The following is a 72,089-nucleotide window of genomic DNA, read 5'->3' on the forward strand; positions in this document are numbered from 1 at the left end:
ATTCTTTCAGCTTTCACGACCAATGTGACATGACCCGTAAGATTAAAGCGAATTTCTGTAAAAAATCATCTTTTTTCTAAAAGACAAAATAAAAGTGTAGGTGAAGACACAAGGATAATTACCAGAACTCAGGAAAACAAGGCTTGATCTGATGGCATGCTACATAAAGCTCAGGAGGAGAGCATAGCCCAGTATAGACATTGGAATGAAAATGAAGTTTCAGCCTCACTTAGGAAAGCACAGGTCATTCTGCTCCAGAATACTCCTGTTAATGTGCTCCAGCAGAAAATAGATATCTGCATTTTCAGTATAACTATAGAATTGGAAGAATTTGCTGCATCCATCTACACTGTTACTTTTCTGTCTATTTTAACCTTAGACTGTAATGAAGACTCCAGTGCACCCTTCTACGATCATGGAGTAGATACAACAGACTAGACCTTTATTCATGTGAAGTGTGAAAGAGGGTAATGTGTAACATGGAGAAAGACTAATTTGGAAATTTCTATGGTTTAGAGCAAACCATCAACTCTGCATGAGAATATAAAGTGATATACTGCAAAACACCAAATACCATGTTGATCATGTACAGTATAATGAGAGGAATTCGGTCAGGAGAAGGGGGGCAGGTAATTAATCTTTTGTCTTGGTGTAGAATTGGTGAGACTTCATTTGAGTGCTTATACACTGTTTTCGGCTCCACACTACAAAAAAGATTTTGCTGACTTGGAAAGAATCCAAGAAAGAGGATAACAAAATTGATAAAAATGTTTATTAGAAAAGTGAATTTGCAAAGCCTGGGGAAAGTAGGACTAAGGCACAACATGAAAGCTAATTCTAAATACCTGCAGGGGATTAACAAAAAAAGTGGCTGGGGGTGGAGTAGGGAGAGAAAATGTGTTTCAGCTATCAGTTCAGGTACAAGAAAAATAATTACCTCAAATTAACTTTTTGAGAAGGAAAAAAAAAGATATCTGTGTGCAGCTTACAGTCAGTCTCACACAAGTCAGTTCATTGACTTTCCGATTAGGCAAAACTGAGGTGTATATAGTATAAAAGGAAGTGTTCAAAAACCAGTTATTTGTGAAAGGTAGGGAGGTTTTTGTCAGTGGGAGTAACAGCATGTTGTTATTCTGTTTCTGGAATTCTGAATATGTGCTGAAAAATCTGTTTGTTTGTTCGTGTGTTTCTTCCTTCCTTCCTTCCTTCCTTCCTTCCTTCCTTCCTTCCTTCCTTCCTTCCTTCCTTCCTTCCTTCCTTCCTTCCTTCCTTCCTTCCTTCCTTCTTCCTTCCTTCCTTCCTTCCTTCCATCCTCCCTTCCTTCCTTCCTTCCATCCTCCCTTCCTTCCTTCCTTCCATCCTCCCTTCCTTCCTTCCTTCCTTCCTTCCTTCCTTCCTTCCTTCCTTCCTTCCTTCCTTCCTTCCTTCCTTCCTTCCTTCCTTCCTTCCTTCCTTCCTTCCTTCCTTCCTTCCTTCCTTCCTTCCTTCCTTCCTTCCATCCTCCCTTCCTTCCTTCCTTCCATCCTCCCTCCCTTCCTTCCTTCCATCCTCCCTCCCTTCCTTCCTTCCATCCTCCCTCCCTTCCTTCCTTCCATCCTCCCTTCCTTCCTTCCTTCCTTCCTTCCTTCCTTCCTTCCTTCCTTCCTTCCTTCCTTCCTTCCTTCCTTCCTTCCTTCCTTCCTTCCTTCCTTCCTTCCTTCCTTCCTTCCTTCCTTCCTTCCTTCCTTCCTTCCTTTCTTCCTTTCTTCCTTTCTTTCTTTCTTTCTTTCTTTCTTTCTTTCTTTCTTTCTTTCTTTCTTTCTTTCTTTCTTTCTTTCTTTCTTTCTTTCTTTCTTTCTTTCTTTCTTTCTTTCTTTCTTTCTTTCTTTCTTTCTTTCTTTCTTTCTTTCTTTCTTTCTTTCTTTCTTCCTTCCTTCCTTCCTTCCTTCCTTCCTTCCTTCCTTCCTTCCTTCCTTCCTTCCTTCCTTCCTTCCTCTCTTCCTCTCTTCCTTTCTTCCTTTTTTCCTTTCTTCCTTTCTTCCTCTCTTCCTTTCTTCCTTTCTTTCTGCCTTTCTGCCTTTCTAAACACCTAACTGTTAATACTGAAATGTTGATAAAATCTTTACTTAAAACCAAGATTTTCAAATATATGCTCAATATCTGATCAGACAAATAAAGTACGAATAAAAGTGTGTGGAACTATATAAATAATTTGTTCACACATATTTGACCAGGAAGGCAAAATGTGGATTATAACTGTAATTCATCCCAAGTGTTCTTAAAGGTTCTGAATAGTATTTCAGTATTAAGCCAGCTAATATCTTCTTTTCCACTATTGAAAAAAACAAAAGCTAAATTCAGGTAGAAACTTAACCAAGTCTGTACACCTAGGCTTATGTATACTTTCTGAGTTATCATATGCCATGTGTATTATATAGATATGGGCAAAGACCTATTAGCAAAAAGAAACTAGAAAACAGTGATAGGAGTCACTTTTTAGCTACATCTTGAATACATACTGCATGTGCCCAAATGCAAAATAGTGAGAAGAAGAAATTTTTTTTCTCCATACACTTAAACTGTAATTACTTTCTCTCTAGTGGAAATGTATGGACTATTCAACAAATGTCAAAGCAAGCTGAAACTTCATGAAGCCCTAAGAGTCCCTGAAATTCCCTACCCTTTGTGTTAACAGAAGTCTTCAACTAGAAAATTATCTTAACTGCAGTCGCTTGCATATACATTAGCAAAATACCCCAACAGAAAATGTTTTCCTATACTAATAAAAGGCCAATTTTTCAGAAATCAGAACTATGGGATCTTTGGTTAGGGATTTTTGTCAGTCTGCCTATTTTTCTCTTTGTATTTATTTTAATATGGAATTAAATTTTTTTGGTGTTTATCAGTAAAGAGCTGTGACGAATCATCTCTTCAAGATTGAACACTTAAAATCACAATGAACAACTTTTAATTTCTTGGAAAAACATACAAATTAAAACAGAAAAATACATAATGAAAAGATATTGATCCATATGTAATCATAAAGTTCAAATTACTCTCCCATGAGTAAGAAAGTTTCAGAAGCTGGCTCCTGATCTCTTAAGCAGTGAAAGAATTTTAGCTGTGTGATTTCTCTGGACTATAATGGGAACTGTGTGGCTTAATTCCCAGACTCTACTTCAAAATTCTGAGGGCTAATTACCAATTTCAGTCTTCTGCTTTACATGTTTAATTATATACAGCAGCTATATGAGTACATTGCGGATCTGACAAATGGTGAGAGCAAGACACTTTTAGTTGCTGAAAATATGCTGTTGGTACTAAGCAGATAACATTTATAACAATAAAATGAAATATACATTCCAGTTTTAAATTTAGCCATGTTTATTAAGGATGAAAGAATTTCTGTGAAATTCTGTGAAAAGGATGAAAGAACTCCCTGCTCTGGAGTGTACATTTAAATTTCACATCACGTCACCTCCAGCTAATTGTTAAACTGGGTCAGAGAATTCTGATCCATTATGTTAACTCTTCATTGAGAATCTAGTACCTTCCTGAGCAATATCTAACCTTAGTTCAGGAATGAATGTACTAATTGATTTGACTAGTTCCAATTAAGTGTCAATCATCTTGCAGTAAGATTATTTGCACTTGATATGGGCTTTTCCTGGACCCTACTGTATTTTCTGCTCTTTCCTTAATGAAAAGGATAAAATGAAATCTTGTATCTTTATATAATTATTTATGAGAGAGAACAATCAAATGTAATTTCTTAGGTTTCCTAGCACTTAAAGAAAATAGTCTGTGTGAAATGAGTCTAATGACTTTAAGCCAACACACATCTGGATAAATCTTTTTTGTGGTAGCATCAGACTGCCACAGCACAGATATAAATCTCTGTTCACGTAGAAAAGCCCACAGAATTGCATAGTCTGTGCTGCAGTTGTTCTGTTACTTTCATTTATCATTTCAAGCTGTGTTATTTTGATGGCTTTTCAGTTGCAGGACTACCAGTGCTGATGCAGAGATAATGAAATACTGAAAGCATCAAACAACAGGGATGTCTGTAACTGGCAATGGGCATCCTTCCTCAGTTTATTAACTCCAACTGTGCTGTTTGACAGTTTTTGTGAAGAAGTACAGCACAATGTAAGAATACAGAACAGAGAATGAAGAAGCTGCAGTAAACTGCATTACACACAATCCCTACGAGTAGGCTTGCAGAATGTGGAAATCATGACAATCTTTTCAAAACTACAATCCCCATCTTCTGCAGAACATAAAGTGACCAATACAGAGACCTTCAGTGTAAGTCTCGGAATACAGAACTTCTATCACCGTGCAAATATTTTCTGATATGAAATGTGTCGCCAACTCCTTGTATATATTTAATAAAGAAGATACATGGAAGTATACAGTCTTTGCGAATAACAGCATTAGGTGGGACTTATGATTAGATACGTAGATGATGGTACCACTTCTGAGGAACTCAACAAATACTTGGGATTCATTGTTATTATTAAAACTTTGTCCAGAATAACATGTGGAGGTTATTATATAGAGCACTGAGCACTGAGATAGACTGTTGAGGAGAAAATAGATGAAACCCCGTATTGTAGACCTTGTTTCTTATTAGTGCTTATCCTTGTTTTTTAGAGTTTTTAACTGTCTGAAGGCAAATATGCCAGGAAGCTTTGGAAACCCCGTGAAAGCCCCGTGAAAGCTTTTGAACAATGTACACTAAGTTGGAGTATTGGACAACGTGTTCTCAAAAGTGTATGCTGACTTAGACATGCCCCGAAGGCCTGTTCTGTGTGAGCTGTTGTGAGCAGGCCCCACAAGAACTTACGGGTGTGGATGAAGAAGGACTTATCAGAAAACAGCAGGACAAAGAGGGCAAAAGTATTTGCTGAGAGGCACTGCTTGAGTGTCTAATCAGAACTGATAAGCTCTGGAGCCTAGTGGCTCTTCAGAATCTGCAAGAACTGTTAAACTCAGGACACTAAGTGTCTGTCCAAGGCCACCAGCACACACTAGCACCAACAGCAGGTTGTATAACTCAGGCCACTTCCAGTCCTACAGGATTGTATATACATCTGAAAAAAAGAGCCTTTGAAGGACTTCATCACCACCAACCAAGGTGTCATGGGCAAGTCAGTATGACCCTCCCCTTCTTAGTAAAGAGCTGAGTTTGGCCTTCCAGCTGTTACTGCAGCTGCGTACCTATGAGTTTGTGTGGGGAAATAATTGAATGAACTATGTGAACACTTATCTGCTATTAAAAATAAAAACTTAATTATTAAACAAGTCTTCTAATAAATTGCTTGTGATCTGTGTCTCTGCTATGTCAGTCTCCTACTGGAAAGATTTACAGCTTTCAAGCCCTGTGGTAAGCAGCCAGTGCAGGTAACTGAAGTGTCCCATCAGTTCCGGTGGGTGTAGCTAAGGCACACAACACCCTTCAAGAAGTGTTCTCCTCTCCCAATGCTGGTATTTATATCTAGTGCAAAGGCTCCAATCAACTCATAAAAATATCATGTTGTTAACAAAAGATGCCATGTACCTGTTGTCTTCATGGGAAATTGGTGTTGGTTGTGGGGAGGGCAACGGGAAGGAAGAAAGCAAAAATACTTTGAATAGATGAAGAAATGAAAGTATCTGTTTTACTTCTAAATTAATCATTTATATAAACAGTTACAACAACATCAAATGGGGTAAGATTACAGTGTTTCTGCTGTTACCTACCTCTCTTACCTGAAGGCGCTTTGATATTAAGGTCAACGTAAGTGATAGGATGGAATCTGCAGTTGTCACAGCACAAGGCTGCTTTCATTCATACCCTGGTGTTTTCTGTCACCAGCTCACCTTACTAGCAACTTTGTGGTCTGACATTTCAAGTCAGAAGCTTGAATTTTTTTGCTTTTACTGCAGCTTGTCAAAAGACAGGGAAGTGCCCAGTAGCCTGGTTGTGAACCTAAGGAATGGGTACAGGTGAAGGTTTTAAGAGAGGAAATCATGTTCAGAAAAGCGTTCAAAAGACATTACCAAACCTGCTTGTAAGATGCAAAATAGCACAGATTAGTAAAACATGTAGTCTGGCTATGCCACAGCTGAAATGGAGGTTCAAAATAGGGTCAGTTGACTGTTTTTAGATGGCTTTTAATTACGGGTGAATAAATGCCTCCATAAAATTATGTGTATGTGTATATAAAATACCAGCATGTCTATATAACTAAATGACAAGAAGCGGGGGGGAGAGAGGCAGTATAGATAGAGAGGACGGCAGAAACGTTAGTGTATGCTTTTATCTACTTGGAAAGTAGTGAGTGTGTCAGCATGCCAACTGCAAGACCCCAGGACACAGCAGCCCTGACTACTCTTGGATGGTGACTGCTGCTGAATTGTATGCACCAGCTGCCAGGATCATTCTAGCTCAACCTACAAGTTATGTTTTCTTGGAAATGTCATACAGGGCCAGTATGTTAGCAAGTCACGTCTTTTATTGCTCTGGAAAGCCCATATTCTGCTGTTCAAGAAAACAAAAAAAGAGAAATAATTTTTTCCTGCATCAAACAAGATCACGAATTAGAACTGATTAGCCTTTTACATCTTTAATGGGTTGGAAGGCTTGAGGGAGCCACAAGTTGAAGTGCTGGTGAGCTGGACGTATGCCTACTACCTAATGGCAGTTCTACTTTGCTAAAAGGATGCTACTGGCTAATCTCAGTACTCCTTTCCAATACTGGGACTGATGTTTGGGAAAGGTATTATTGAAAAACAAACTACTTGCCTGTGGCATTGGTAACATCTGGGAGTAAAATGTCTGTAAGTGCCCCAGCAAATACTATGACTATGTGACAAGGAGAATCATAAGTGTGAATCATCTTTCTCTTGTATTCCTTCCTGATGGATTGCCTTTATGACATATCCTAAATTTCAGTGAAAGTAAGACTAGCAGAAGACTGGGCTTCAGTCTAAGTCTCAACTGGACCCTAATACTGAAAGTGGGTGCAAAACAAATGGTTGGAAAATCATACAACACCAAAATATAATTTTGGATATAATTTAATTCAAGACTGGTGTGTGTATAAACACACCAGTTACAGCAGAACAGGCTTGTATCTCTGAAGTCCAGTATCTAAAAGCAGCAAATTTTTCCATTTGTCCTCATGGCTTGAGAAGCTTCAATTTTCTGGCTATTTTGCTTTGGTCTTTTAGTGTCAGAAAATATGTGTTCATTTTTGCTGTGGTCACTGACACCTTGACAAGTTTGGAGCTACAAGGCGAAAACAGCAGTACAGTCCCTGCTGCACCGCTACAGAGACACGCTTCTGAGCTAGCCTGGAAGGATACTGTATGCCATGTATCCGTCTCATGCACCAGGTAGCCCTGGGCATTTCTCCTGAGACTGACAGCACAGAGGTGAATTCAGACTAGTTTTTGAAAGACAGCTCCAGCTTATACCTGGACCTCAATCAAATGGTCAGTTAGTCATGTTGGTGGTTAAAAATCTGCTCAGTAGATTGAATCTTTCTAGATTCCACAGGAAAAAAGAAAAGTAAAAAAAAAATAGTCAGTGGTGGGATTTTCAGAATCACTTAGTTGGCTGAACACTGCTCTGATATGAAAGGTTTTAATCTTACCCTCAACCCAATGTCTGCTGTCTTGTGCTATGTTATCCCCTGTCTCAGTCATTTCTATGGGCTCTTTCATCACATGTATATGCACAAGACATTTTTGCCAGAAAGTTTTAGTTTTCTCCTGTGTTTTACCTGATATCAATTTAATTTTTTTGATCCACATTATTACAATACTCTGCAAAAGAAATAACAATACACTAACTGTTTTGAAGCTGCCCACTTTGAACATAGAAAAACTAAATGCCTGAGTCTGAAAGAGAAGAGGAAAAAGTTCTACAGAAATGAAATGAAAAACTTTTCTTAACTACACACACAATGGCTTACTCAAGCCAGTGATATCATGTTTCTTTCTTTCATCACCTATAAATGCCTGCACAAAGGAGAAAAAAGGAAAGCTAAAAAATATATTACATACTCCTGCTCCGCTTGCAAAATACAAGTCTTGATTCAAAGCCTGGCAAACTTGTTAAGGAATCTTTTGTTGTTTAAGACACTCATACATCATGCAACATATCACGTTATTCTTCAGTAATCTCTTTCTCCACTCAAAGATAATATTTTGACTATGAAAAATATATATGTTTTTCTTTGTCTTGGATTCTCACTTTTAAATGCTGCTTGATAAAGAGCGACAAATAGTATTTTACCACTGTAAATCCACCAAACCAAAATATATTGCACTTGTCCTTGAGAAGTCAGTATATACAACTGGGTTCACTATAGTGATAATGACCCAAGCCAATTTTCAATATTCTGCTTTGCATTATATAAATCTTAGCAAAAGCTTACAATCAACTAGTTTGACTTTCAGTACTCTGGAGACTTTAGGTGTGTCAGGAACACAGCAAAACACCTTGCCACAAACCAGAACTAATCCTTAATAAGAAAACAAGCATTTTTTTTCTTCTAAGGAGGCGATACTTTGAAAGGAATCTAAGACTTTTATTTTCAGCATCTCTTTTTCTGATTGTCAACTAAGTGTGCCCTGGTCTGTCAGGATGCAAATGAAGAAATAATTCACAAGGAAGACTGTTTGACTTAATGGTCCTGGAATTCAGGGAGCTAATCCAGTTTACACCAACTATGTCCTCATCCTATACATAAGAGGATATAAATGCAAAATCCTTTAAGTGATGTAGGATTTTGGCATATATTTTTCTGAAAAAAACATGCTATGCTGCAAAGTATAATATTTTTCATAATTTCTTCTATTTACTTTGACCCATTTCTGGGTATTTAAAGTGTTTGGTCTAAGCTCTTCAATTCCAGCTTTGCAAAAAGGATCTTACCAGACAGCAAAGAAATTCAAGACTTTTCTCCTGTATTAACAGCTTAAAGTTACTTTTTTTATACTAGTTCCGATTAGTTTTTTTTCTTATGATCATTTGTTCTCTTTATGAATGTTCACATAAAAAGAGAATTTGATAAGCAATAGTCATGAAAATACAGCCAAAAGAAGCTAAAATGTATGCTGTTTTGTCTGCCGGGAAACAGGCATTTCTCTGAATAGGAGACATGAATCCTGTGTTACCAGCAAATACTTTTAGTACAGTAGACAGTGGCCAGCCCTGTCTTACATACTTTTGTAATCAAAGGAATTTGGAATTGCAGTAATTGACTGTATCTGTTGCCTAAAAATTAGATCAATAATTTTGATTTAATTTAAACAAACCCTACTGACTGCACTGCCATTAGCAGTTATATGTGTGTGTGGAAGTATTATGAGTAGTTTATATTTGGTGGCACTGTAGCTAGGTTCTTGCTGGATCTATTTATTTATTTGTTTATTTATTTACTGATTTGACAATTAGTAGTTGAGTTTGAAGTAAGCTTTCTGTTTCAAAGTTATAGCCATTTTACAAATAGTAAGTATTCTCTGACAGTATTTTTCATGAAACTGACTACTCTTTATGAATCATTGAAAGCCACACTGCTTCTGACTGACAAGATAGTGACTTGCCTAGTATTTCGTTATAACTTTAATAGGGAAAACCACTCATAGACTGCACTTTTGGAAAGACCTGTGAAATTCTCATTACGAAGTAATAGCATTTAAAAACTATGAAAAAACTATCTAGCTGTAGTAACAACAACAGTAAAAATGTTCTGTATTACACTAACTGAAAAGTAGACAGCTGAAACCAGAAAAATCTAGCCAGGTAGAGAAAACTATGAGAGGCATTCGCTGCCTCCACCTACCTGATTCTAATGGGCATATCCTAATTAGCACTAATAATATTGAAAATATTTATCTATCTTCTAATTATCTAGGTCTCTAGGCAGTATGTGTATGCAAAGGTTGGATGAAGAATTCTAACTACCTAGTTTCTTTCTGCAAATGCTACTCATAACCATGAAGCTGAGCCCAATATTAAGTTTTTGAAGGAATGATGTTAATGAGGAAGAAAAGATGAGACAGGCAAAATATAAAGGACAAAGGAAAAAAGACAAATTAAGAACCCCCAAAAACAACCCCCAAAATGATTAACAGCCAAAACCCCCACAATTCAACCCATAAATTATGAAAAAGACACCAAAAAGAAATAGCAAAACCGAAAAAAGTGAAATGAGAAAAATGAAAGAAAAATGCACAAAGGCAGATGTGTTCCCAGTGCTGAAAGAATTCAGTGAAGAAATGTAAGTGCCAAATAAGCAGTGTTTCTTGCAATTTTCCTTGAAAGAACTGTATAAGGAAGAAAACCCACTTTGATTAAAGCCGTTTCCTGAAATCAGGCTTTTAGAAACTTAAGTGGACTCTGAATTATGTAATTGGGTCTCCATCAGGTATATCCTACAGTTTTGTGGAGCACCTTATTTCACACACTGTCTTCCTGTACCTGACAACAAGAGACCCTCTGTGCATACTGGGTGTAGTATAAAGTCAGTTTGCCCTCCTCTGCTGGTGTTTCTAGAATTGTTGAAGGAAGTATTACTATTTTAACTACCTCTTTTCACTTACATTTCCTTATTTTACTGCTGCCAGAACAACATTTATCACAACAATTTTTCTGTTTCCTGGAAGCTAATGTTTGTGTGTACTGATAATCCACAGGATAAGGTAGCGCACATTTTATAATATCTGTAGTTGCCAGCATCCAAAATCCACATGAAGGTATGTGTGGTACAGCAGAGCATAACAAGTAATATCCCTATGGTTTTGTGCAAATCACCAGAACTGAGGAGGTGTATGTGTTTAATCAAAGATGAATGTAGAATATTTTCTTATTATATGAGTGAGAGGAACTGGGCTTGCAATGTATAACAAGTTATTATTTTTCTGTAAGGACAGTGGGGCTAGACTTAAAAAGCTGGCAAAATGGGTCTGAGTCTTTCTAATAAAAATACCTTAATGTTAATATCATCTCTCAGAGGAACATGCAAGAAGGCAAAGCAGCAGTAGTCTGTGATACAATGATAATCTGCGATCACCTCATGTGTTTGATTTATAGCCTTTGTCCATGCTGTGCACAAATCCAGTTGAAGCAGCTACACATACAAACAGCACTTCCTAGTCTTCCACACCAATATAATCTTTAGATTTTTGCTAGTAGTTTAAAGCTCTTCTCTCAAGATATAGCATAGTGTCATAAATACCTAATATTTGCTTTTCAGTGGCTGCACTATTTGCATGTTTCTGTAAAACTTCCTTAAAATTTATGTTTTAAATCAACAGTTAGAAAGGTTTTGAGGATTTAACTGAGGATAGTAGAAATAAGTGAACAAGATAACTCAGAAAAAAGGGCAATGGTTCATCCCTAAAAACATTTTTTGAGAAATTAGATACATAGTTTTTGACAGATTCACAGAATTGTTGACGTGGGACAGGACATCTGGAGAGCATCTTTACCAGCTTGCCCCTGCTGAAGAAGGGCCACCTGTAGCCAGTTGCCCAGGACCAAATGGCTTTTGAATATCTCCAGGGGTCAAGATTCCATGACATTTGGGCAGAGAGGAACCTGATGAGGTTCAACAAAGGCAAATGCAGGGTCCTGCATCTGGGGAGGAACAACCCCATGCATCAGTACAGGCTTGGGGTGGACCTGCCAGAGAGCAGCTCTGCGGAGAGGGACCTGGGTGTCCTAGTGGATGACAGGTTAACCATGAGCCAGCAGTGTGCCCTGGCTGCCAAGAAAGCTAATGGGATCCAGGGATGCATTAGGAGGAGTGTGTCCAGCAGGTTGAGGGAGGTTCTCCTTCCCCTCTACAATGCCCTAGTGAGGCCCCATCTGGAGTACTGTGTCCAGTTCTGGGCTCCCCAGTTCAAGAAAGATGAAGAGCTACTGGAGAGAGTCCAGCGGAGGGCTACGAGGATGATGAGGGGACTGGAGCATCTCTCCTACGAGGAGAGGCTGAGGGAGCTGGGCTTGTTTAGCCTGAAGAAGAGAAGGCTGCAAGGGGACCTAATATATACTTACAAATATCTGAAGGGTGGGTGTCAGGAGGATGGGGCCAAACTATTTTCAGGGGTGCCCAGCGACAGGACAAGGGGCAATGAGCACAAACTGAGGCACAGGAAGTTCTGTCTGAACATGAGGAAGAACTTCTTCCCTCCGAGGGTGATGGAGCACTGGAACAGGCTGCCCAGGGAGGTTGTGGAGTCTCCTTCTCTGGAGATATTCAAGACCCACCTGGACAAGGTCCTGTGCAGCCTGCTCTGGGTGACCTTGCTTTGGCAGGAGGGTTGGACTAGATGACCCCCAGAGGTCCCTTTCAACCCCTAGCATTCTGTGATTCTGTGATTCTGTGATTCTGTGATTCTGTGATTCTGTGATCTCACGGCAACCTGCTTCAGTTCTTAGTCACCCTCACAGCGAAATATGTGTTTCCTGACATTCAGGGGGAACCTCCTGTGTTTCCATTTCTGTCTGAAGCCTCTTGTTCTGTCACTGGGCACCACTGCAAAGAGCCTGGCTCCATCTTCTTTGCACCCTTCCTTCAGGTATTTGCATACACTAATAAGATCCCCCGGAGCCTTCTCTTCTCCAGGCTGAACAGTTCCAGCTCTCTCAAGCTTTCCTCATAGAAGAGACACTTCAGTCACTTCATCATCTCGGTAGCCCTTCACAGGACTCTCCCCAGTACGTCCATGTCTCCCTTGTACTAAGGAGTCCAGAAATGGACGCAGTACTCCAGGTGTGGTCTCACAAGTGCTGAATAAATGGGAAGGATTACCTCCCTTAAATGGCTGGAAAGACTTTGCCTAATGCAGCTCAGGATGCCATTAGCTTTCTTTGCAGCATGGGCTCCTTAGGGGGAGGACTCACACTCTTCTTCTGCTCCACCGTGGGGTCCCTCCCACGGAAGACAGTTCTCCATAAAATTCTCCAATGTGAGTCCTTTCCACAGGCTCCAGTTCTTCACAAACTACTCCAGCACAAGGCCCTTCCACAGGGTGCAGTACTGCGGGAATAGACTGCTCCATCGTGGGTCCCCCATGGGGTCATAAGTCCTGCCAACAAGCCTGCTCCAGCATGGGCTCCTCTCTCTCCATGTGTTGTCCCAAAAGTGGAATCATTTAGCTGGTGTGCAATATGCCATTATACACACAGAGCAGAGATATTGTTTTTATTGCATATTTGTGCAGATAGAGGTGCTAGGTGATAATTCCACAAAGCTATCACACCGCTTAGCAGAGTCACAAGTACTGTGTACTCTTACGAAACCAAATAAATCACTCTTTACATTCTGACTGGTTCATCATGTTATACACTCGTCTTAAGGGTATATTCCTTCTTTATTTAACTATGCGTGCTTGCAGGCTAGGGGGGTTGCAGTCTTTCTGATTCTGAATTGAGTCGGTGGTTGCGATCTCCCCCTGCTGTGTTTATGTTTTTCCTAGTTACCCTAGAAGTTTGTTAACTTCATACTTCTTTGGCCTTTGTCTAGCTTTTGGTGCCTTCTGGGCAGTCTGTTAGCTCTGCTTCAAGGGCATAGTTGTTAGTAAGGCATAAATTGTCTGTACAAAGTAGTCAGGCCTAAATTAAACATTGTCACTATGAGCTAAACCTCTCTGCCTGATGTCATATGGGTCCACAGGTTCTGCCAGGAGCCTGCTCCAGTACGGGCTCCCCACTGGGTCAGAGCCTCCTTTGAGCATCCACCTGCTCTGGCATGGGGTCCTCCACAGGCTGCAGGTGGACATCTGCTCCACTATGGACCATCATGGGCTGCAGGGGCACAGCCTGCCTCACCATGGTCTTCTCCATGGGCTGCAGGGGAATGTCTGCTCCACTGCCTGGAGCACCTCCTCCCCCTTCTCCTTCACTGACCTTGGTGCCTGCAGAGTCGTTTGTCTCACACATTCTGACTCCTCTCTTCTGACTGCTGCTGGTGTTGTACAGGTATTTGCCCCTCTTCTTCTATATGTTCTCACAGAGGCACTGCCACCATCGCTGATGGGCTTGGCCTTGGCCCACAGTGGGTGCATCTTGAGATGGCTGGTGTTAGCTCTCTTGACATAGGGAAAGTTTCTCACAGCTTCTCACAGAACCCAGCCCTGTAGATCCCTGCTACCAAAATCTTGCCACACAAACCAAATATAGTTCCACATTTTCATTAGTATAATTTTCCTTGATTTTTTTTTTCTTTTTAATAATCTCAGAAGTGCAGCTGATGTTTCATAGAGAGACTGCTGGTCATAATTTCTGTCATCATGCTCCATTCATTGGAGCATCTAATTTGCGATAAGTGTTGGGATTCTGTTAGGAGGTAGTCTTCTATACTATGTTTTACTTAACAAAACTATAATACATCTGGCCTGATATGTGCAAATCCAAGATTTCTACTTCCAGGATCAAAAGGTAGCTTGATTAGTTTCCTTTGACTATCTCTGAAATTGCACTTACGAAAATCAGATAGAATGATTCTTCTATACAGAAAAAACAGGGTTTTTTGTTTCCCTTGGGTCTTGATTCAGGAAATTAATTACAAAAGATAAATTGATTGCAACTGAGGAGAGGACTTTTTCTGTCCTTCAGAAGATTATTTGGCCCATATCAAAAGATCCATATTTGTTAATATGAATCATACTGTTCACTGAACTGTGCCCCAGAAATTCATGTCTGTATCCTGAAACAGCTATATCTCTGCTAAAAGCATTAATGGTTTTGGTTTTAGTCTTTATTATCTTTTATTTCGTATGCTTTCATTTTATACAGAAGTTAGGAGAAATGAATAACCCTGTGAAGTAAATTAATCCATGTTGTAATATAAGACCTGGAAATTCCACAGTTGCTCACTCATCCTTATTTATTCTTCTTCCTGCATTGTCTTCAGCACTGAAAATATCCGACATTCTGGGGAAAAAAGAAAGCCCCAAACTTGCATGTGATCCTGTATCATAAAGAGTATGAACAAAGGTGACAAATAGAAGGTGCAAAGAAATGTGGTGCTTTGAGACTTTTTGAGCTGAGAGAGTTTATTGCTCAGTTTTGTAGTCTAAGTAATGTAAGATTTATGTTGCAAATTTTATGAAATTGTCAAGAATGTTATGGCAAACTCTTTTGCCATCCATCAGTGGCAGGGCTTGAACTCTGACTTTCAGAAGTGAGAAGCATTACCAGAGTTTGTTATGCTGACAAAAGACAAGACTGAATAAAAAAACACATTACAGAGCCACGATTCTCTTGGATCAGATAGAAGGTATTAAAGGATCCTAAGAAGTTAGCAACTAGGAATGAAGTGAAGATCCACTACCAGAAATATGCTCTTTCACCATTTGAAACACTGAATATATCTGTCTTTATTTCAGTTTTCTAAGGCTTGATGTCTCTAAGACATGTACATAATACCTTTGTGGGAAAGAATTATGAAAAAGTGTATTTCCTTCTTGTAATTTTTGAAGCTGTTGGCCAATTTCAACCAAATTTGTCAGAGGAAAGGCTTCAATAACGTCATAGTTTACTAGGCACCTGAGAATCCTAGCAGAAGGTAATATCTGCACAAAGCACACCAACTAGGCAGTGGGTTTCTGTATCCCAATATCCCTATATATGTTTTCTTGCCCAGAAGAGCAAAAGTTATCATTCTTTCTTGTACATGGTAGGTCAGGTAATTCACAAATGAACTCAGAACAAGCGTTATCCCTTATGCTCTGGTGAATAAGCCAACCAGTCATTGCCACAAGTCAAGAACAAACATTTATTTTATTCTGTTGCTATCTAAAGTCAACCGTGATGCTGAAGGCCATTTATTCCTTAGATCTTAAATTCACAAATATTAGTATCGATACAACTTAGGCTTCCAAATAGCTTTGGCAATGTGGGCATGAATACGAGGTGCCTTTTTTATCATCTTTCGGAACATCTGGCATAGGCCACTATTATAAATATGGTACTGAATGAGATGGGCCAGTGGACTTGAATGCAAGGTTATTTCCTTTTTGTGTTTCTTTCTGTTACTTTAGCATAGTCTGGAAATCTGAGAAGACTACCAGTGGGAAGAAATCAAATAACTGAGTGCCAGGAACTTTCAAAACCATCTGTTTGTGCTGTAAAACTACTAAAAGCAGAGAGGATCTTTACTTCTAAGGATTTATTTTTAGATTGTGAAACACAATTTTGAGTAATGAACTGTTTGAAATTAATTAATCACCATATGAACTGTTTAATACTTTTCAAGCCTGTTGATCAGCGTTCTTGTCCCTCTGAATTGGCCTTTTATCTCACAATGCTGTTCTTAGTTATCTTTAAATGGTGTTTTGTTTCAGTTATACATGTGGTCTAAGGGAGACAGAAGAGATAATTTTATTACTGTCTTACTAATACTAACTAGTAGGCTGTGCTATTCTTGGTACCAAAAAAAATTATAATGAAGACAGGTGTAACAACCTCTGTAGTTTTCTGCTCTGATTTTTAACAAGTACTGTGGAAAAGACAGAATGTTTCAAACTAAGAAAGCTACTTCTTATCTCAAAAATATCAATAGAAATAACACTATTTTATGTGGGATATATGTGCATGCCCAGAAGAACATTAGGCATCATAAGTAAGAAGCAATGAGCTGACTAACACTGGGGTTAAATGTGTGTTAACCTTTCCCCTGTCCTTTACCAACTGCTGGCATCCAACATATTCCTAGTGATAAACTTTGTCTTCTTGCTAGCTTTTTGATCCCACATGAAAGACATGAGGAACAGGAGAGAAGTTGTGGCGCTCGACACATATATCATTCTCTTTAGGTCTAAATTGGCCACACTCCATGACCCAAAGGAATGAGTTTCCTTACTCTCCTTCCCCAGTTCTGGCATTTTTTCTATTTACACTGGAGCTATGTTCACTTTTTTCAAGCCGTCTTGTGGATCCAGCTAGGAAAGAAAAAGTGGTGTTTGCAACAGAAGTCGTTGGTTTCAAACTTGAATAAGGACCAACAAAGTCTGCAACTGGACAAACCTCAGAGGCTCTGAAGGTTCTAAATAGTTGCGTGCAATGGTATCATGCTGTTTGAATGATAAACAGGCTTACAAAATTGGAGTAGCTTTACAAATACTCTGTGTTATCAAAACAGCCAGTATAATTAAAAATCACAATATCTACACAGAATTATATCACTACAGTCACAAACTTTATCTATAGCTCCCATATTCTTGAAAATTGCCTTTGAAAATATTAAGTAAATATCTATGAATGAACTGTTAAACTGTACAGAATCATAGAATCATAGAATCATAGAATCATAGAATGATAGGTTAGAAAAGACCTCTAAGATCATCAAGTCCAGCCATCAACCCAACAACACCATGCCTACTAAACCATAACCCGAAGTGCCACATTTACACATTTTTAAACACCTCCAGGGATGGGGACTCAACCACCTCCCTGGGCAGCCTGTTCCAATGCCTGACAACTCTTTCAGTAAAGAGATTTTTTCCTAATATCCAACCTAAAACTCCCCTGATGCAACCTGAGGCCATTGCCTGTTGTCCTATCATTGGGTACTTGGGAGAAGAGACCAGCACCTGCCTCACTACAACCCCCTTTCAGCTAGTTGCAGAGAGCAATAAGGTCCCCCCTCAGCCTCCTCTTCTCCAGACTGAACAGCACGAGCTCCCTCAGTCGCTCCTCATAAGACTTGTTCTCCAGACCCTTCACCACCCTCATTGCCCTTCTCTGGACATGCTCCAGCACCTCAATGTCCTTCTTGTAGTGAGGGGCCCAAAACTGAACACAGTACTCGAGGTGCAGCCTCACCAGTGCCAAGTACAGGGGCACAATCACCTCCCTACACCTGCTGGCCACACTATTCCTGATACAAACCAGGTTGCTGCTGACCTTCTTGGCCACCTGGGCACACTGTTGGCTCCTGTTCAGCCGGCTGTCGACAAACACCCCAAGCTCCCTCTGCAGAGCCTTCCTACCCTCAAGTAGATCAACACTCCCACCCAGCTTGGTGTCATCTGCAAACTTACAGAGGGAGCACTCAGTCCCCTCATCCAGATCATTTATCAAGATGTTAAACAAGACCAGACCCAAAACTGAGCCCTGGGTGACATCAGTGTAATACTTCGTGATAACAAATGCCAGCCTATAGATTTTTCATATTCAGAGGAAATATTGCTTTTGCACATGCTTTCAGTTTCTGAAATATTCCATAAGGGCTTTGTACACAGGGACTCTATCACTGCACTTTACTTTGTTTTTTTAATCCTCAGGTAAAAAACCCACATTTGTTATCAAGAGTTCCAGGAAATACATAGAGAGAAAGGAAGGGGTTTTGTAAACAATTTATCTCCTCATATTACAATCAGTAAAGGGAATTATGATTGGGATACAGAGATAAATACCTGAATTCATTCCTGACAGCAGAAAACAAAGGAACATCATACCAAAAAGAGGGCCACCTAACTTTCTCCAGCTACTCCCCACTGACTGTATAAATTGGAGGGATATACAGAGAGCAGAGAAGAGGGTGTTTTCATGAAGCAATCCCCATTTTTGTGAGAAAATTTGTTTTTTATCCCAAGATACAGGTTGGCAATATGTAAAGATTTTATGTAGTATTCTGTCTTCAGTTAAAGTATTTTTAATCTTGTAGTCTTGCATATTCGTAAGAAGACAAGAAAGCATACCTGTTCCTCTGCTTCTGAATTATCAGTGTCCATTCATTAATTCGTTCTTGCAGATCCTTCCACGCCCAACTTTAAGTGGTAAACTAAGGGGAATGCAGGATGGAGTTAGTACCAGTAAAAGAAAAAGCAGAAGGTCTGACAGGCAACCACCGCCTCAGAGGAATATATGAGCAAGAAAATTTTATTATGGTACATGGACTTCAGATTCAAAGCACAAAGGACAAACAAAGTAGGTTCCTTACTCTTGCCTGAGCCAGACACACACATTCAGTGGTAGCAAGGACCAACTGACGCAATGCCTAACGTTCATTGGTGTTGCAAAGACCGGGCACTGTGTTATAGTTCAGAAATGAGCACAGAACAGGAATAGCAGTTCAGAGATGGAGAGGTCTCTGCGGGACTGTGTCAGGATATTTTTCTGCCTAGAGAAATATTTATCTATAGAAGACTTATGCAGATAGTCACTGGATGCCTTGAAATAATAGTGCTGCATCTGCAGTACAAACACTTTGTGGTGCTTGTTAGAACAAATCTGTTTCATATAGTGGCATCTCATCTGTGCAGCTTACCACCCACTTCCTAATGCCACCCAGATTTATAGGTGGCTGCTGCGCTATTTGTCTCACCATGGGAAATGTGGACAGGCTGGTGTTTAGAAAAATAAAGAAAAAATTCTTCATGTGGGAATATCCACTTGAATTAGTTACGATACAAACAGCAGTGCAAAAAGACACAATATAGAGAAGTTGGCAGATCATAAGATTTTTAAGCACTAATAGTAAATACATACTTCACTGTATGTAAATGTGAAATGCATCCAAAGATTTGTCTCACATATTGCTTTTTTTGTGCATGAGTGCAAAGCACAGCTGTTAGCCACCTGTGCTTTGGATTCAGAGGGTTACAATATTCACTGTGGTCTGGGTGTACATGTGTGTGCAGAAGAGATTAAACAGTAAGAAAAAACAAAATGAACTGATGAAGAGAAGAAATCTAAGACATCTGAGATAAATGTCATTATACTGTGACTTTGAAAGTTTCACTTTTCAGATGCTTGACAGGAATGCCGTATTTAGGGTTCAATAACATAAAAAAACCCCAACACAGCACCCAAATGGTCAGATTCTCTAATAAATCTTTTCTAGTTGAGATTAACAGCCTTGTTTCCTTCATGGGTGAGTTTAGTGCTGGAAGTAACTCTCATGTGTACAGGTTTACATATCTGTTCCCCATCTTCAACTTCTCAGCCGGGGAATAGCCTCTTGAAGGAAAGGAAAGTACATGCTGCTTCCATATCCTTAGCAGCTCACCCAAACATCTCTCCTAAGAGAAAATACATTCCAAAGAACTAAAGAACATTTTTAGTACTACCTCTTGCTCCCCAGACTCAATAAAGATGCTCTGGATATGCAATGTTGCCATAGTGCTGCCTGCAACATTTATTTAAATGCAATCAACACTTGTGGTCTACCACAATGTAATAAAGTCATAGCGGCATACTGGTTGGACTTTGATAACAGATCTGTGCGTGTTCTTTCAGGCTGTTGTAATTAGGAGGTAAAATACACTAACTTAAACTTCTTTCATTAACAGTTTGTGACATGAATCAGTTAAGGAATATCAACTCCTGAAGCCACAGTAACTCAGTGCTGTGTTTGAGCCCTGAAAAAAAAATCCTTTTGAATCTATTTCTGTAGTTCACTATGCTCTAAGGTTGAAAAACTCCTCAGAGGGTTTTGAGGGGTAGCTGAAGTGAGATGCAGTTGTCACCTTCATGTTTCTTGGCAATAAGACCTCATCACAAAAGCATGTGATTTTCTTTCTATTTGTTATAAGTAAAAAAAAAATTTGCTGAATAGCAAAGGAATGTTTAGTCACGGCCAAAGCTGAAAATCATTGCTTTCCCATGCTTAAGCGTGAGTATAGGTGTGGTAGGATTAGGATCAAATTCAAAGTGATTACATGGAAAAAATATGAGTCAAAAAGTATTGTGAAAGATCTGTTAATTACCTAATCCAGAATTTTAAAGTATCTGACAGAGGAAAGCTTCTCAACTGAATTCAAATTCTGTTCAAAGGAAGTTTTGAGTCCATCTAGTTACTCTCGTTCTCAGATTTTAATGTTACCTGTTTGTAATCAGACTGTAGAACAGAGAAAAACTGACAATTTTTTGATATAGAGTCAAATGAGGTTCAAATATTTGCTGTTTACAAGCAAAACATTAATGCAAATTAAATCATGTTCCTAGGATAAAGGCAAATAAAAATATGTTCTAATTGCAACAATTAAATTAAATACTATTATTAAATATTTTAAATAAACAGAAAGTATTTCCAGTAAATTGCAGATAAATTTAAGCACTGTTTTTTCCATTCATACTATTGTTTTCTTAGGCATACAGCACATGTATGTTCCATTAACTTTGTTTACCAGGAAGTGCAAACACCACTTTTATTCTTTTTTCTTCCCCTTCTCCCCAGTTTGGAGATCACCTTTTCCAAAGGTGCTGGAGGTCAAAGGGCAGTAAAAGCTTCTCAGCACCTTGCCAGTACATTCACCCCTTACAGTATTTCTTTTCTAGCTGTCATTAATTTGGCTGATCTGTCAAAATGGAGATGTAAGTGAGCTGATGGCACAGGCCTTCTGGTGCCAGCATTGCTCCTGAAGCCAGTTCTTCACCGTCTGTCTCCCTTGGAGTGCTGTGTGAAATACTGTCTGCATGTGTATGAGGAGTTCACTTAGGAAGACCTCATACACCTTGCACAAATCTGACATGTAGGCCTGGGGGTCAGGGGGCATGTTACAAGGATTTCTGCAAAGTGTACAACTTGTCATATGAAATAAAATTCTCTGTTTGCTAATGCCTAGCAGTAAATGCAGGCAAAACAGCTAGACTAGTATGAAATCTGTCTCTGCTGTTAAAAATGAACTTTTTGTTCCTTTCAGTGTGCTATTTAGTAAAGACAAAAAAGGAAAGAATTTTTGAATAGCAGCCTTTAAACCAACCATAAAAGAAAATATTCAATACCCTTGAAATGCTGTTCTTTTGCCAACTCACTGGACTATATAAAGCCTCAAATTAAAATGTTTAGAGGTTTATTTCACAACCTTAAGTAGTCTTATTGTACTAATATCTAGAAGTCTTTGGAAAGAAGGGAGGAAAATAACCTTGTTTTAAGAAATCCACTATTTTGTGCATATATTCTGATTCCGGAGCTGAAAAGTACCCCAACTTTAACTGGTGATGGGAAAAAAATGATGCATAAAAATTTTGAAAAATAGGATTTTCAATCATTAGATAAAACTTTTACTACTTATTGTGCCTCAGTCTTTTTCCCACTTAATTTAGGCTTTCCCTCCTGGCTGTAAGAGAACAAGAAAGTTGATGACTGAGTAACATTAGATACTTCCTGACATTCAGTTGTCATTATACGCTAAAATTTGGTAGCACTCTGGTTCTCATTAGCAGAAGAGAATGGGATCTCTGGACTATTGCATGTAAAGTGCTGTTTCTTTAGAGCTGCTTTAGGTGAAGCTCTCTCCAGACACTCCCAACTAGGCTGCTTGCAAACTTAACCCATCAAAACCTCAGGGCTGACTGCCTGCACACAGAGTGAATGGTAGGTGGTTACTCTACCAGCAGCTCATCCATGAGTGCAGTTCCCAAAGAGTTCAGAAGCTACTTCCCAGTCTTTTTTCCCCCCATGGCTGTTCCCATTTTGTCTCTGGCAGAATGCAGTCCTGTTTTGGATGTCTTCAGGCTTGTGGGATAGATACGCCTTACAACTCTGTACTGAAAAAGGGAATTGTGTCTTTTCCTCTGAAACCGAAGGTTTAGCTCTGTTTTATTCAGAACATTCTGAGCAGTATATCAGTAAAATACATACAAAATCTGGATAAAAGGTATTTTCTCTTTCAGCGTACTCCTTCCAAATTCAGAGGTAATGGCATTTACTTCAGGAAGCAAGCAGAGTCTTTGCAAGGGAGAGCAAGATGGGAGCCAAGGGAGACAGCAAGGCAGGGGCGCAATCTAAACCATGAAGAGCAGAGTAGGTCTGGTCTGGGTCAGCCAAGAGCCCACTGATTACCACATAAGTCACTAGTGCTGAGTCAGAAAGTCAAACCATCAAGACAAGGTCAAGATGCTCAAGGCTGGACACACCATACACGCAGTACAACTCAACAAGGGCCGTGGGCCAGGACCTGAACTCAAATGCAGCTATGCCCCCAAAGGGAAGAGGGTGTGTGGGCAGGGGACCCAAATGAGACTGAGGAGGGTGATACTGGTGCAGTCAGAGCCCTAACCTTTCCCTCCCAGAGAGCTCGGTAATTCTTTCATGAGTGTGTCACTCTTCTCCCCATTCAATAGGAAGAGTCAACAGCAAGCTTCCTCCTCTTAAGTTTGGTTTCCACAAGTTTATCTGTTTTAAGCAAGTCTCATTCACAAAGAAATCTGTGGAGACATTCTAGTTCTGCGCAGTCACAGTCAGGAGTGCGTGAATATGTAACCAGATCTGACCTCATTTTTTGATTCAGTTTTCAGAGTGCATTTCAGAAGAGTTTAAAACACATTGAACTTTTAGTTCTAGTATTTCAATTACATAAATGCAGTGTCTGGAAAGCTGATAAGAACTGAAATAGATCTATTTGAGTTCATGGAGCCATGCCAATTCATGCATGCAGTTTTAGCATTTTGCAATGGATGCTGCTGAGCACTTTAACTTGTCTGACAGTCTGAGAACTATTTGAAAGCAGTTTATTAAACGAGGCATGTGAAATATACTATTTGGGTAATGAATGGGACTGACTCTTCATACTGCAAACTTATACTTTCTCTGCAGGGTTGTTCATCTTATAGAGACCTACAGTACTGTCTGTAAACCAGATTTGAAGGGAATGAACACTAAATTTACTCAAAAATTTATCTTCTTTCTTGCACTGCTTATTTACTTCAACATTCCCAATGTCTTTCACTATCACTGTATGTTGTCCATGTCTTAATCTCACTGAACAATGTGATCATGATGGTTTTCTTAAGCCCCATCATGACGTCACCAGCATATGAAAGGAATTAATTTGTTGTTTTCTCCCAGTGTCTGTTTCTTTGTACCTTTCTGTCCTTCATGGCAAGAATGTCACCTCATCTCTTTTCAGTACTAAGGAATGCTTATTATATCAATCGCTACCTATGAGACTGAGAGTTCTTCTAAGAAAACATTTATGTGTCTTTTCAGTCAAAAGGGTGGTTGTGAGTCCTAGTGGACTGTTACGATGATGGCTCCAATTAGAATCACAGACTCATAGAACACATTGGGTTGGAAGGGACTATTAGATGTCATCTAGCCCAACCCCTCTGCAGTGAGCAGGGACATCTTCAACTAGATCAGGTTGTGAAGGTTGGAGGTAGACTCGGCTGCAGTGACCATGAAATGGTTGAGTTCAGGATCCTGCGTGGAGGAAGCAGGGCGATAAGCAGGATCAAAACCCTGGACCTCAGAAGGGCTAACTTTGACCTCTTCAAGGAGCTACTGGGAGGAATCCCGTGGGACAGGGCTCTCGAAGGCAGGGGGGTCCATGAGTGCTGGTCGCTCTTTAAACAACACTTCTTCCATGCACAGGAGCAATGCATCCCCCTGAGAAAGAAATACAGCAAAGGAGGCAGGAGACCTGCATGGTTAAACAAGGAGCTTCTAGCAGAGATCAGGTGGAAGAGAAAGGTCCATGGAATGTGGAAAGAGGGGCAGGCCACTTGGGAAGAGTACAGAAACGTGGTGAGAGCATGCAGGGATGCGACGAGGAAGGCCAAGGCTCACCTGGAATTGAAGCTGGCAAGGGATGTCAAAAACAACAAGAAGGGCTTCTTCAACTACATCAGCAGCAAAAGGAAGATTAGGGACAACGTGGGGCCGCTGCTGAATGAGGCGGGTGTCCTGGTGATGGAGGATGCGGAGAAGGCAGAGCTAATGAATGCCTTCTTTGCTTCAGTCTTCAGTGCTAAGACTGGCCCTCAGGAATCCCAGGCCCCGGAGGTAAGAGAAGCAGCCCACAGAGAGGATGACTTTCCCTTGGTCGAGGAGGACTGTATGAGGGATCGCTTAAGTGATCTGGATGTCCACAAATCCATGGGCCCCGATGGAATGCACCCACGAGTGCTGAGGGAGCTGGCGGATGTCATTGCTGAGCCACTCTCCATCATCTTTGAGAGGTCCTGGAGGACAGCAGAGGTGCCCGAGGACTGGAGAAAGGCCAATGTCACTCCAATCTTCAAAAAGGGCAAGAAGGAGGACCCAGGGAACTACAGGCCGGTCAGCCTCACCTCCATCCCGGGAAAGGTGATGGAGCAGCTTATCCAGGAGGCCATCATGAAGCAAGTGGAAGAAAAGAAGGTTATCAGGAGTAGTCAGCATGGATTCACCAAGGGGAAATCATGCCTGACCAATCTGATAGCTTTCTACGATGACATGACTGGCTGGGTAGACGAAGGGAGAGCGGTGGATGTTGTCTGTCTTGACTTCAGCAAGGCTTTTGACACAGTCTCCCATGATATCCTCCTAGGGAAGCTGAGGAAGTGTGGGCTGGATGAGTGGTCGGTGAAGTGGATAGAGAACTGGCTGAATGGCAGAACTCAGAGGGTTGTCATCAGTGGCGCTGAGTCTAGTTGGAGGCTGGTAAGAAGTGGTGTCCCCCAGGGGTCAGTACTGGGCCCAGTCTTGTTTAACTTCTTCATCAATGACCTGGATGAAGAGTTAGAATGTACCCTCAGCAAGTTTGCTGACAATACCAAACTGGGAGGTGTGGTAGATACACCAGAAGGCTGTGCTGCCATTCAGTGAGACCTGGACAGGCTGGAAAGCTGGGCAGAGAGGAACCTGATGAGGTTCAACAAGGGCAAGTGCAGGGTCCTGCACCTGGGGAGGAACAACCTCATGCACCAGTACAGGCTTGGGGTGGAGCTGCTGGAGTGCAGCTCAGTGGAGAGGGACCTGGGTGTCCTGGTGGACGACAGGTTAACCATGAGCCAGCAGTGTGCCCTGGCTTCCAAGAAAGCCAATGGGATCCTGGGGTGCATCAAGAAGAGTGTGGCCAGCAGGACGAGGGAGGTTCTCCTTCCCCTCTACACTGCCCTGGTGAGGCCTCATCTGGAGTACTGTGTCCAGTTCTGGGCTCCCCAGTTCAAGAAAGATGAAGAGCTACTGGAGAGAGTCCAGCGGAGGGCTACGAGGATGATGAGGGGACTGGAGCATCTCCCGTACGAGGAGAGGTTGAGGGAACTGGGCTTGTTCAGCCTGAAGAAGAGAAGGCTGCGAGGGGACCTTATAAATGCCTACAAATATCTGAAGGGTGGGTGTCAGGAGGATGGGGCCAAGCTCTTTTCAGTGGTGCCCAGTGACAGGACAAGGGGCAATGGGCACAAACTGAGGCACAGGAAGTTCCGTCTGAACATGAGGAGGAACTTCTTCCCTCTGAGTATGACGGAGCACTGGAACAGGCTGCCCAGGGAGGTTGTGGAGTCTCCTTCTCTGGAGATATTCAAGACCCGCCTGGATGCAGTCCTGTGCAGCCTGCTGTAGGTGACCCTGCTTTGGCAGGGGGGTTGGACTAGATGACCCACAGAGGTCCCTTCCAACCCCTACTATTCTGTGATTCTGTGATTCTGTGATTCTGTGATCAGAACCCCATCGAACCTGACATTGAATGTTTCCAGGGATGGGGCCTCCACTACCTCTCTGGGCAATCTGTTCCAGTGTTTCACCACCCTTACCATAAAAAATTTGTTCCTTATTTCTACTCTAAATCTACCCTTCCTTAATTTAAAGCCATTGCTCCTTGCCCTGTCACAACAGGCCATCCTAAAAAAAATTATCCCCATCTTTCCTATAGGCCCCCTTCAGGTACTGAAAGGCTGCTACAAGGTCTCCCTGCAGCATCTGTTCTTCAGGCTGAACAGCCCCAACTCTATCAGCCTTTCCTCATAGGAGAGGTGCTCCAGCCCTTTGATCATTTTTGTGGCCCTCCTCTGGACCTGCTCCAACAGCTCCATGTCATTCTTGTGCTGGGGGGTCCAGAGATGGACGCGGTACTCCAGGTGGGGTCTCACCAGAGTGGAGGAGAGCAGCAGAATCATCTACCTCAACCTTCTGGACACGCTTCTTTTGACGCACTCAGGATATAGTTGGCCTTCTGGGCTGCGAACACACATTGCCAGCTTTGAAAAGGAAGTTGAAAAGGAAGTTGAAAAGGAAGAAGAAGAACGGGTATATACACAGAAAATCTTGTTTGAAAAGCTACTAAGAAGCATTGTGCTGATGTCAGCAGAAGTAAATGTCATATTGCCTTTAAATTTTTTTTATCTTTGGATTTTTTGTTATGAAAACTTCACTTTAGGTTATCTGCCCCTAGAAGATCAGAAAGTTATTTGAATCAAATGGTATTTGAATCAAATCATTATTTGAATGAAATGCTATCATGCTAAAGGATAAGCGCTCTATTCGTCATTCCTTATGAGATGTTCCTTGCAGCATTCCGTCTTCACAGAATGCAATGGAAAAGAAAGGAAGTATCAAGGACTGTGGTTACTACCTAACGCTGGCCCACATTAACATAATCTGCATAAACTGGAAATAGTCGCTGAAGGTGGAATTCTTACACCACATGCAATTTTCTACATCTGGTCTAGTGACCGTACTGCCAAGTGCATGTTTAGTCAAAAGAATCCCATCCTATATCCAGAAGTATCTTACGGTAGTTAGACTGTAGGCATTCAAAGCTAAGGAAAATGAATCCTACCTAAAAGATTATTATGGTCATCTGGATACAACAAGAGTGCAAGGCAAACTACGCAGTTTTTCCTTCCTGCTTACTGATGGTAAGTCCCTTGTCTAGAGTTTACAGGCATTATCTGTTCTAAGAGACTGAAGTCTTTAAACAGGAGCTGTGAACTGCGGTGAACTGAAATTCCTGTTCTAGGGTAAACTTCTTTTACTTTTTTTGCCAAATCTTCACATACAATTTTCATTAACTATCCAAACTTCCTACACAGGCACAAGCAAAGTTCTGATTTATTTCAGAAGGAATTTTGCCTGAGTTCATGTTAATGAGAGGGGTTGACTAGAGAAGCATATATTTAAAGATACAGAAAACTACAGAGATATTAAAAAAGTTTAGTCATTAGTGTAATATTTATATAAGAAATGAGACAAGAAACAAGTTAATTTCAAAATCTATAGAACAACCTGTATCTCTATCCTTTTCTGCTATATTCATGTACATAGTAGAGATCATAGTGTCTAATCAGGGATAAAAATATGAACCTGACTCTAAGATTTATCAAATGTATGTATGGATTCAGTAGTTAAAAAAGGAGTACCAGAGGTCTAACTTTTCTGGGTAGGGTAACATGTATCAAAAATTCTTTGCTAAAAATAAGAGGAAAATTACTTTGAAAGCCCTTATGCCTAAGCTTTGGAAGAAAAGATGATCTGCCTTTCATCCAGCCTTCACTAGCATGTTTTTCATAGGTATTGTTGTCAAGAATATAAATGCAATTCTTGATTTCAAACCAATTTGCCAGCAGGAAGCCTCCTCGGGAAAGGCATGTAGCAACACCTGCTGAGACAATCAGCCCAGTAAGGTAATAAGCCAGTCAAAAAAGAAGATAAAAAAAGAGATCAACTAAAACTATTCATTGTTTCTTGCATCTGCTATCCTGAGGATCACTGATATTCAGTTTCTAACTAGAAGGGGCGCATTATGCTGAAAATTTCGAAACTATTTGAAGGAAAAAACAAACTACTTGCTTTTGCTGTTTCCACGTTTTCAGCTAGAAGTTAGAAACAAAATATTAAGCAGAAAAAAAGATTAGGCTGAATGAATGTTAAATCCTGGGGATTTTTTTCAGTTTGCTGCAAGTCTGTGTAAGCCATGAAATAGACTCTGCACAACGAGGATTTGAATTTTGTCACATTTCTCCAATGCCTCCTAGAGTTATATCCAGATTAAGATATAATTTTAGACCACTCGCTCAGGTGTCTAATCACCTTTCATAAACAACAAAATATGAGCTACTCAGTTTTTTAAACTCTTTCTTACACAGCACTCTGGGGAAAAAATATACTATTTTAGACTTGTCCTGAATACAAGCTGTTTGAGGCAGTCTTCTGGACTGAATGTCAATTTAACAAATACTATGTTTTGCATAGGACATAATTTCCATTTAGCTAGACAAAAATACGTATAATCTAAAGTGTGGATTACCCTGGAAAGCATGCATGTGATACTAAAGTTGTAATTTTCAGATTTTTGCTTTGTTTTCCATGATAACCTTCAATGTTTAGAGTGATATGGTATCTTCACGTTCCAGGAAAAGAAAGCCTACTTACTGATTGATTGTTCTCTATAGAACAGTAGATCTTCTGGAAAGATAAGCTTTAGGAAACAGAAATCCATGTTTGTATATCACACTCAAAGAATGTAGATAGTTTTGCCACCTTTATCTGGGTAACCATTAGCAAAATATATTGCCATTTTAAGCCTTGGAATATTTTAAGTTATTCTAGAATGTTCAAAAGACTTTGCTGTTACAAGTCCCTCCTTTATGACCAGAAAGCCGTAGCCAATGTCTTAAGGGCATTTCTGCTTTTATATTGACTTTTTAGCACCTCTTTGAGCTACCTGTTAATGTCAGAGCTTTTTGTTTCTCTTTAAATGATTAGCCAGGCGTCTCTGAAGTAAGGTTTTACACTTTTCTGTGGTTTTTCATAGATTCATACAGCTCAAGGCCAGAAGGGTCCGGACTGACCCCATGGTATACCACAGGTTATTGATTGGCTCATTTACTCCATAGTAAGGCCAGTGACTTGTACTTTTCTGAAACATGCTTTCCAGCAGGTGTCTTTCTGTAATTGGAAGACCGTGAACATCCATACCTTCTCTTGATATTCTGTTCCAATGGCAAATCACTTAAAGATCACTTAAATCGCTGTCTCTTAAGGACAGAAGCCTGGTTTTCTGCTACGATTTAGCAGACTTCGGTTTACAGCCATAGGTTACTGAGAGGCCTTTCTTAATGAAAAAATTAACAGATTAAATAGCAAGTTGTTATTTTTTCCTTGTGAACATATTTATTTCAAATAAATTTTCAATTTCCTTTTAGCTGATTCTTTCTTTCCATCTCTCTTAGTTTTTGTGGCACTTCTCTACCTGATTTTCTTTCCCCACCCCCAATATCCTTTAAAATATGTTCACAGTTGAAATGAGTGGACTAGTCCATTATTAGTTTCTGTAATGGATATTGAAGACATAGAAGCTCTTATTAAACACTGTTTCATTTTTCATGTTTGTAGTCCTTATTAGTTCTTTTGCCACCACATTCTTATAAGAGATTAGGAGGCATTTCTTTATATTAACGTTCTCTGAAGTCCAGAATTCCACTTTGAGGTTGTGGGCTCCATTCCATGGTTCTAGATGATGAAGAACTTTGTATTACATCTATTAAAACTCATTTCAATACATTTTAGTTTACCAGTCTGGTTAGTCCTTATGAATTCCAAGCATGTCCTGAAGATTTATCTGACTGTACATAGACATCTTTGTATTCAAATGAGAGATTTAGGCATTTTTAGGGAGTGATTGCCTGAAATCAGATAAGTCACACCCTAGAAATGCCTAATCAGTTTTTCAGAATGCAAATGTAGCTGACTATCTCAGATGAATGAATGCAGACATGGTAGACATCTACCTATTGTAAAATACAGGTTTTACTCTACCAGCTTGTGAAGGAATGACTTTCGGCTTATGGCTATAAATTCCATTAAAAATATTGATTAATGTAAGGGTATGTGGAAGAAGAGACCAGCTGCTGCTTAAATGGTGTCTAGTCAAGGACCTTTTCAATGCAAAAAGGGGTAATGAGCAAAAGGGAAAGCCATGAGCAAGAACATACAGAGACACAAACTTGACCAACAAATGATAAGTGAGGCAGTAAGGACAATAAAACCTTCTGTCAATGTTACATTGATGGATAAGGGTATGTGGAATACGGGAATGCTTATGTCAGTGAGATTATCTGATGTAGGACCTTGTCAAATGCAATTAAAAGAAGAAGGGAGGAAGCAATAAACAAAACATACAAAGACATAAACATGGCAGACAAACCTTGTGGTACACAGGCAAGAAATAAACCTTGCCACTTGCACTGATTGATGGGCTAACAGTAAACAGCAGGCATATTGGTACTTCTGCGATAGATAAGGTTGCAAACCTGAGGGTCCAGGATGTTGCAGGGTCTTGGTGGTACTGCACAAACTGATGGGAGCGTGTGTAGGGGAAGGGGACTGGGGAGGAACAAAGGGCAAACAGACAGAAAGGGGTATGGAAAGTGTCAGTCACTTGTAAAACAGAATTGGTCAGTACACTTGTCTGACTGAGCCCTGTGCCTGATCACCACAGTCTGTCTGACATTCTGATTAAATCCTTCCTTAATGATCTCTCTGTGTAATTTTGCTGTGCGCGAGTGCTGCAAGGACTGGGTGCTAGCTTCTGGGGGGGACCAGAGTAAGTAAATCTGGGTCCAGCAGCTGTAGTCAGACTGGGGGTGTGGGCACCCATGGCCTGCAGAGTCAGCTACTGGAGCCTACTGCAGCCAGTGGGGTTTCTGTGCCACGCACTGGAGTGAGTGGGCGTCTTAGTCCCAGCCACTGAGGCAGGAAAACCAGCTGCTGCTGGATGCTGGCTGCTGGGGAGGCGAGTGTCTGTATCTCTCCTAAAATGTGTGTGTGTGTGTGTGTGCATCATTCACTAGCAGACCTCAGGCTGGACCAGTTGGCAAGTTGGAGGCCTTGGGTCCAAGCAGGGGTATCAGGCAAGGAGAGGGCTTGAGCTGGTACTGGAGGAGGAACAAATGTGAGTGCCAGTGGAATGAGCATATAAGTGCATGTGTCTGTCTGCTAGCAAGCACCGAACTGGATCAGCCAGTGAGTGGGCGACTTGTAGAGCAGGTAAGAAGACTGAGGACCTGGGCAGGGGTTTTGGATGGACAGAGGGTCTGTGTCAGTACTTGGGAATCCACAGGTGTGCATTCTTGTGAACCTATTAAGTGCGGAGTTCTTGCTTTCACTAGTGACCTCTTGTCTCTACCAGCAGAAGAGGAGACAGGCACTTGGTGGGCTGTGCAAGTGTTTTATGCGAATCCTGAATGCTGGTGTTGTTGAAGGCAGGGCCTTGTCCGTGGCAATCCATGTGACTGGCTGAGTCAACGTCCTCTGTGTGTCTGTGTGTGTGTCTTTTGTGTGGATATGTTTCTCTGGGACACATGCCCAGCTTTTCTGCTGGTTGAATGTGCAAATGGGAAAGCAGCAGCTCTGTCACTCAGCCTGGACAGAGACCCCGGGTACCAGGCTGGGCTCCAGCAGCCAGGCAGGAGGGTCCCAGGCTGGAGCTGCTGGAAGTGGTGTCTGCTCTCATCATCCCTTAACAAATACCATGAGGCTATATTCAAACAGGGTTTTGAATGTTTTCTGTGGAACTCTCTGAAGAACAATTCCTTTTACAGAGAGGTCTCGCTCCCAGTTTCTTTCTCAGATGTCATTTTGCCAGTGCTTGACAGATTTAGTTTGCTGTCTACAGATATGTTTTTCCACTCCTGCTTTCCAGATTTCCTGTTCAAACCAGGAAATGGCTTAATCAGAGGAAAAAATAAAACAAGAAAATGAAATATATATATATGTAAATAAGATTTTAATGCTGAAGATGACTTGCCTAGGTGGGTCACATATTCATATTGCCTAACATGTAGCTGGATTTGCCCTTTGACCACAGGAAAAATAATATGTCTGTTTTACTGGTTTTGTGTGTAATATAGCTATTCTGAAAGGAAGACAGGGTGGCATATGAAGAACTGAATGACTCAGTGTGCACACTCACTGGACATACCAGTGAGCTCTAGGGAAGACCAGCAGGATGCTGGTGATATTGTATAGCTGCCCTCTATATGAAATTTCATGTGGAAGGGGTGGTGTAAACCTCATTTACCCTTGAAACAAGTGGATTACTTTGGGAGAAACATTTTCTTTCTGGATAAACTTGCTGCATCAGAGCACGTTCTCATAACATGCTAGCATAGAATGAAGGTTTGACATTAATAGAAGAGGTTCTGCTTAAGACAGGAGAAAAGGAAACAGTGTTTCCTGGGAGGTGTCTGCATTGTGGTTCTCAAGCTTTTTTATTTACTTGGGAGAAGTTCTCTAATGTCTTGGGTTCAGTATCCTGGAATGAGAAGCAATAGAGTTTACGCTGCACCCAACCTAGCCAAGGCTGCCTCAAAGACTGTTTTTGACAATGGCAGGAAACTGTTAACTTCTTAGAAACTCAACCTACATGTGACAAAGCATATTTTCTCAAAAATTAGTCTATTTCACTGACTAAGAATCATTCCTTCTCACAACTCTCAGAGTGACAAAGATTACTCTGTAAGTATGCATTAGCCTATGATACTACGGACTAGAATGATTATTGTCCAGACACCTCAGATGGTGGGGCTTGGTTTCAGAGCCAAAAATGAGTCTTGAATCTCTTAACACCAACTGGAAAACTTGGATATGTCAAAAAAAAAGAAAACAAAAGAACGAAAAAAAATCTGCTTTTACTATTGTAAAAGTAGCTGAAAAAAAAGAGAAAAGACGTTTTAATTTAGATGGGTTGTATCACAGTTGCTTTTCTTATCTCAGTAATTTGACAGAGAAATAAAATGAAATTAATTCTGAATTTATATTGACTGAAATTCTCCATTTGTAGTATGTGTTGTCTCACAAATGAAGTTCGTTACCCAGTATGCAACATCCAATACTTGCACAGAGAAGAGATATCAGTTACATAAGTATACATTAAATTTGCACATATAAATAAGATTGTAGCAGCCATTTCTTTTATGACCACAACAGCAAACTAAACACCACTTTACAAGCTCATTTGATGCTGAAAGTGGTAATAGAAACCGCTTGGTAAGAAAAAAAAAAAGAAAAGAAAACCCCAAGTATTTAAGCCCTGTGTCACTTGCATAGTTTACACATTAGCACAAAATTGTTCATCATTTGCTTGAGTTCAGAGTTATGTTTCCGATATTTAAGTATGTGGTGCAAATCTGTAAACCAATATCCTTGTAGTTAAAATGTAGGAAAGCTTTCAGAGCTAATTGAAGTTCCTGTGTCATTTCTCTGTGTGTTTTTCAATATCAAGAGCTGTAACATGGAAAAGGAAAAGCTTTTGTTGTACAAAGCAATTTTTAAGTGCTTTTAATTAACATTCATTTCCAAGTTGAGTGTTTAAAGGCACTTTTGTTAAGCATTCCTGATGATTCTTCAGTAACAGTCAAGTGCCAAGTGGCTCTCACAAATGTAAAAGAAACTTTGGGGAAGGCAAGCAAAAAAAAATCCTTCCACTGCTGACATAATTCCTTGTTTTGTCTGGTATTTGCATATCCATTCTTCTCCTTCTCCTTCATGGTCATTATAAATAGCAGTTGTATGGTTTACGCAAGCACAAAACATACCCTGGGACTTGGAAGCAAGCCTGATGTAGAGATTAATGTAGTATTAGCAGAAACATTAAGAGAAAAACAAGAAAAATCATGTACAGGTGGTGCCAGATACCTTTCTGCTTGTACTTACATTGTGCATTTTGTAATCCCAGATTGAACTCGTGTAAAGACGATAAAAATTACACTCCTGGGCCAGCCTAAAGATCTATATGGATTACATTTGGACTGTTAAATGTGTCCATGACAGAAAGTGATCCCTGCCCTGCAGGCCGAGTGGTCCAGTGTGGTGTACGTCCACACAGCTCAGAGATAGTTGCAGCAGGAAGACCATATGGCATCCACATGGTCTACCATTTGGTCAGGTCTTCTCTGGGTGATGTGTATTGGATCTGTGGCCACAATATTCACAATATTGTAATTATTATTCTATAATTATAATGAAATTGTAGTTAATGTAATTAGTTCTTTTATAGCATGATGCTATAAATATGGCCTGCATGACATAGGGTGTGGCATAGAGGGTTTGGATTGTCTGAGATTGTAGACTGAGCTGAAAGAGGAGTAGAAATCCCTGGGAAGGTAGAAAGGAAAAAAGGGTGTGATTCTGGCTGTTAGAGGCAATTCCAGGCTTAGCTACCCCAAAATTCACACCTACTATTCCTCTTGCAGGAAGGGTAATCAGCTCTTCTGCTCAGAACGTGAACCCAGAAATTAACTGAGAATGATCAGATGGTCAACCCAGTAGTGAAATGGAGAATTTCATTATTTCGTATGCATATAACTGTTCGGCTGTACTCCAACTCAATATCCTTTCTCCAATAGTCACCAATAGTGGAAAATTAGGGAAGAGTACAAAACCAGAATCAACACACAATGACATTTTGTCTCCCTGAGCATTCAGCCATCTGTGATTTAGGCATAAACTACTTCAGAGATAATATAGTTTTGTAAAATAACCCTTCATAGCTTTCCATAAATTTGTCCAGTCTCTTTTTGTCTCATACACACTTTATATCCTGCGTTGAGGATATCAACAGCTTAACTAAGTGTTAATGCTGTGTCTTATCTCTTCTCAGTGTCTCTAAGTATTTGACAAGGAACCTCGATAAATACTTTTAGAAATGCAAATAAACTCTTAGTTGCTTTTCTGTTGTTTACATGGCAACTGAAGTTTATATTAATATGAATAATGAGGTAAGAATATGAGATAGGAAGGTGGAAGAGAAATGAAAAAAGAGAGGTTCAGACTGGGCGCAAGGAGAGCCTTTTTCTCCCCAGGGAGACATTTCAGCAGTGGAAGAGGCTTCCCAGAGACGTTGTGCAGGTTCCATCCTTGGGGGTTCTCAAGACCCAACAGGATCAAGCCCTAAACAACCTAGTCTGACTTCAGATCTGGTCCTGCTGTCAGCAGGGGTTGGACTAGAGATGTCCTGAGGTCCCCTCCAAACTGAAATATCCCGTGATCCCTGTGATCCTAACTTTTTTTTCAAGTACCTGTTCTTAGCTGTTGGCTGCTGTTAATACGTATTTATTCCAATGTAACTTTATAACCTCACAGACCTCAAAGTTGGCATAAATACTCAGAGACACCACTGCTAACTTTATTCCATTAAATATGACTACAGGTTAAGTCTGGTGTCAAATTCTTGTCAAGGTTTACTGTTCAATGTGACAGACCTTTCTATGATCATTTCAACAAGGTGTTAATGTATGTATATCCATGACAAGGCATCAGCAGAAAAACACATTCATTTTCCTCGTTAACCGTGAAACATTAAGGAAAATATTTCCACTGGGCAACTGCAAAGTCTTGACACTTTCTGCTATTCTGTTACCTGAAAAGAAAAATAGATTATCATAAATATTATCCAACAAGAAGATAAAAAGCTAAGTGAAATCCTTATCTTTTCTGAAAACTGGAAACACTGACTTCTGCTCAGGTGTGTGTAGGCGTGGGTAACGGACCCGTTGTAACAATGTGACCCCAATATGAGTATGATCGTACAGCTTTATTAGTCAGCAAAACAAGGTTTATATAGCAAAACTATTACAGCATCTGAATGGTTAAAACCCCAACCCATATATAGGCAAAACTACTGCAACTCGTTGTGATTGGTGCAGAGCTGCATCTCGAAGTGAAAACAGTACTGTGGCAGGAAACAGCAACGTGGCAGGAAGGAAGTGACAGTGTGGCAGGAAACGGTGACGTTCCCCCTGCTCCAGTGTCCCGAGCTCGTCGCTCTGCCTTCCCAGCAGGGTTCCGTGTCAGCCGCTCCCAAGGCTCACTTCCGGATCAGAACCTGGGTTGCTCAACGCACCAAACTATGTCCCCTCTTGTCCAGCCAGGACTCCACAATTCCCCCTTCTTGTTTTTGAGGAAGCCAGGTTTGCTTCGTCATCTTGGAGAGAGCCCTTTTAAGACAGCTAAAGCAAATACATATTATAATTCCAACAGCAAGTAACACGATACATATGTGCAAAATTTCTACAATTAAACTATTAAGCCAAGCGGGCAGATTACCAAAGAGCGAGGTGAGAAATCCATCAAAAAATCCCTGGTTTTGTTGTATTTGATTGGCGTGCTGTTCGAGCCATTGTAATTGCTTGTGGATGGACTTACTATGATCGGACAAGTTCATACAGCACATGCCTTCAAAATCTTCACAGCCATGTCCCTGGGCCAGCAGTAAAAAATCAATTGCGGCTCTATTTTGCAATACTGCATGTCGTAGACTACTTTGATCTTCTAGCAGGGATTGCAAGACTTTTGTGGTAACACTGGCTTGCTTCTCTGCCCAGCTCGTCAATTTCCCTAACTGGTTGAACACTGCGCCGGCGGCGGCACCAGGCACTAATAATGCCATAAATACTCGCTCGGTGGTACTTGGGAGAGTGATTCGATCATCGCAGTTAGGAGGAAGACCCGTAACACCTCGCTTGGGACGAGTTGTCACCTTCTTCCACCACTGTCGATCTGGAGCTAGTAATGTCAGCTGACCTAAGTAACACGGGCTGCCATAGATGTTACGAGGAATTCCTTGCCATGCCCTGTCGCCACAGATTAAGAACACGTCAGGAGGCAAGGCTTTAGGCGTAGCATTATTCCACAAGGGAGAACCACCTTCTACCCCGTAGGCGCCCAGACTTTGGAGGCTTCTTTTGTTCGTATCATTGGTGCCACAGAAGGTGACTGCTCTAGAGTGGCCCTGATAGTCATAATAAGAAGCAATTGGAGAGACATTGGCCCACCCTGACTGGTTGAAGAAATGGCGATGCTTAGGCCTAACAATAGCAGGCCCTGCAAATACAAAACAAGTCTGAGTCCAATTTTTGGTCGTGCTACCAATCCTCATCGATCCTAACAAGTTCAGCTCTTGAGGATCCCAAGGCAATGTTCGATTCAGACCTTGTATGAGCTTGGCACTGCAACTACTCACCTGAATCTCCTTTGTACATCTGCCTGCACTATAATTAGCAAAATGAGTAACATTATAGCTAGGTACCCCTATTAGACAGGTGTGAAAAGGTTCTGTTGCGAAAGCAAGAGACAAACAAAATGCTGATTGGCCCGTTTTGTTCGCCCAGGTAACCCATAGATTTTGTCGGGGCTCAATGTGGTAAAGGGTTTCTTCGCCTACTATAATCTGACAACAAGTAAAGAGTACGGCTAACAGGGTAATCACTTGCTTTCTGGACATTCCCTTCAAAACTGATGTAAGCACCGCACTCTCGTCTTTCCCCCTCCGCTTTGGGGATGGTCCAAACAGCAGGCACTAATTTACTTTGGCTATATTAAAAGAATTACTTACCCTTACGGTTTTAACTCTCTGGTTTGCTAACCTTACCCACTTCAAACGGCTACAGAAATAAGCATCGCTTCCTTTTGTCTTGAGCTTTGTAACAATTAAAGCACGAGCTACGCTGCACCCTATTAAAGGCACTGGTCACACCAATGCTTTGCAAACGATATTCGCCGCCGCCGCTATGGTTAGCAAGTGTAATAATTACATAAATCCCGAGGCTTACAGATCTTACAAAACATCACAGGTGGTATCGGTGACAAGTACCTCCTGGTAACCACTCCTATACTCTTCCCTCTACTCAGGTTACTTCTACTTGATTGCTCTGCTCGTGAGAGTCTGCTTGTTGCTCCTCGGCTAACTGGTCTTGCTGATTCAAAGCAGGCTTCACGGCTTGGCTAGGCACCCAGACTGGACAGTGATCTGTGGAAACACACATATAACCTCGACCGTTAAATATCACTGGTACGGGTCCAGCCCATTGTCCAGTAGTCGGGTCTCTATAAATCACTTTAAACACCGGTAAAGTCGTTGCACTATTGAATTTTAAATTCTGGTGATGCACCACAACAGGTGGTGCCTCCTGATCACCCATAAGGCACAAATAGTTTAAAGTAAAAAGAACTCGATGCAACCTTGATTGCGCTTCTGTTTCAACTCCTCGCTGTTTATCTAGGTAGTCTTTCAGCACACGATGCGTGCGCTCTATGAGGCCTTGCCCTGTCGGAGAATGCGCAGTTCCCGTGTTGTGCTTAATTCCGCACGTCAGCAAGAATGATCTCAGCTTCTGACTGACATAGGCAGGTCCATTATCGGTCTTAATTTCTTCAGGGACCCCCAGTACTGCAAAACACGAAAGCAGATGTTTACAAACATGTTGTGCTTTCTCCCCAGGTAAAGCAGTGGCCCATATCATTTTCGAAAAGGTGTCTATTGTGACATGCACGTACTTCAGCCGCCCAAATTCAGAGAAGTGCGTGACGTCCATCTGCCACAGCGCAAGTGCCTGTAGCCCTTTTGGATTGACCCCTTGGCCTATACCTGGTCCTTGGTTTCCGCACTTAGGACAGGCCCGAACAATATAACGAGCCTCATTCTCTGTCAGTCCAAATTGCCTTCGCAGACCTCTTGCATTTTGGTGAAAATTCTCATGACTCTGTCTGTCCTGCTGAAACTTGTCTACTGGAGGCATAGGGCACGCGGGACTGACTAAGTTGTCAGCAATCTGATTGCCATGCCCTAGTCCCAGATCCCATTGGTGGCTACGCACATGAATGACACAACAAGGTACGGGCCGTTGAGACAGTACGGTCTGCAACTGGATAAACAGCTTGCCTAGTCTAGGATTGACTGCCTTCCTAAGCAAGGCATCCGGTATTCAAGGCACTATCCCGGCTACATAAAGGGAGTCAGTTACAACATTTAAAGGCTCATTTAACCAATTAGTTAAAGCCCAGACTACGGCAGTCAGCTCTAATGCTTGTAGCGAATCTCCATCCTGTCCTTGTATCATATGATGACACCACTGGTCCCCTTCTTGCCAAACACAAACTGCCTTACACAGCCTCCTGCCTGCATCTGTATACACTGTGATTCCTTCGGCCAGCGGCTTCTCCTGAACTCTGGAGCTCTCAAGCCATAGATTACGCTTCAAGAACTGCCACAATCTCCTTTTCGGCTGTCGGGAATGTATCCTCCCATCATAGCCTAACAGGGCTTCCTGTATGGGTAGAGCATGCCTCAACCACCATTCCAAATCTGCTGCTTTAACCGGTATACTGATGTCCTGCGGCTCTTCCCCTGATATTTCCACTATCCTCGTCCTACCCTTTCTGATTAGCTCTCCCACAGCTTCTGATGTTGTCTGTGTACTAGTCTTCGGCTGCACACTTAAAAACACCCATTCTAGTATGTAAAATGGATCATCGCCCCTAATAGGTTTGTCAGTGGCAAAGTCAGGACTATTCAACGAAGCTGTACAGGAATGAGTCTCCCCCTTCTTGTTTTGCCACTGACAAACAAGGGCATACAGTGACTCTACAGGGTTACAAATAAGCAAGGAAACAGGTAGGGTTAGCAATCGCCTAGCAGTCCAGGCTGTTTGAAACTTCTGTACGATGTGCTGCAAAGCTGCTTGCTGCGTCTATGATAGGGTGACTGCTGTGTTGGGATGTGAGCCACGTAGTAATAATGTCAATGGTGCAATGTCAGCATTGGAAATACCAGCACAATTGCGCACCCACTGGATATCTCCAAGTAAAGTCTGTACATCAGTCAATGTGCGCAAATTTGTCGCTAACTCCACCTTTTCTGGTTGGATCTTAGCGTCAGAGATGCGCCACCCCAAATACTTCCATGGTGTAGATTGCTGTACCTTTTCCAGGGCAATAACAAGGCCCTTGCTGGCTAAAACAGTACTCAGCTGTGTCAAGGAATCGTCATTGAACGCTTCCTGTTGACAGCAGAGGATGTAATCCATATAATGATAAATGATGGTATTCGGCCATTGCTCCCTGAGTGGAGCTAAGGCCCAAGCCACATAAAGTTGACACAGTGTGGGTGAGTTTCTCATGCCTTGCGGCAAGACAACCCACTCATATCGCTCTGAAGGTGCTGCTTTGTTGGTTACCGGTATCGAAAAGGCAAACCGTTGAGTGTCTCGTGGATGTAAAGATATAGTGAAAAAACAGTCTTTTAGGTCAACAATGATCACGTGCCAACCCGACGGAAGCATGGCAGGTGATGGCATTCCAGGTTGTACAGCTCCCATGGGTTGCATCTGCTCATTAATCTTACGTAGGTCGTGTAAGAGGCGCCATTTGCCGCTCTTTTTCGGAATGACGAAAATGGGGGTATTCCATGGGCTGACTGAAGGCTTGATGTGGCCTGCAGCAAGTTGTTCTGCTACCAATTGCCTTGTTATTTGCAGTCGCTCTTCTGTCATGGGCCACTGGTCAACCCACACAGGTTCGTTAGAAAGCCAGGTTAGCCGTGGGTTGGGCGACGGCTCTCCAGTGCCCATAACTAAAAAGGGGTAGTAGTTAGTACAACTCCAATTGACTCAAAATGTCACGGCCATTTAGGGCTGAAAGAGTTTCGGGCAGCTGCATGACATAGACCTTTAGACTGACCTTCTGTCCTTCCGGAAAAGTTATTTGTACAGGGTATTGGCTCATCATGGGAATGGAGTGTCCCCCCACGCCTGCGATAGCCTTTGCGGGAACACTCAGTGGCCACTCCTCCGGCCAAACACCTGTACTACGATCGTGATGTCTGCTCCGGTGTCTAGCATGGCATAGGTTTGTACTGATGCATTTTTCTGACTCAACACAATGCGCATATTAGGGCGATGGTCCATCTTTGTAGTGAAATAAACTGCAGGGTCTGTGGAATCAAGACTTGGGTTTTCACGGAAAGTCTTTGCTAAAGAATGGTTGATTGAGCTGCCTGTCACTAAAACCTGTGCGATCTTACTGCCTTTTGGAACAAACAAAGGAGGACAAAGGGTATGGACCATAATATGAATCTGGTCTGCATAGTTTACATCAATAACCTTAGGAACAATTAGCAGTCCCTTAACGCCGGCAGAAGAACGTCCCACTAAAAGTCCTTTCATTCTGCCGTCGGAATTAATCCTTGGCCCGACCGCATTGCTAGGGATCTCATGTACGGTTGTGTCGTTAAGGACAATGTCTATTGTGGTTGCCAAGTCGATTCCCAAGCTGCCTCTGGTTGCGGCTTGAGGCTGTTGTAAAAAACTCTTGCTTCGCTCGGAGGATTGATTTGTTTCCTCACGCGGCCTCTGTCCGCGCTCCTCCTCTTGTTTCCCGGACATACTTTTGTGGCATGGGTATCTTTTTGACATTTGTCACACCAGACGGTGCTACGGCAGCAACGTCTGACGTGCCCCTTTTCCCCACACCGATAGCAAATACGGCGGACTGAAAATTGCGCCTGCAGAGGACTGTTTTGTTGCACTGCAGCTGCAAGTGGTTGGACAACTTCTCTGACCGCACCTTGCACAGCAACAGCGATCGTTGCCTGTTGCTTGTGTTCTCCAGCCCTCTGGACCCTGGACAGCATGTCTTCAACTCCTGTCTCTCTTGGCAGACCTGTCAGAAGCTGTTTGGTAGCCTTATTGGCGTTGTCAAAGGCTAGCACATGAAAAAATTGCTGCTTGCTTTCGTCATTTAAATCTGGATAATTCATTAACACACTATACAGCCGGTCGATGAAGTTGCTGTAAGTTTCAGTGGCTCCTTGCACTACAGTTCCGAAAGATGGAACAGACGAACCAGGCAGCGCCAAGAAAGCTTCCAGGGCAAGACGTGCTGACAACTGAAGCACATGGGCAGGGAAGGTCAATTGCTGTTCCATGGTAGCATAAACTCCTTGTCCGGTAAGTATGTCCACTGTTATTCCATGATAAGGATCTTGCTGGTCCTGATGTCGCATTGACTCATCTATAGCCCGTTGTGTCCACGCTGCTCCCCACAACAAGAACTCAGTAGGGGTGAGTAACAATCGCATTAAACTTCTACAGTCATATGGACACATCAGGTCAGCGGAGTAAATCCAGGTAACAATTTGTCGAGTGGCCTCAGACTTCACCCCATATTGTGTTATGGTGCTACGGGCCTGTTGCAGAATTCTCCAGTCATGTGGTTCCCATTTACTTTGTCCATTAACCTATACCACAGGACAGGCTAAGGCTTGTGTACCTCCCACAGATGTGGCAACGTCCCACTGTCCGTGTAGGATGGCATCTCTTATAACACTGCTCCAGTAGGTAGGTGTGACTGGTGCTGGAGGCCCAGCTAAACATCTCAGAGAGGAAGTCTCATTTTCTAGGTGGGGGGGGCTGGTAACGATTGACATATGCTGGAACTGCGAGCTCATATCTCGAAGACTCTGCAAAACTGCCTGCAAAAGATCGCACGCTTTTTTTCCTTGCAATTCGTTCTGGCCGCCATCAGAGGGCATCGGGAGTGGAGACGCCTCGCTGGAATGTGGCAGGGGTGGATAGAGAGGAGGGGCCCATGTTGCGGGCTGCGCCCCAGGAGGGGCCGATGTCGTAAGCTGCACCCCTTCTCCCTCCCCCTCTGGGGGTGGTACTAGCCGCTCCTCCCCTCTTCCGGAAGACAGTCGAACTTCCGCGCCTGACTCCTCCCCGTTCCTCGGGGGCGGTCGTACTACCGCGTCCGGCTCGCATTTCGAGTTGATGTCTCTGGCAGCAACTTCCAGTGGGCCACCCCGCTCTGTGCCGAGACCGGAACCGCACTCTGCACTCGCTCGAATCTCGGCAATTGTGTTACAAGTGATCCCAGTCATCCCTCTAACGGCAGGTAGCCCGAAAACCCGTGATAATGTCCCAGGCTTGGGCGCGTGATCTTTCCCGGGCTCCGGAGCTAGCATCTGAGCTGCAGCACACGCCACCTCTCGTTCAGCTTTCATGGCTTTTAAGGTGTATAATACTGTTCGCCAGAGCTCGCGGACGGCTTTTATCTCCTTTTCCTCTCTGTCCTCCCCGGTTATTGTCCTTTCCCACATAGTCTCTCCTAAGTCTTGCCATTTCAAAACGCAAAACCGTAGCAGGGTGTCCACAAAGTGACCCCATCGTTACCCCAGTTTAATCAACTTCATGAGTTGCTTTGCCGTTGCGTCTATTCCTCTCTTAGAGAGAATACCGACTAACAACGTTGCCGTGGCATCCACCTCCATGCCTGCGACCCCGGCCTCCACGTTAAAATTTAGCTGCGCCAGGCAGCCCCAGTGTGGCTCGAAAATTCCTGGGAGTCGGCCGTCCGTACCTGTCCTGCGCGTCCGCACCCAGGCAGGACCCTCCCAGCCGTTACTCCCACGCCCCCTCTCTAGTTGCTCACCGCAGACCGAGGCACTCCTGCAGGGAAACCGTCCATCTGCTGCTACCAAATGTAGGTGTGGGTAATGGACCCGTTGTAACGATGTGACCCCAATATGAGTATGATCGTACAGCTTTATTAGTCAGCAAAACAAGGTTTATATAGCAAAACTATTACAGCATCTGAATGGTTAAAACCCCAACCCATATATAGGCAAAACTACTGCAACTCGTTGTGATTGGTGCAGAGCTGCATCTCGAAGTGAAAACAGTACTGTGGCAGGAAACAGCAACGTGGCAGGAAGGAAGTGACAGTGTGGCAGGAAAAGGTGACGTTCCTCCTGCTCCAGTGTCCCGAGCTCGTCGCTCTGCCTTCCCAGCAGGATTCCGTGTCAGCCGCTCCCAAGGCTCACTTCCGGATCAGAACCTGGGTTGCTCAACGCACCAAACTATGTCCCCTCTCGTCCAGCCAGGGGTGTGCCTAACAGGGTCCAGAATCCTCTCATCTTCCATGTTTATAAATTTTATATTTCAGCCATTTTTGAAAGCCAGTATGTTTAAACCTCTATTTTTAAGTATGCTGTAGTTTACATCTCAAATATCTTTTCTTTTTTCCTGACAGTCCACTGACACATTGGTAGAAAGCAAATTTATACATTTTGTTCTTCAGACTCTTTCAATCTTATCCAGGGAAAGTCTTTCCCATCCAAGCAGCCTCATACAATGTCTTTAACAGCCTTGCTAGCTGTCTCGATCATGAAGTGTCCTTTCTTCCAAATAGGGTCTACCTGAATGCCTTACTTGTTTCGTTTTTATTGCCTACTATGAAGAAATTAATAATAATGATTTTCTAAGGAAAAGTAGAATATTTATCAATGGAAATCTTTCAGAACAAGTTAGACAAACCTCTCCCAGAAATTATTTAGTTATTGATGACAAGAGATGAACTAAAATTTGTCATGCTCATTTTCTAGCCCTGTGCTTTTGTTATTCTAGGTATCAACACACCTTTGTACTCTACTACAAGCACTTGGACAGATACGTGAGATTGCACATGCCTTTTTGGGATGCATCAAGTAATGTTTTGTTACTATATATATTACTTCCACGTTTGAGTCTACTCCTCCAATGCAAAATCTGTCAAGCAGAAAATGGACAGGGGTGAAAAACAGGAAAAGAGGAAATGCACTAGATTTTTCCCTCAAATAACACAAAAACACACATTATAATAAACTTCCTTAATGATAATTATATTGGTATAACCATCCTGGCAGAATAAAAATCACAGTAAAATATTTCAGATGCTGTTTTCTGGACCATTGCTGAAAAACTATATGGACTCTGGCCAAAGTCCCTCTCATTTCTGGGATAATTTAACTGGTTTCTGGGGTTTACCTAACTCTGGATGGTTTTATATCAGTTGTTCACTGAAAAATGTCGTTCAATGCCAAGAAGTTGTGACATGACATTGTAGCATGAACTATTCTACTTGGAGTAACAACATGTCCTGCTGAGTAAAATCACTGGCACTTTCAGCTGAGTTTACTATTACCAACAGAGCAATAGGATATGCTGGTCACTATTTGTTTTCCATTTCCCTTGGATTCCCTCAGTGTCTGTGACTTATGAAAGATGCTACAGAGTACATTCAAAACCAGTAGCCACTCATGATTGTCTCGTCCGCCAATTTGTCTAACCACTTTCTGAACCTGCAAGTGCTGTCTCTTTTCAAAACTTTCTGTGACAGAAATTTCCTGAAAGAAAGAAGTGCTCACTCATATCTGTTTCAAATCAGCTTCTCACTTGTTTCATGAAGTGTTCCCTAGTTTCTGCTTTATTGGATGTGTCATTCAGGTTATCTCTTGCCTTCACGATTGTGTAAACCTCGAAACCTTGAGTACTGAAATGAGAAAGAGCTGAATGCAAACAAAATCCTATAATCAATATCTAAAATCAGTATTCAAATTATTTAAACTGCTTTAAATAGTGATTTAAAACCCACACAACAAGAGTAACATCACTGAGTTTTCCAGTGCTAGATTGATATTATTGAGTGTTGTATTTGAAAAGAAACACAGATAAAGGAAATGTAGGCACTGAAGGGATATTTAAGGCAATATGGAACACAGCAGCAGTATGAAGATGCTTTGAGAACAAACATTAAAAAGGGTAATGTCTTTTAGCCATTTTTCCTCACTGAGAAGTAGTATCTGCTTCCTTGTAGTTGACAGAGCTTGAAAGACTTTTCACTAAATTACTTGATCACATATTGAACATACTTACACTTTAGGTCTCCACAGCACTTGATGGTAATGACAACCACAATTTATTTTTACTCTGTTTGGAAGTGTACTTCCTTTTACTTGATTTCATTGGATGTTCCTATTTCCTGGACTCTGAAAGAAAGTGAAGAATTGCTCTGTGATAAATTTCTTCATACCCTTCACACTGCTCTGCAACTCTACCACTTCTATCCCCCACAGTCTGTTTTGCAGGCTGAAGAGTCCTAGTTTAAGTCTTACCTCATATGAAAACTGTTCCATGTCTTTGATCATCTTTGTCATCTTTCTTTGTACTTTCACAGGCTGTACCTTTCTGAGATAGGATAATTACAACAGCATGAATCACTCAAGATGTGGATGCACCATGGGTTTATACAACAGTGTAATTAGATATTTGTGAGGTTTCTAAATTCTTTTGCTAATACTTTACATTCTTCCTCTACTTCTCGTTGCTATTGAGATGAATCTGACATTTTTATATAACAGCCCATAATAATTTAAGATGTCTTTACTGAGTAGAATCAAATAATTTACCTCACAGGGAAGGTGTAGCAGTTATCTTTTTGACTATGTGCATTGTTTGCAGTCTATTGAAATTATTCACTTGCTGCCTTGCTGAATAACCATTCCTATAAAATAACTTTGTGCAAATATTTCCAGCCATTGTTTATTCTTTTTAATTTCAGTTGCTTTGACTCACTAGCAAAATTTCCCATTTCACTATTTACTCCCTTCTTCAGTATGAATATACTGAAGAGCAGAGCTTCCAAAAAAGACAATAATCTACCTTCACTGGTAACCTATGTTGAACACTTCTTAACTCGAAACTTTATATTAAGAGAAACTTTCTTTAAACATCTTTTGTACAGTGATAGGAGAAATAATGGAAAGGGCTGAATAAATACTTGAAATCTATAATGACATAATAAAATGAAATTAAAGCTCAGTAATATAAGAGTTAACGCACTAGGAAAAAGGCTATTTAAAATACCTACATACAATAAGAGGAAGACAAGACTATACCTTTGCTTAAAAGAATTACATAAAGGCAAAGGGAATGATCTACCACTTACATAGTCTATGAGTTTGATAAAAAAAATAATTACATTTTGAATTGCACTGGCAGGTGCATCAAGTTGTGGAGCAGAAAAGTTGTACTACACAAGATTTCAAAAAGTCCCTTGGAAGGTCTCTAAGCCAATCCCCTGCTCAAAGAAGCACTGAATGAGTTCAGCCCAGGTTTCCCACATCATTGGACAGAAAGTCCTGACTAGTTACCTTCAGTAGGTGTATGAAATCATACTCATTGACAATATGCACAGCAGATATAAAAAGGAGAATATTTTCAAACTTTCATAGGATATATAATTCAAAGGGTTAATATTTTTTCTTGCACAAACAGTGTTGTCAAGGATTTCTCATTTGCAGATAACAAGATACTTCAAACTTGATTTAGTCAAACATAATTGCAGCCAGTCAATAGTTTGTGGTCAAAGTATAATTTTCTTGAAACATGAGCTCCTCTTTAATGTAATTTTCATGAAATCATCCTTCAGGATGTGTGCAGACTTCAGGTCTGAAAAACGCAGATTTCAAAAGACATTATTCTCAGAGGAATTCTGTTTGTATTCCTATTTGAAAGTATACACACAAGTGGTCATCAAACCTACAGCTTCCTTAGATACATCTTTAATTTATGCAGGCTTGGAAACTGCAGTCTGAGCCTGATTTAAAGTTATGGTGTTCAGGAAAGTGTTTACTCTGATTCTTTAATAGAAAAGTTTAGGACTGAAATCAGATTGTCTGACTATTATTGTATCAGAGTGATGGAATATATTGAAAGACACTCAGGATATTTCAGATACTGAAATTAAAGTTCCAGTTATCTATCATAGGTAAAACTTTCCAGAACGCAGAAAAATATTGAAGTGGCACTTTCTGAAAACCATTCTTTGGGAAGGTATTTGCTTATTTATTTTTGTTTCAGACTTTGAGTTGTCATGTTTCTTTTGTAGGTGGAAGTAACAACAACGCTGTTTGGTTCAGTGAACTGAAAATTACACAACCTTTCCTGTGCTTATGTTTAAATTTTTGAAGTGGTTTTACAAAGTCTTCAAATATGTTTGCATTAAAATAAGTCAGAGAAGAAAATTAGTTGGGGACAAATCTAGCTTACCTTTCCCATTTACGTTGTCCTATGGTTGTTAACGATGCTATTTCATGTGAAAAAGATGGGAAAATAATTTTGTAGGTTATTAAATTTCTAGTCAACAACACATAACATACTTTCTATCCATGACAAATATTTTTTTTTTTTGAACAGGCTCATATTTAAATCACTTGTTCTGCAGTAATTTCTGTAACAGTCTTTGTCTTCTGTGGATCATTGTTAGATTTCAAATGCTTTTCCATGTTGAGGAGGTGACCTAGAACGTAAGTTTCCAAAGAGGGCTTCAGAAAAGAAATTGTAGCAGGGACTATGGGCTTCCAAATGTTTATGACTGCTAGCTCAGCAGTTCATCTATGCTTTCTTGTGCGTTAGATATTTTGGGTGAACTCCGAGTGCTAGTGAAAATACATGTGTTAAGAATGAAAGGTAAATCCCCTAATTCATGCTAACTACTCCTGCTTGCAAAGACAGGAGAAAAAGTGAACCAAAAGCCAAAAGCAGGTTGAATGCTATTTGCACCTGAAGTACAAGGATAAGGAATGATCTTGTTTCACCATACACATACTTTTCTGGGTTTCTAAAAAGATAATATGACATAAGCCTTGCACTTCGGTCACTACAGTCCCATGTAACGCTACAGGTTTTGGGAGAAGTGGCTAGAAATCTGCCCGGCAGAAAAGGACCTTGGGGTGAAGAGTTAGAATGTACCCTCAGCAAGTTTGCTGATGACTGAAAACTGGGAGAAGTGGTAGATATGCCAGAAGGCTGTGCTGCCGTTCAGTGTGACCTGGACAGGCTGGAAAGTTGGGCAAAAAGGAACCTGATGAGGTTCAACAAAGGCAAGTGCAGGGTCCTGCACCTGGGGAGGAACAACGCCATGCATCAGTACAGGCTTGGGGCTGACTTGCTGGAGAGCAGCTCTGCAGAGAGGGACCTGGGTGTCCTAGTGGATGACAGGTTAACCATAAGCCAGCAGTGTGCCCTGGTTTCCAGGAAGGCCAATGGGATCCTGGGATGCATTAGGAGGAGTGTGTCCAGCAGGTCGACGGAGGTTCTCCTTCCCCTCTACACTGCCCTAGGGAGGCCCCATCTGGAGTACTGTGTCCAGTTCTGGGTTCCCCAGTTCAAGAAAGAGGAGGAGCTACTGGAGAGAGTCCAGCAGAGGGCTACGAGGATGGTGAGGGGACTAGAGCATCTCTGCTATGAGGAGAGGCTGAGGGAGCTGTGCTTGCTCAGCCTGAAGAAGAGAAGGCTGTGAGGTGACCTAATATATACTTACAAATATCTGAGGGGTGGGTGTCAGGAGGATGGGGCCAAGCTCTTTTCAGCGGTGCCCAGCAACAGGACAAGTGGCATTGGGCACAAACTGAAGCACAGGAAGTTCCATCTGAACATGAGGAAGAACTTCTTCCCTCTGAGGGTGATGGAGCACTGGAACAGGCTGCCCAGGGAGGTTGTGGAGTCTCCTTCTCTGGAGATATTCAAGACCCGCCTGGACAAGGTGCTGTGCAGCCTACTGTAGGTGACCCTGCTTTGGCAGGAGGGTTGGACTAGATGACCCCCAGAGGTTCCTTCCAACCTCTACCATTCTGTGATTCTGATTCTGTGTTGGTCAACAGCCAGCTGAACATGAGTCAGCACTGTGCCCAGGTGGCCAAGAAGGTCAGCGGCTTCCTGGCTTGTATCAGGAATAGTGTGGCCAGCAGGTGTAGGGAGGTGATTGTGCCGCTGTACTTGGCACTGGTGAGGCTGCACCTTGAGTACTGTGTTCAGTTTTGGGCCCCTCACTACAAGAAGGACATTGAGGTACTGGAGCATGTCCAGAGAAGGGTAATGAGGGTGGTGAAGGGTCTGGAGAACAAGTCTTATGAGGAGCGACTGAGGGAGCTCGTGCTGTTTAGTCTGGAGAGGAGGAGGCTGAGGGGGGACCTTATTGCTCTCTGCAACTAGCTGAAAGGGGGTTGTAGTGAGGCAGGTGCTGGTCTCTTCTCCCAAGTACCCAATGATAGGACAAGAGGTAATGGCATCAGATTGCATCAGGAGAGGTTTAGGTTGGATATTAGGAAAAATTTCTTTACTGAAAGAGTGGTCAGACATTGGAATAGGCTGCCCAGGGAGGTGGTTGAGTCCCCATCCCTGGAGGTGTTTAAAAAATATGTAAATGTGGCACTTCGGGATATGGTTTAGTAGGCATGGTGTTGTTGGGTGGATGGTTAGACTTAATCTTAGACGTCTTTTCCAATCTATGTTTCTATGATAGATTTTCTTAAAATGACATTTCTATGGATGAAAATTAACTCCCCAGATTTTCAGGAGTTCTGAGAATTAAAATAAATAGTGTTACATGAGAATTCAAGAAGCTTCCCGTTAACTCCTATCATCTTGTCTGGTGATTCTAGAAATATAATTTTTTACAAAGATTCAGTCAGGAATTCATACAAAAGGACATAGACTACTTCTCTAATTCATTATGTTATCCATGTTTTTCTTCTATTGAGAAGAAATAACAATCTAAATATCTCCTGGGCCTTTATGCCCCAATATTCTTGTAACACAAAATACAGTAAAGCATGTTAAACTTCCCAGTATAAAGAAGCCAATGGTGATGTTGTATGTTGAGGAATAAAAAATTAATAGAACTGTGATTATTTTCTACAAATACACTATGATGAAACAGAGCATGTTAATCTAATCTGAAAATATGAATACCAATGCCTCTGGCTCTAAAAAAAATGATAAATATTTTAATTATATAAAATGAATTTTTTACTAAATAGAATGTTGATTATAACACTCAGTAATTTGCAGTATTTTTTGACTAGCATATACAATTAGTCCGGAGAAAATTATCACAGGTTTCTTTTCCTTTTTTTTTATATGAGTAAATGGCTGTTAAAAGAATATATTTTAATCTTGTCTAAATAGTTTTTTATGGTGCCTTAAATCCTGATGTATTAAAAGCTGAAGCCTTATGTATTAAAAAGTACTCACCATTTTTCAGAAACAATGCATCAATACATGTGATATCTGAAGTAACTTCAACTTGTTTAGATTATTACTATTTAGAATAAAAACATGCATTCAAATCACCACTGCATCCTTCAGAGCTATCAAAGATTATGGTTCTATGTACGGTTTCACTAACCATGATTGTAAAACCTTGTGAATTACCTCTAGCTCTAACTGATTTTGTACATAGCCTGTGGATGCATCCTGATATACTGAGGTAAATATGAGGAAAATGGGGATAAGAAAGAGACCATGTGTTTTTTACAGTCCTACACACTTTCTACACAAACAAAAAAAAATCTTCAGTCTTACATTGATGTCATATCAAGAAAGGCAGGGATTCTAAACAGAGTTTTATTATTGCTCATTAGTAAGATTTTTGATCAAAATAGTAGTTTGCTTAGTGGGTATAACAGTTTATGAAGTTAGTAAATGCTGCACTTCTTAGGTTTTTGTTTTCTGTCTGAATTTTCCCCTTAGGCATATCATTTGTTTAGCAATAGGCTAACAACATTTACTACCTGTTTGTGGGGGAATAAATACATTCTTTGCTAAGTAAACCCGGAAGCAAAATTCCAGAAGGTTTGTCAACTTATAGTATAATTATTATAGTGACAAAAGCATTAATTCTGAGGTCATTAAAAATATTGTTATATTTGTTGTAACAGTTCTATAGCTTCTTATGTTTCACTCTGCTTAGCTACTATACATCTATTCAGATTAGCTGTTACCTTCAGAGCTATTAAAAGAAAATGTTGGTCAGAAGTTTTGTCTCTTTTCTGTCATGTCCCTTGGTGAAAAGTTGATCTCGTCATGAGCAGGTCCCATTATTATTAGATTATATCGCATATTTGAAGTGAAAGATTTTGACATAATGAAGTGATGGCCTTGAAGATGATGTGATCATAACTGTAGTGAGAATACGAATAACAAATGCAGAGGTTAGTTAACTAACTGGCCCAGGGTTAAGGGTTTGTAATGCTAACCTACGATCAGCAAATCTACGGAAGTGTTGGTGTTCAATAGATTTTTTTACCTGAAATATTAAAGTAAAAACAGAGGAAAATCTACTGCTGTAAATCAAGTCCATTCTTTGATTTGCAAATCTTACTTTGTATTAGTAAGCCTGAAAATTATAAATACACATGAGCATGAGATTTTAGGTTTATGTGCCATGGGATACAGACAAATACAACTACACTGACTGTCTAAAATGTAAAGTAAAATATCTGGCTGAATATTCCTATAAATAAGTGGTATGTTGCCATTGATGATGTCAATGACCACGTACGATGGTTGAGCCACTAATTTATTCACACATGCCTGCCAGGTCAGTAACTATATCTTCCCCTGCAGACTCTGTTTGTTCAGTGTTTGTGCTTTGTCAATTGTTTAGAATATAAGACATCTGGGACAGTCTCTGTCCTTGTGTTATTTCTTTTTGCTATATCCAGTACAGTGGGATTCTAATCCCTGACAGAAAACACCAGGCACTATGCAATGGATATAATTTTTGTTGTGTTCCTGCCTTATCTCATCTGCTTTATTTATTTTCTACTACTTTTGCTGATTTTTTTAGTTTATTTAAAGATTTGCGGGGTTGGTATTTTTCTAATTACTTTCTTTACTATGATGTGTTAATTTTTTAAGCTCTCATCTGAGTGTATAGATATGCATTTATGATGACTAGGTCAGCTTGTCTGACCTTTAAATTAAGACAGGCCCTAGAATACTACCCAGTTACACCATACTGAGACTACTAAATTGTGTTGAACTTCTGGATACATGATATGCCAATATATAGAATCTTCAAGTGACAGAAAATTCAATATCTCTATTGGTATATTTTTCTAGAGACAAAATACTGTCGGAGTTAAGAAATTCTGCCAGGTTTCTTATTTGAATGTTTCTGGCTTTTATACGTGGCGCATTAATGTCTTAGGATAAGAGTCCCCTAATAGTTATTATTTTTTCCCACATGGAGATGCTTATACACCTTAACCAAATGAATTCTCAGCCTTCTCTTCAATAAATTACAATAAAAAATATGGAAATATGTTGTTCTTAGGCTATATTTTTCCCTGTTTTCTTCATTTTGGGGAGATTTTTTTCTTCATCTTTCATGCTTCTCCCAGATATTTTGGTTCATTGTACTGCTACGCTCTATTAAGGTCTGAATGTCATTCATTTACACATTTATTTTGAGTTTAATTTCTTTCTATATTTTTCAAATATATGTCTGAGGTTTTTTCTGTAATTATATTTTTCTACATTTCCACCTTTAGTGAGGATTTAGCATTCAGAAATGAATTGAGTAAAGCTATACATCTTACTTAAATGATCCATTTGGTGGAATGCCTGCCCAATTCATCTGTGGCTTGTCCCCTGGAGACCGTTCACAATTTTGAATATTTTCTTCAGCATTTTTCGTCTCTTAACTCAGGGACAACTGACCTTAGAGAAACTTTCCCACTAACTCCACTTAACTGATCAGTTTTGTCCTCTTTATTGCAAACTTTTTTCCCACTCTCTATTGTCTTTCTTATACTTGATATTTTATGTTGAGAACAGTGTTATTATTGTGAAAACACTGATAGACAAACTGTTTCTTTTCAAAATGTGCTACATTCTTGCCCCAGTGTAGTCAATTAAAATTGTCCGGATTTGATTTTGCCTCTGTGGCTTCATATTAATTTCATCCACTGCTTTCACTATGGTCCCTTAAATATCTGCAAGGCAAGAACAAAAGACAAAGTGGGAGGGAAAAAATAGATATTTTTGAAGTGAGGGGTCTGGGTGAAACTACATGAGGTCCACTTATCATTTAGACTAAAAGGATACTTTATTTTCCTGTACTGGTACACAATTGGCCTTAAAGTGTGTTTATTTTATGGTTCCTTTATACTGACAGGGTTGTGAAACAAGGATTTAACCTAGATGAGAGCACAGATCTAAGCAAAAACTGTTTGAGCTTTTCCTTATTGAAAATAATGACAAATATATAAAGTAAGATCAAGAGCAATTATCAGTCCACAGAAACAATATGAAAATATTCTCTTATTTTTTTTTTATTTTTACTTTGACCCAAAAGTCAGAGTCAAATGTAATTCCTAAAAAGAAAGTATTTTATATTCTTTGCAAACTGAATGATAATAATAAAAGTGCATAGTGGAAAGGCTATTTAAACACAAATTAAAGGTCTGATTTTTAAACAAAACTGAATAAAAATTTCAAATTAAAAACATATGAAAACATAATAATATTTTATACTTAATTATTTAAAGACTATGGAAATGCATAATCCACTGAAGTTAACAAAAAAATTCATCATGATGTTGAGATGTTTCATTCAATACTTGTATGGGTTTTTGAGAAGAACTTGTCAAATTATTTCTGAGGTAACAATGTTAGTAACAATGTTATTTCATCTTTTGTGCACAAATGCATTGATAGGCATGCATTGAACCTATGCAGCAAAACAGTCAGATTTGAATTCCTATGAGTAAAAGAAGAGGAGAGGAGAAGCAAAGAAAAAGAATAAAAAAAAACAGATAAGAAAAATAAAAACAAAATGGAAACTATTTCAGAAAGAGACAGTTTATTGGAGAAGAAGTGGGAGAAAAAAAAATGACTGAAAACTCAAAATACAGAGCATAGTTTTTTATTTACACAAAATGGAGCCTAGAGAGAGTTGATTCAGCTTTAATGCATTAACAGCCACAAAATGCCTCACTGGAAACATTGTAATTACATACTCCTCTTTAGAAGAAAAACATCCTTGGAGTTACTTGAAGAGACGCAAATGACCCTGAATTTCTGCCCATAGCAATTGTATAGTTGTGATAAAAATACATCTACGACTACTTAAATTTTTCTAAAAATGTATTATGAGAACTTTGTTCTGACAAGTATTCACATTTTGAACTTGTTATCTAGAATTTCACTAAAATCAAAATATTATGAAATGGAAAGCAACTGAAAAATTTCAAGATGGAAGATCTAGCTAAGTTTCTTCTTTTTTGTGTACTGGAATCAAGATATTTGAAATCAGACTTTATTCCCAGACCCACATCTTTTGCAATCAGAATTGACAACCAAATTAAAGGAACAGACATGTCTGTGATATCATTACAGACTTATTTGCGCCTTCGCATTTTTTACTTTCAATTCTTCCGAACAAATGTGATTGCATAATTTGAAGCAGGTGAAATATAAACTCTTTTCAGATATTTTAGGAATGAAATTCCAAATTAGACTGTGAATTCAGCTACAGGCAAATAATTTTTCTGATAGCAGCAGTGAAACTTTTGAGAAAGATTTTATTTTAAGAAGGTTATAAGAAATCAGAAAAGAAGTATTAGTCTTTTCAGACTAACTACTTCACAAAATCTATTCTGACAGTTTGCATGCCTTAGATTCTAATATTTCAAAGTTTATTTTAGAATCTGATTTTGAGTTTGAGGTGCTCTGAGTGCAGCTGATTCTCATCATCTTGGCCATGACACTTCTGCAAGACAAAAAATGTGGTATGAGTTAAGCTGCCCCTATTAAAACAAAAATGAAACTTTTTTCATGATGGATTTGTAAGTAATGGTCCCAGACTATGACTGATTGCTTTGGAAACAGTTGTTCCACAAATGTTCCTCCAATGGTGAATGTTTGAGGTATGAAACAGAAGACTTAATCAGTTAGGTTAGGTAGCTACAGCAATTTTAGGCACTACTGCAAACTTAGGAAAATAAGTTGGAAAAAGTGTACAAATTTTTGTCTCCAAACCTCTTTTTGCCTTTAAAATACAGATTTTTCTAATGATAGAAAGTATTCTGTAAATCATATCACATATATATACTCTGCTTTCTGTGTGATTGACAACATACTTTTTTCTGCCCAGAAGAGCAGGTAAGTGGCAAGAAGGAAATGACAAAGAGCGAATGGCAAAAAAGTTCAGGGAAGAAACAGCCAAAGAGTTCCTGACGATGACAGAAATTAGAAGGAATATACTGAACAGGTATCCTGTGAAAAACTAGTATAGCCTAACAGCTAATATAAAAGGTGAAAAACCATTAAATGCTACTGTCATGTTAGGATTTATTCATTAAATCAATCACAAAGGATCAACAGATAAAATTTTCAATTACAGAGGATGAACTGAGCTAAGAGTAATAAACATTATAAAATATGTATAACCTTCACTATTGATTGGTTGAAATTTAGAGTCAAGATTTTCAAATATTGAAGTAATAGAAAAATTACTATTCACTCAATATTTAGCTTAGATAAGCATATGCAATTTTAAATTCTGATTCTAGTTTCTGGTAAAAATCTTGATTTAAACCGGATATCTCTCTCTTTCTAATTACAAAATAATCCAGAGACTAAAATGACTATGACTTCATGTAGACACTGTCATAACTATGATAGTACACTCACGTAAACACCCACGGTATTGTATTTCACACAGGAACATTTGCAAGATGATGCACTAGTTGATTAACATGATGAAGTTAATTTTAATTGAATGAATATTAAGGAGCGAGGTGAGATAAAGAATGTGATTAACATAGGACAATCATGCAAACCAACACAGTCTCATACTTTCAATCCTTCTCAAGTGTTACCTCTTGATTACTAAATAGCTTGTTTAGTTGTGCCTTATTCTCCCTTAAGAACTTTATTTTGAAAAAAAGATATGCCAAACTCTTGGAAAAAGATGAGGTTAGCAGTTTGAAATACTGAAAAGCAGTTCAGAACCGTGTGCTTCATACAAATTAATCCATTCCCTAGCAATAATCTAGCAGCCAATAAAAATTCTCCCTTAATCCAAATAATTTTATAATGCACTTTAAATCATTGAAGTCCAAGTGCCTTATACTATTTAAATGAAAAGTAACAAGGAAATTTAATCTTGAGATTATTAAGTATTTATAGCAGCAGCTAGGGGGTATCACCTAGCAACAACATGGCGCAAAGAGTGAATCTAATAAACTGCGGCTCATCCTTTCTGTCATCAATGATCAAATAATCAAGACAGGAAAAGCAGAAGTAGTGATGACATTGAGAGAATCTAAGGATAAAGCACAGGAGCATTTTAAGAGACAAAGAGTGTGTTTAGATGACGGAATATAGTCTGTACAATAATTAGGATAAGACAAAGCTGGACTTCAGCCATAGTAAGCTGAATGGAAAGAAAAGATTGAACTAAGAGGGGGGAGGAAAACTGGAAGAAGGAGATAAACGATTAAACATGGCAGAGATAGGGATTCAGGAAAAGTAAATAAAATAATATGCTGTCCAGGCATTTTTCCTGGGAAACCTGCTAAAAGAGAAGGGTAGAGAGATTAAAATTTTATCAGATAGTTTAAGAGATTATGGTAGTTGTACCTTAAAACATAAAAGCTACTTTGCAGGGCCTCATGCAATTCAGCTGGATGCTGTTGAATCGGAATCGATATGAGGAAGGCACTGAGGTTTGGTTTGAATTTATCACGCTGTAGAAAGGAGAAAAATTCAGACCAAGATTTGTAATAAGTAAAAAAATGAAAACTTTGCACCAGGGTTTGCAGCAGATAAAAAATGCATTAGAAGTGTATGTAATTACAGTTAAGCACCTGTCATCATTTTGGAAAGGTGATATTTACTCAGGCTTACACTATACAGAGACATCTCTGCTTTTTTATTTCTGAGTCTGTGGTGCTGAATTCCACACACAGGTTTACTGAAAACAGGGGGATCTTTCTGTCTGAGAGTATTTCATATTCCACACTAAAGATATCTACAGGACTTCAATTGATCAAATAATGGTAAAAGCACATAGTCATAATCACAGGAAACTGTATATGTTTCATAGCTCTCCGAAGCACTGAGTTTCTTCTTTGTTATGTTCAGCACAACCCAGCTGAATGAATGACAGACAGTAACTCTGGCTAACAATAACCTGAATCATTGGTCCCTGAAAAAATGTTTCTGAAACTTCTATATTGTTAGGCTTGTCCTAAAATGCTTGCTGTGACAGGTAGAGCTCCTTGTTACTGTCAATGCCATTTTTTGTGCTGGCTGGACAGAGGTCACTGGAAAGCCTTGTGGAGAACTCTTCTCTCCCTGTAGTCAAGGAATAAGTCAATATAAAAGATAAATAATAAAATAAAGGCATACTTAGGTGGAAAGGAAGTGCCATCTTGTCTTTAATCATACTGTCCTCAGCACAAGCATTTAACCTAATTATTTAAAACACAGTCAGTTTATTTTAACTAATGTATCAGTCAGAAACAGTAAATGATCCTTTCAAGGCTCAATAGTTTTCTCATATTTACCCAAGTTAATTATACTTAAGATTGTAAGAAGAAAATATATATCATACATTATACAGGGAATAGTTTATTAATGTTATAACTTAGAAGTAAAATAACAGCTGTTCATGATGAATTACATTCTTCCTTAAAGCAGAGACTTATTCTAAATTATTTTGTTGGAATAATAGGAACCGTAAACAAATGTTTTGCATAGGATAAAAGTACATTAAAACATTATTAAACACTTAGGATTTGAGCTAGTCATATATAGATGTCTAATACCATTTGATGGTATGAAAACTCTCTGGTCCCCAAGCCCAACCTTGAAAGTGTATAAGTTTCCTACAGGCATTGTAATATTTGTCACCCCATACAGATACCTTGTTTAGCCTAGAGTATCTCAAAAAATGTGTTGATAAATGAGTTAAGCCTCAGTTTCAGTAGATTCAAAATTCCTATTTAATCCTCAAAACTGAGACCAAAAATTTTTTAGAAGCTAACTTGCCATATAGAAATGGAACACAATATTACTTAGAGCAGAAGTTATCTTTAATTATTAAAAAAAAAGACTATTATTGCCCTGCACAGTAGCAAACTTCCTCTCTGCAGGAGGGCACTTCAATGAAAGAATTAAATAACTAAAAGAATTCTACACATCTATAGTGATAACTGAGAAGCCTAAATCTGAAGTAATGGTTCAGTCTCCCTCATCATTCTCTTAGCTGCTGTGTAGATCTATTAGGAACTTCAGCCTTTGATTTTAAAGATCTGTTGGTTTTATAGCTCTTCTCCTGTGCAGACCCAGAAGTGCTTTAGTCTGTTTAGGTTATTATCTTACTTTCTTAAAAATGCAGAATGAAAACTTTTCTTCTGCAAAAATAGCTTATTAGAAGAAAAAGCCCATACATACCAACAAGATCTGGACCCACCACAAAATGCTTCCAAAGCTACGCACAACTGGAGGGTCTTATCATTTACAGAAGATAGCTTTATAAGGTACAGATGATCAAGAAGAAAATGAATTCAATTCCCTTCTCATCTGGAGTGAGGTAAAACCCGTAATTCTGATTTCTATGAGAATTTCTGGTAGACTCTAGAATGGACATGCAGACAGAAAAAAGTATTCAGAACCTCTGAAGCTGGCACAGGAGACAGGAAGCTGGGCTTGTTACATGGGCCAGAGTCTAGGTACAAATAAAACAAAAGGAATACCAAATCACGTCTCAGAATATCTGTGATCATACTGATCATGCAAGATTAGACCAGGCAGAAAGTACTTAAGCTTAGAACACTCTGTGGCTAGGAGGGCTCATTGCCATCTTCTGTTCTCTGTTAAAGAGAAAGCTGTTGGTGCAAAATGGGATATTGTTCAAATATGTAACAGTAGTAACTCTGTGTCACCTAAATCCTATACAAATAGCACATGTCAGACTGCTCAGACATAGGTTCAGTTTCTAAAAACTGATTTTGAACCAATCTTACTAATTTGACATGAAATTTTGAGATATTATACAAGGCAGTAATATGTATTTTTCTGCCTCTTCTCTCCCCTCCCCTTTCCCTGCTATTAGTAGAGTGAAAAATTTGTAGTGAATATCAGAAAATCAAAGAGAGAGGTAGTAGCATGTAAAATTCTATGATGCAAATTACAAACCTAATCACTGATATGAATCTGAAACAACTATGTTGCTTCTTTTGTGTGAATGTTTCAACATCTAACAGCCAGTTATAAGACCTAAAGCTAACGGGTCTTGTATGTAAAATCTCTGGGACTTGGATATTTAAGGTTTTCTGAGGAAACAAAAAAGCACCATACGATTCATAAAACCTAAGCAGCTGATATGGAGGAAAAAGACAACAGTATAAATTATGCATAATTTGCATCAATGTCCACTTTATAACAATCGAAAAGGAGTCTGTGCTGCTTATTTTAGGAGAATATCCGCTGCATTACAATTGTCTTTCACTTAAGTTCTAGATTAATAATTCAATACCATAGTTGATAAAACTAACTCACGATAAGCTCATGAATACCTTTCTAAAAGACAGTAATATTCTTCTAAACTGGCTCTTGCGTTTGGGGAGAAATGCCTCCCCCCTCCCCCCTCAACAAACTAACTGTAAAGAACTCAGTCAAGTTTCAAGGTCACAGCTGATTTTTACACTGGATGTATATTTTTCTTTTCTTTTGAATATTCGCTCTGGTTTGCTCTCATACTCCCTTTCATTCTTCTTCTTCCATTATCTGCAATGGAACAGTTTATTGTGTTCATTTTAGCACAGTATGAGTTCATATTATTTTAGAATTTATTGCACTGCCATCTTTGTATTATAAATTATTAAAAATGTATCTTTTTATTAACGTTATCGGATTATAGTAAGGAACCCCAGAAACATTCATGATTATGAGATCTAGAAAATACGACAGAAGCAAATAATACTTCAACACTAACATTGGTCCATAATACCATCTTTTGGTTTATTCCCCAAAGAAGAAAGTCAAAAGTGCCGTGCATTTATGATGGTCCTTTCTTAATGTCACTGTTTGCCAAACTGGCTGATCAACACCCAGATTAGGCACTTACCCAGAGTGATCACATTTGTAGAAAGGAGATGCTTAAAATTGTGATAAACTGAATAGGGAACCACCAAAACAGTAAAGAAAACCCCAGAAGGACAGACCACTGCTTAAATTTTCCTCTTCAAAACTTGAATTCTGTATGCTTTGTGAAAAGACTGAACCTGTATCTCCCAAAGGAATACACTAAGTTATAAATCTTATGTAAGTAAAATTTATGAAATAAATTTGCTCTCAAATTTATTTCATCTTAGGTTTTACAGTTGGACATACTGAAAAACTGGACATATTTTGTTTGAACCCCTTCAAATACAGAGATTGAAATCACATTTTTTAGACTCTGCAGAAATATTCTGAAGCTACCAGGTAGACACAGGAATCGTAATAAGTTTAAAGAAGGTGCTATATTTTTAGAAGCCCTATGCTGAGATATTCTCAGATGAGACCCTGTCAATGGATGACAAGCAGAAAAATGTCTTTATTATGAGTTGTGATGGTCCTCAGGGCAAATTAGATCCTAAACACTAGAAAGTATATATAGGGGGGGATTTTTAAAGGAACTAAGAACCTTCAGTGTCGAAGTTAGGGCCACTGCAGTGTGTAGGTCTTTCTGAGGTCAGATGGCACACAAGGGATATGAGTCGATTCTGCATTTGGATATCTAATCCTTCTGCTATACCACCACACATGAGTAAGTAATTAGATGGATCTGGTCTAGTTAACAATAGAGGATCAATACCCCAAACATGTGCAGAAGCTACAAAGATTTCCTAGAAGTCCTCCATAATTTTTCGTTCCTTGAAAGGAAAAATCAAAGTTTATCCATACTTTAAGGTTTCTGCTTATGCTCATCCTGAACTTTATGTATGCAATGGCAGTGAAGAGCATGGAAGAATTCAAAATTTAACTTCCTATGAAGTCCTGACAATAAGCCTCTGCTAGAGATAGTGCACGGAAAGGAGTGAGTTGATCTGTTATTCATATTAAAATATGCCAGATAGCCTGTTAGCATATTGCAACAGTGTTAGTGTGGCCACAGTTAAACTGATCTCCAGATTAGGAATTAAAAGAGGCATTTTTCCTCACATCTTGCTGACAGGGACTTATATTTTATTAATATTGGATATTTTGCATGTACTTTCTTCTGTAGTAGGAGAGATTAACTGTTTGCTTGATTTATCTGGTTGTCTTTCTTACAAAATTCCTGCTAAAACACAGACTTAGGATACCAGGAATGCTACTTATCTCTCCTGTTGTTTTCTGATGGCAAATTAGAATTCTGAGCTGGTGCTTATAATTGTGGGATCTAAGTTTGCTACAGAGCATACGGTAGTGGCTGGTACGTGAGGGCATGTGGACTGGAAGTTACAGACAAAATTCAAAACTAAAATGCCTTATGAGGCCTATAGTTGAGAAGAAATGGACTCAGATGATCTAAAAGATCCCTACCAGGCAAACATTTCTGAACTGCACTTTCTGGCCATTTCTGAATCCTTCCTAGGAATCCAAAGACACAGAAAAAAGAGAAAGAAAAAAAATTAAAAATATGTGCAATAAGGAAGTCACAGCCTTAAAACAATTTTTTCAGCTCTGTTTTCAAAGGGAGTAGCTTTTCCATCACTGGAAGAACAAAGGACTTGCCAACACTTCCACTTTCCTTGTCTACATATGCTACTGTAATAAACACTTTCCAATGAGCAATAACTTCTTAAAAATAACAATAAAATTTAATGAAAGTATCATGCTTTGCAGCAAAATTCCAGAGGCAGTGCAGAAATGTATACGAGAACTTAATGTCAGATTTTGAAGTGGAGCAGACTGTTAAAAGAAATTTCAGTATGTTGAAAAAAATGGCATTTTTTGACCCGAGATAATTAGAATGGTATGCCAAAAAACCCCAGTATTAATGAGAGAGTATTTCATGCCAAATTAACTGTGTCTCCTTTTCTAACCATTTCAGATTCTGAAGGAGGAGTGTTTTGTTGATTAGTCTATAAAAGAAACTTATGACAAATCTCAAATTGGAATGTGTTTTGCATTTGAAACTGGTTTCTGAAATGAGGAGGTAGTGGGGAAAGAATGGACAGACATTTTTTGGCAGATAGCAGAATTTAGTGTCTCAGATTATAAAAGGAATTTTACTTAGAACTCACAAGGCTGTTTAAACTGATCTTCTTTCCAAAGAATATCATAAAGGCATAGAATCACAGAATAGCTTGGGTTGGAAGGGACCTTGAAAAGTTATCTAGCCCAACCCCTCTGCAAAGAACAGGGACATCTTCAACTAGATCCGGTCGATCAGAGCCCCATCCGACCTGACCTTGAATATTTCCAGGGATGGGGCATCCACCACCTCTCAAGGCAACCTGTTCCAGTGTTTCCCCAACCTCACTGTAAAAAATTTCTTCCTTATGTCTGATCTAAATCTACCCTATTTTAGTTTAAAACAATTATTCCTTGTCCTGTCACAAGAGACCCTGCTAAATAGGTTGACCTTATGTTTCTCATAAGGCCCCTCCAAGCACTGAAAGGCCACAATAAGTTCTCCCTGGACGCTGATCATCTCCAGGCTGATCAATCTCAACTCAACCTTTCATCATATTTTTCCTTTCCCCACTCCAACAGGTACATGTCTTTTCTGTGCTGGGGCTCCAGAGCTGGATGCAGTACTGCAGACTGTGTCTCACCAGAGCGGAGTAGGGGGGTAGAATGATGTCTCCCGACCTGCTGGCCATGCTTCTTTTGATGTAGCCCAGGATACAACTGTGAGCACACACTGCTGGCTCTTGTCCAGCTTTTCATCCACCAGTTCCCCTAAGTCCTTCTCGACAGGGCTGCTCTCAATCCCTCCACCTCCCAGCCTGTATTGATATCGGGGGTTGCCCTGACCCAGGCTCAGGATCTTGCACTTGGCCATGTTGAACCTCATGAGGTTCACACAGGCCCACTTCTCAAGCTTGTTCAGGTCTGTCTGGATGGCATCTAGTCCCCCAGGCATGTCAGCCACACCACTCAGCTTGGTGTAATCTGGAAACTTGCAGAGGGTGCACTCGATCCCACTGTCTATGGCATTGATGAAGATATTAAACAGTACTGGTCCCAGTACAGACCCCTGAGGAGCGCAACTTGTCGCTATCTCCATCCGGACATTGAGCTGTTGACCACTGCTCTCTGGATGCAACCATCCAGCCAATTACTCATCCACCAAACAGTCCACCCATCAAATACGTATTTCTCCAATTCAGAGAGAACATTGTGTGGGACTGTGTCAAAGGCCTTACAGAATTAACGAGAAAGCATATTGTTTCCCATTTCATATTCCACAGTATGTTTAAAACAAGTGAAACTATCAAATTGCTTTTTGAAAAGTACATACAGAATAGTCCACATCAGAAGACCAAGGCCTGGAAATTCTTCACATCAGCAATACGATATCTTAATTTAAAAATCTCTGTTTTTCAGATCTAATTGATAGACTGAAATTTCAGGGCTTAGGGATGAAAGATCTGGAAGAAGAAAGACGAAGTCTGAATATTTCTTTTTTCCTTGACTAAGGAATGTCCTTCTATTACTCTTTAAAGAAAAAAGTAGGAACAGATGTTATGCTTTTTTAGACAATAATAATGATCTCAGGAGATTGTTCGCTGAGAATCTTTTTACAGTTATTGTGTCTAAGAATTTATGCACTAATATAAGAATAGGTGAAAAAACTATTGTTAAAATAATTGAAATAGTGGGATTTTAGTGTGCGATGAACTTTCGGAACACTAGAAAAAACTATCTCTGTGAGCATCAAATGTGTCACAAAACAGTACATTCTGTCACTCTAGCCACCCTGAAGTATCATTCCTTCTTAAAAAGATGTCAATACAGTCAGCTAGGGGATCTGAGAAGAATTCAGCACATTTTTGTTTGTAGTTAAGGAGCTGAAGTTTCTTTTGTAAGAATTTACTATCTGGAACATTTCCTTCACATCTTAATGTACTTTAAATTCTCCATTTTGGAAAAACAATTACATATACCTTTGAAATGATTATGTAAGTAGCACATCACAGAACAATGATTGCTTTCAACAGAACGTAAGTTATAGTTAAAATCATAAAATATTTAGGACAATTGTCCCTAGAACAGCAAAAGATTTTTGCCCTGTCAAGGGATATTCAGGAAGAGGATCAGGGCTTGTTATATACTAGGCCTATTATGACTGCTGTGAAGTGGGTTTTTTTTGGCTTGCAAACTGCTAGTTCCTTCTTAGAGTTAAACAGCAGAACAAGAAGTGTCCTGCCTTCATTATAGAGAAACACCCACGGAACTCATTCTTTAAATGAGAGCACATTTTTCCATCCTCTCTTCTAAAAATTCTCTGGTTTTAAAAAAACCCTTCACACTATAGTTGATACTAATTCAAGTTCAAAAATGTATACAAATTAACTTCAGTCCTTATTCCTAATTCATTAGTGTTTTCATTATTCATTGAGATATTTCAGTATTTCTGTCCAGCACCACTTGATGTTTTGAAAATAAATAAGTTGCACCAACTTTCACTGACATTATTAAATTATTATCCAGGTACATAACACTTTCCGAAAAGCATATCACTCTTTGTTTCTATTATTTCTTCCTTTTCTTGTGCCTCTTTCATGTCTGCTAAAGCTATAGAATATTTTGGAAGACACTTGAGAAATATAATAATAATTATAGTGTTATGGTAAGAGAAACTATATGATATACATAATATGTATGATACCCATTATTGACTAATGGCATAAATTAATACATTCTTGAATATTATTGCTTGTTATGATTATCCAGTTGCGTATTACATATAGAAATTTTATTTTTCTGTGTATCAGATCAGTGGATATGCTGTATATAATGCTGGGAATGCTCAGTGGTGTTGCCTCTGTTTTATTCCAATGATCCCTGGGGTTTGTCCCCTGAATAATGAAGAAAATATGCAAATGACAGGGACCAAAAAATATACTGCAGTTGTCTACAATTTGTGAAATAAATTGCAAGCACTACAGCTAACATTTTTTCTTTCTTTCAGTATGCATCGGATGTTGAACTTCCATTAAAGGAGTGGATAAAATCCTAATGAATGCTAATAAAGATAAATACAAGCAAATGCCAGAGTATTTTTATATAGTCCAACTGAAAGTAAGTATTCTTCTGTGTAGTAAAAATAATAGTAATTAATCCTTTTTGCTGATTCAGATCGTGTAGATTCTCTCTAATACACCAGCAATCTCCTTTTGCTGCATTTGCTGATAATTTATCACCAGTAAGTTACACCATGATTAATCAAGAGAAGTGCAATACTGTAAGTACTGTTATTGTCATGTTATCTGCATGCACTGTGACTTTCTGAAGTGTGCCAGACATAATCAGTAGGTGATGAACACTAGTCACATGATAGTGGCATTTATACCTCCAAATTCAACTGTTACATACCTTTTGGATGTTGTATAGATGTCTGTTAAAAGGTAATGAAAAAAGTCCTTTGAGGGATATCAAATAAGAAAATTTCCTATGCTGATTTCTCAGAGGGAGTTTTCCTAGACCTTTGAACTACTCAATATTAGCTACTGTCCTGAGTGATTAAGGTCAAATTTCAACTGCCCTCTTTAGTTCACTAGATCAGATGTAACTCCGTTTATATTTTCATAAAGTAGATCACTGAGATTAAACTATTTTGTGCATATTTGGAAGTATTTTGTAGAAACAGCTTATCCTCTACATCTTCCCAATCTCATCAACAACAAACACTCAAGCAAGCAAACAAGCAATCAACATACCTAAATATTAGATTTTATGCCTAACAAGACAGAGTGTGGTACATTAAAGGACAAGGAATCATGAGCTAGCATTTCAAAGTGCTAACAGCTGAAATAAATGTGGATGTACATACGTAGCAAATAGCAGTGTAGCTGTTCATATCAGTTTTACACCAGGTGTCTTTCAAAGTGCAGTAGATTTTGGAGCAAGTACCTTCCACAGACTCATGTCCTTCCACTACAAAATGATTTTGAAGATAAGCAGGCACAGAAATCATGAAAGTCCTGCCTTGCTGCCTCAAAGTCATGGACAGCCCTTCTGCAGCAAAGTTTCTCAACTTAGTAACTGGTAGAGGGCTACCAATGCCATTGAATCAGTATGTTTCTCAGAACGCTTTTGGGTCAGAAACAACAGACATGCTAGATCTGTGTCTCATGGCAGAGACATAGTCTAATGAACGATCTTTGGTTGTTTAATAAAGAAATGTCTGCTCAGATAATATATTCAACTTCATATTCCACTTCCTGTTGGGCTTTGTGTTTTTACTCCCACAATTATCATAGAATCATCGAATCATAGAATAGTAAGGGTTGGAAACGATCTTAAAGATCGTCTGATTCCAACCACCCTGCCACGAGCAGGGACATCTTCCACTAGACCGGGTTGCTCAGAGCTCCATGCAACCTGGTCTTGAACGCTTCGAGGGAGGGGGTAACCACAACTTCTCTGGGTAACCTGTTCCAGTGCCTCACCACCCTCATGGTGAAGAATTTCTTCCTAATATCTAATCTCAATCTGTCCTCTTTTAGTTTACAGCCATTCCCCCTTGTCCTATTGCTACACTCCCTTGCGAAAAGTCTCTCTCCATCCTTTCTGTAGGCCCCTTTCAGGTACTGGAAGGCTGCTCTAAGGTCACCCCGGAGCCTTCTCTTCTCCAGGCTGAACAGCCCCAACTCTCTTAACCTGTCCTCATAGCAGAGGTACTCCAGCCCTTGGATCATCTTTGTGGCCTTTCTCTGGACCCACTCCAACACATCCATGTCCTTCCTATTTTGGGGGCTCCAGAGCTGGACACAGTACTCCAGGTGGGGTCTCACGAGAGCGGAGTAAAGGGGCAGAGTCATCTCCCTCGACCTGCTGGCCACACTTCTGCTGATGCAGCCCAGGATACGGTTGGCTTTCTGGGCTGCAAGTGCACATTACAGGCTCATGTTGAGCTTTTCATCCCCCAGTACCCCCAAGTCCTTCTCCTCAGGGCTGCTCTTGAGCCACTCTCCACCCAGCCTGTACTTGTGTTTGGGGTCATCTTCCTCTATGTGTCATACCTCCTGCCAGCTATATGCCAAATCCTCTTACAGTCAATTTACAGCATTTTGCAGTCTTTTCAAAACAAAATTTGAAAACCAGATCAGGAGTAATTTATCTGCTCATTCAATATCAATTTTCCTTAGTAAGGCCATTAGTATGATTTTGCAATGGCTGTCATTTGTACTAGAACAAGAAATCAAGTAACCACACAGGGGTGGAACACACAATTACTCACTGAACAATTTTTGTCCATAACAATTTATAATGCAGTTCAAACAGGTCAAAACCCTGTTTTGTAGAGTGCATGGCTTGGGAGAGATGGAGAAAGAAGTCTTTTGAATCAAAACTAAATCAAAATTTACTGGTTGCCTAAAGAAAATATCAGCCATTTACCTTAAAACTCCATTGTCTCTGCTGTTGGCTTTGATCACTGGTAATTTACATCCAAATATTGCTCAAAAATCTTCTCTGAGATTGTCAGAAAACAACTGTGCTTTACTTTTAAATGTAATCGTGAGGATTACACATACTCAGTATCAGATGCATATCAAACACTACAAGGATCAACAGCACTTTGCAAGAAAACACTGATCTACAGCATCTAGATGACGTCTTGTAGCTGTGTACTATTGATTTCCTCATAAATGCCTATTTAAGGAAAAGTAAAGAAAGTGAAGGAGAAAAAAAAGGAGTAAAGGAGTGCTGAGTGGATGAAGTTTCAATATTTGGCAGAAGACTGAATCTTCACAAACCTCTGTTATGTGCAATATTAGTTTAGGGTTAACATTCCTTTTCTACTGTTGTCATGGATCTGGTTTATCCTAACAGGCCAAATTCCATGATTATTCACATTTTGCTTTAATTAATGGGAATTAATAGGTAAAACATGAAGACTCTGCATTTGGCTGAATAGGTTTGGCATTTAGCCATGCCAAAATGAGACATTATTAGAAAAACAGACTTTCCTTTCATAGCTCCAAGGCAAAATCTGGCTTGTAAATTGACATATTTACCTATGCAATCTTCTGATATGAAGTATATACACAATATATATATCTCTAATCAGAATCAAGTTTTGTTAAAGGAGAGGGACCCAATTGATTGGGAATAGCTTCAGAAGTCACAAAATCCAGTCTAAACTGAACTTTTAGTTTTATAACTATGGAGAGAAACATAACTTACAAAAATGTAAAACCCTTGCAATATGGTCCTGTAATCATGGCACAAAGAAGCAGGAGGGACCCCAGGGCAGGAAGGATATGTTATGCTTTATAGAGCCTAAGCCAGGAAGAAAAGCAGTCTAGGTAGTCTGAGCAGACCTGTGTAAAAACCATGCAATAAAACCCAGGAAACTGCAACAAGCTCTCTAAATGCCATAGTATGAACGATGCCCTAATTCCTGTGCTGGATTAGTTGCTGCAGCCATCACAGGGAAGTTCCTCTACAGCCACCTACCCTATCCTACTTTGAGGAGTGTCTGATTTTTATCTTTTCATCCCATTCACACATTTTCTCTCACACAATGATTACTTGGGCTTTCAGGGTAAAGTGAATTTTATCCTGTAAGAAATAATGTATTGTATTGTACTGATGAAAAGACTCCATTCTGTTCACAGTTTATTCTTCTTTCTTTTTGTCTCTCTATTGTGAGCATAAATATTTAAATTACTCTTTAAATTATGTAGTCCTGGTGTCTTTCATTGAAAAAATACCTAAAGTTCTTTGAAAGAGAATGGATCCTGAGAACCTATGGATGTAAAATGAGGTTCAGGCTGTGCATTTTAAAGCAATGTATTTTCATAAACGAAGAAACTATTAGCCTCCTTGTGAAATTTAACCATGTGTATCTGATCTATAGAATTGTCATTAATTATATTTCAATAAGCAAAAAGGCCATGAATTTGCAGTACGAAATACTTCCCCAGCACTTGCAGTTTCTGAACTAACCAGACAGTATGCTGACATGTTAAATATATTTGAAATGTAGGCTTATCAGGAACCATTACCTTCTGGCTTATTGAACTCATTTTGAACTTTAAAAATATATTATTATTATATGTGACCTTAACAGTAATTCCAAGGAGAAGGTGCCCCACAATAATAATAATAATAATAAAGTAATTTATTGTAGATGTTAATTTTTAGGACAAGTAGATTGAAATTAGGTACATTTTATGGTATTTGTGAAAGTTATTGATTGTGACCAACTTAGCAGAAGAATAAGGTTAATTTTTTACCTATCATGTTCTGGAAGTATTCCATTACCAGTTGCTCTCTTTTCTCAGTGCAAATTTATAAGCTGTAGTACTATGATGAGTTCTGGAATCATAAATTCAAGATCAATCTTTTTAGCACATTGTATGGAATATCTAATTCTTATAGTATGTGGGAAATGCTTTCATTTTACTAATGCATAATTCATTATCGCTAAGGGAATCATTCTGAGAAACTAGCATTAATATATGGCTAAGACATTTCCTGGTGTGTGCAAGTAGAGCATTTTCACTTACAGAAAGAAATTCTCTCCAAAGCAATATCAGAGGCAAGATAAATCTGTGCTTTCTTTAAATTATCATTACTTTGTATTTGGCCATAGTTAAAATCACACAAGACAAAAAGAAACCTCAAACCTGCACAAAGACCTGTTATTAATATTGTGTTGTCAAATTCCATTATAAATGTCATGGGTCACAGATATCTGTACTTGATGAAACGTTATATGATATTTTCATGAAAGACTGAGATGCTGGCATTGAGAACACAAGTATAAGCTATAGAGGTTATACAAAACTATGAGATTTTCCAAACACTTCAGAAGACAGAATGATCTTCATAAATCAGAAAAACAGTCGGAAATAAAGACTATGAAATGCAATAAAGACAAAGTACACAAACACACTTAGCTTGGAAACAGCACACGTACAAATACAAAATGAGAAGTATATGTCCATCACTAAGATCCAAATGGAAAGATTTTTAAAAAGAATCACAAATTGGTGATGCTTTTGTAGAAAGGAAAATGTAATTCTGGGATACTTTTAACGCTGTCATGTAGCATACTGAGATTTATTATTGCATCCTACGAAGTGGTACTATGATACCTCTGGGAATAGGGTGCTTAGTTTTGACCAGCACGCTACAGGAAGCATTAAGACAAACTAGACAGAAGACAAAGCACAGTAATAGGAATGATTAAAGTTTTATATAAGTGACCTAGCCATGAAAATTGTAAAAACAAATTTTTCCTAGAATAGAAAAAAGAAGACTGAAAAGGAGTATTTCCACTGCCTCTGTCATGGGGATAAAGGAACACCAGGACAGTGTGACACCACAAATCTCAATTTATGTGTGAGCTACAACTCAATTACAGAACACTGGCTTTCGTTAATGGTTTCCTATAATTCTTTATTAGTAGCTATGGATTTTTGTAATGGTTACTTTATATTATGACCGCACATAAACCAATAGCATTTATTTTGTCTCTGAGCACACATTTAATGCCCATCATAAAGGCCAATAAAATTTAAATGAAATAATCCATACATATTACCAAGCATCTAATTACTGTGAAATTTTGTCAGTTGCTCATTCATGCACACTTTTCTAATCTAAACATATATCATGCTAATAATATCCAGGTTAGAAGACTGAAAAGCTAAAAACCAGGAAAATCTGAGGATATTAACAGAGGTTTTACAAATAAATCTTTTTAGGACTATTCTAAAGATGCAAGTTCACCAAAAGAATCCCCAAAAACTTCTCACTAGTATTTGAACAGATTTTCATATGAGAAAAAATT

This window comes from Opisthocomus hoazin, chromosome 5, assembly GCF_030867145.1.
Source record: "Opisthocomus hoazin isolate bOpiHoa1 chromosome 5, bOpiHoa1.hap1, whole genome shotgun sequence".
Classification (NCBI taxonomy): Eukaryota; Metazoa; Chordata; class Aves; order Opisthocomiformes; family Opisthocomidae; genus Opisthocomus; species Opisthocomus hoazin.